The sequence below is a fragment of the Octopus sinensis genome, unplaced genomic scaffold (genome assembly GCF_006345805.1).
Source record: "Octopus sinensis unplaced genomic scaffold, ASM634580v1 Contig15942, whole genome shotgun sequence".
In the NCBI taxonomy this organism is placed as follows: domain Eukaryota; kingdom Metazoa; phylum Mollusca; class Cephalopoda; order Octopoda; family Octopodidae; genus Octopus; species Octopus sinensis.
Window position 1 is genome coordinate 1 of NW_021834014.1, and position 51,367 is coordinate 51,367.

The 51,367-nt window shown below is 39.8% G+C and overlaps 1 protein-coding gene across 1 annotated transcript; it reads right to left on the reverse strand.

The window, feature by feature from the left end:
• Window positions 1-22: 22 nt before the first annotated feature.
• Window positions 23-44,277, reverse strand: LOC115230619 (alpha-mannosidase 2x; the record flags this gene model as incomplete). Its single annotated transcript, XM_036499735.1, has 7 exons — window positions 23-91; window positions 148-266; window positions 740-854; window positions 14,004-14,186; window positions 18,953-19,155; window positions 33,286-33,463; window positions 44,066-44,277. Coding segments are annotated over 6 exons (963 nt in total), but the record flags the coding sequence as incomplete, so codon positions are not given.
• Window positions 44,278-51,367: the final 7,090 nt, after the last annotated feature.

Here is a 51,367-nt window from a genome sequence, read left to right on the forward strand (position 1 = left end):
TGTATGTATGTAGTGTGTGTGTGTGGATACACATACCTATAACAATACAGGTTTCCACAGAGACACACAAATTCTACTCACAAAAGCATTTCAGACAACCAGAAACTATAATAGGAGACACTTGTCCAAAGTGTACACAGTCCTTACAGAGTACCTGCAATTATAATTTATAGAGGTGTATTACCAATTGTTACTTACTGAGGAGTATCACTTATTTTCAAAACAGAACGTTCTGGTATAGAAAAATGCTTCTCCCTTTTTTCATCCTGTATTAAAAAAAAAAAAAGAAATAGATTGTAATTTACTCTCAGCATTTACATTTGTGAGAATAGCAACCAAATCTTCCTCAAATCACACTTTAAAATGCATGACACAGAAGTATTTAAAACAACAATTTTCCTAAAATGATGCATCGAAAATTTTACTGTGTCGCAAGGGACAAAAACAAATTTCAAGCAAAGTCTCTTTTTGATATCAACCAATTTGACACAGCTCCCACTTCTCCTGAGATACAAACTTCCTGTTTTAAAGTGATCTGACCAAACATTTATTGAAGAATATCCCCCAATGAATACTTATAAAGGAGTAGCCTCAATTATTATTTACTGCATCAGACTCTCTATTTCCCATTCAGTATCCTGAATCAACAATCTTTTGTAATTACTTTCATGCCAGATTTCTTTTCAGTCATGGAAGTGCTTAGGAAGGAAAGAAAATCAAAAGCAGTCATTCAACTCACAACATTAAACATAGGTTTTTCTTTGGAGTAGCTGTATTTGCTTTTCTCTTTCATCATTAAAAATGTGATGGATTCTGTTGTCAGTCTCTTCATCTCCATCATAGCAGTCAGCAACCTGAAAAATTAAAAAGACAGATTCTCTTATTCCTTTATCCTTGTAATGGATCCAGGCTTTGAATTACAGTTATGATGGAGCACTTCCTTCAGGTAGTGTGTGTGCACCTATGTATATGTGTACACACATATACACACAAAATCTTCCCAGTAGGGGAGACTATGTAGTCACCTCTTCAGCAAGACACCTGTCCTGTCTCTCATACTTTCATAGTAATATAACCCACAGAGTTGAGAGGCCTTGTCTTGCAAATACTTTCTAGCCTAACTAGTGCAGGTGACACAGAAAAAGCAGCCAGTATACTATGTGAAGTGTAACATGCAACTGTAGAAACCTTGCCAAAACAAACATTAGACTTCAGTGCAGCCTTTTGGATCATCAGTTCCAGTCAAACCCATGACAGCATGGAAAAAGATATGTGAAACAATAACAATGACAACTAGACTAGATATCTTTATATATAAAAGTCAAGTTGTGTGTCTGTCTCCTACGATTTAGTTTCCTAACTACTCCCACATTTTGCGGTGCAGTTTAACCAAAAGCGGGTATCTTATAGTCGTGATTCATATCGAGCCCTTCTGGGTATTAGTACGCGTCTACGATGAGTCTACGATTTAAAAAAAAATTTACCATAATTTTTCCGTATTTTTAATGCATTTTCGCTCAGTTTATATAAGGGAAGTAACTCTCTAAAAATGTATTATTAAATCTCAGAATGTAAAAAGCTACAGTAACACCCCCCCCCCCTTTGTGGTTAGCCATATTGTGATGGCTATTATACTTTACATTTATACTCTAAATATGCTCATATAGTTATTCCCCTTACAAACCCGAGCAACGCCAGGCGATACTGCTAGTTATATATTTATATAAATATATATATATATATATCATCATCATATATATATATATATATATTGTTGACGATATATATATATATATCTATATATATATATATATTCTAGCAAAAACTGTCTGATGAACGGCAACGAGAAACTCAGAGTAACAGATTTTGTTGAATTTTTTGCTGCTTAAAATAAAGTATATATATATATATATAATATATATATATATATCGATATATATATATATATATGTCGTTGATGAACGACAGAGACCTTCTCTTTGTGGCTGGTGATTTCAATGGACATGTTGGACAACGTGCAGGGGGCTTCCGCAATGAGGAGGGAACCGGACTGCTGGAGTTCTGCGATGCAAATGACCTTATGGTTTGCAATACCAACTTCAGGAACCTGCCTGTCACCTAGTCACCTATCGTTCTAGCAGACACACCAGCCAAATTGACTATATCCTTGCCAGAAAAAGGGAAAGAGGGCTGCTTATAAATGCCAAAACCTTCCCAGGCGAAGAATGTACCACTCAACATAGATTAGTAGTTAGTGACTTCAGGAACGGGGCTGAATGGATGCCCAGAAGAAGACCAGCCTGGAGGAGAAGGGTCTGGAGACTTAAAGATCCTGCAAATGAGCAGAGATTTAGAAACGTATTACTCGAAGCCCTCGATGAAATAGAAGGGGATATAGCATCACATAATGTGGAAGACAATTGGAGGTTTCTACGGGACAACCTGCTGAGAGCCACTGACCAGATCTGTGGCTGGTGCAAAGTCCCCTCTCGACCCAAGGTAACGTGGTGGTGGAACAATGTGGTTGACAGGGCTATTAGACAATAGAAACAGGCTTGGAAGGACTGGAAGAACGGAGGTAGCAGGGAATTGTATCAGACAGCCAAAAGGGAAGCTAGGAGACAGGTTTATTTAGCCAGATAAGGAAAAATTTGCCAATGTCCTGCACCGTGAGGATGAAAGACTTGAGGTATTTCGTGTTGCAAGACAGTGTGTGAGAGAGAATCGTGATGTGGTAGGAGAGAAATGTGTTCGCATGGATGATGGTTCACTTGCGCTAAATGAGGATGCAAAGAGAGAGGTTTGGAGACACCACAATGAAAGGTTGCTGAATAAAGAAAATGAATGGGATAAAGAGAGGGACCAGCTATCCAAGTTGACAGTTCCATAGTAGTTAAGGCAATTAGAAGCATGTAGACAAGGAAAGCCCCAGGCCCACCAGGAATTACTGCAGAGATGCTTAAAATATCTAGTAGTGTCGGCTATAGCCTAGTCACCAGTATAGTTAACCAGGTGATACACGAAGGAGTCAGACCCAATGACTGGTGTAGCAGCATAATAGTCAACTGCTACAAAGGTAAAGGTGACACTTTAGATACAAATAATTACAGAGGTATCAAGCTGTTGGATCAGGTAATGAAGGTTACGGAGAGGGTCATAGCCCAACTGATTAGAGAGAGAGTCAGTTTAGATGAGATGCAGTTTGGTTTCGTGCCAGGGAAAAGTACCACTGATGCTATATTCCTGGTAAGACAGCTGCAGGAGAAATACCTAACCAAAGATAAGCTCCTGTACCTGGCTTTCGTTGACATGGAGAAAGCCTTTGACAGAGTCCCCCAATCCCTTATCTGGTGGTCAATGAGGAAACTAGGGATAGATGAATGATTAGTGAGAGCTGTGAAAGCCATGTACAGGGATGTGGTTAGTAAGGTGAGGATTGGCAACGAGTATACTAAAGAATTCCGGGTAGAGGTAAGAGTCCACCAAGGTTCAATCCTCAGCCCCCTCCTATTTATCATAGTCCTCCAGGCAATAACAGAGGAATGCAAGACAGGATGCCCCTGGGAGCTCCTCTATGCTGACGACCTTGCTCTAATTGCTGAGTCGCTATCAGCACTGGAAGAGAAGTTTCAGGTGTGGAAGCAAGGATTAGAATCGAAGGGCCTTAGAGTCAACCTAGCTAAAACAAAAGTCCTAATAAGTAGGAAGGTAGACAAACCACAAACGCCTTCAGGTAGATGGCCCTGCTCGATCTGTAGAAAAGGCATAAGTAGAAACTCTATAAGATGCACCAAGTGTAAGCTATGGACACATAAGAGGTGCAGCAATGTCAAAGGAAGGCTAACTAGGAAGATAGTTTTTGTATGTGGCAGATGCTCAGGAACAATAAACACTGAAAATGCACAGAGACCAACTTCCGCCACATTCCAGGGAGAAAAACTATAAATTGTTGATAGCTTCCGTTACCTAGGTGACCAAGTCAGTAGCGGGGGCGGGTGTGTTAAAAGTGTAACTGCTAGAGTAAGAATAGCCCGGGCAAAGTTCAGAGAGCTCTTACCTCTGCTGGTGACAAAAGGCCTCTCGCTCAGAGTAAAAGATAGACTGTATGACGCATGTGTATGAACAGCCATGCTACATGGCAGTGAAACATGGGCCGTGACTGCTGAGGATATGCGTAAGCTCATGAGGAATGAAGCAAGTATGCTCCGATGGAGGTGTAATATCAGTGTTCATACTCGACAGAGTGTAAGTACCTTGAGAGAAAAGTTGGACCTAAGAAGCATCAGTTGTGGTGTGCAAGAGAGACGTTTGCGCTGGTATGGTCATGTGGCGAGAATGGATGAAGATAGGTGTGTGAGAAAGTGCCAATCCCTAGTAGTTGAGGGAACTTGTGGAAGAGGTAGACCCAGGAAAACCTGGGACGAGGTGGTGAAGCACGACCTTCAAACATTAGGCCTCAGTGAGGCAATGACTAGTGACCAAGACATTTGGAAATATGCTGTGCGTGAGAAGATCCAGCAGGACAAGTGAGTCCATCCTGTGTCCCTTGCCAGCTCATTTGTGCATGCCTTTCCTTCCTTGGACATGCGAAGACCTGTTGAGGCAAGTGAAGTCGAAATTGAATTCGAAATCGAACCTCATCCGACGACTGGCACCCATGCCAACCTCCCTTCATTGGACACTAAACTCTGCTTGTGAAGATCTGTTGGGGCAAGTGAAATCGGAATCGAAATCGAAATCGAAATTGAACCAATCCTATGATTGGTACCCAGCACTTGCCAGTACCGCTGGACTGACTCCTGTGCAGGTGGCAAGTAAAGAAACACCGTTTTGACCCTGTGCTTGAAGAGACCTATTGAGTCAAGTACACCAGCATCAAAAATCAATGGAAATTGTAGTTGTGATCCCTGTGCCGGTGGCACGTAAAAAGCACCATTCAAACGTGGCCGATGCCAGTGCCGCCTTGACTGGCTTTTGTGCCGGTGGCACATAAAAAGCACCAATCCGATTGTGGCCATTGCCAGCCTCGCCTGGCAGCTGTGCCGGTAGCACGTAAAAAGCACCCACTACACTCACGGAATGGTTGGTGTTAGGAAGGACATCCAGCTGCAGAAACACTGCCAGATCAGACTGGAACCTGGTGCAGCCTTCGGGCTTCCCAGATCCCGTTCAAACCGTCCAACCCATGCTAGCATGGAGAACGGACATTAAACGATGACGATGATGATATATATATATATATATAGAGAGAGAGAGAGAATAATAGAGTTATGGACACTCACATACAGAACATGAAGTTTCTGTGTCAACAATACAACAATCACTGCACTTCTTCAGCAGTCACAAGTCCAGTGTCCATAGCACCATCAATTATAAACATTCAGTTATCAATATATGTATATTTTTCCTGCCTTTAACCTCCCAATGCAGAGTGTAGGACGCTTAGAGTTGAATTCCATGTCACATAATTTTTCGCTTCTGTACTAATACTCTGCCATGAATTTCCCACTTTATATATATCATCATCATCATCATCGTTTAATGTCTGCTTTCCATGCTGTCATGGGTTGGACAGTTTGACTGGGAACTGGTGAGCCAGATGGCTGCTCCAGGCTCCAATCTGATCTGGCAGAGTTTCTACAGCTGGATGCCCTTCCTAAGGCCAACCACTCCGTGAGTGTAGTGGATGCTTTTACATGCCACCGGCACAAGGGCCAGTCAGGCGGTACTGGCAATGGCCATGTTCAAATCATGTTTTTTACGTGTCACCTGCGCAGGAGCCAGTCGAAAGGCACAGGCAACGTCCTCGCTCAAATGTTGTTTTCACGTACCACCAGCACAAATGCCAGTAAGGCAACGCTGGTAATGATCACACTTGGATGATGCTGTCATTGAATTTGATTTTGATTTCACTTGTCTCAACAGGTCTTCGCAAGCAGAGTTTAGTGTCCAATGAAAGAAAGGTACGCCTAAGTGGGCTGGTTACACTACTGGCATAGGCTACGGGTTATGGACTCACTTGTCCTGCCGGGTGTTCTCAAGCACAGCATATTTCCAAAGGCCTCGGTCACTAGTCATTGCCTCACTGAGGCCTAATGTTCGAAGGTCGTGCTTCAATACCTCATCCCAGGTTTTCCTGGGTCTACCTCTTCCACAGGTTCCCTCGTGACACTTTTTCACACAGCTGTCCTCATCCTTTCACACCACATGACCATACCAACATAGTCGTCTCTCTTGCACACTACATCTAATGCTTCTTAGGTTCAACTTTTCTCTCAAGGTACTTACACTCTGTCGAGTATGAACACTGACGTTACACATCCATCAGAGCATACTGGCTTCATTCCTTGCGAGCTTACGCATATCCTCAGCAGTCACAGCCATGTTTCACTGCCATGTATCATGGCTGTTTGTACACATGCGTCATACAGTCTATCTTTTACTCTGAGCAAGAGGCCTTTTGTCACCAGCAGAGGTAGGAGCTCTCTGAACTTAGCCCAGGTTATTCTTATTCTAACAGCTACTCCAGTTACTGACTTGGTCACCTAGGTAACGGAAGCTATCAACTACTTCTAGTTTTTCTCTCTGGAATCTGGCAGATGTTCCCTGCACATTTTCAGTGTTTATTGCTCCTGAGCATCTGCCATATACAAAATTATCTTCCTAGCTAGCCTTCCTTTGATATTGCTGCACCTCTTATGTATCCATAGCTTACACTGGGTACATCTTATAGAATTTCTACCTACACATTTCCTACAGATCGAGCAGGGCTATCTACCTGAAGGGATTTGTGGTTTGTCTGCCTTCCTACTTATTAGGACTTTTGTTTTAGCTAGGTTGACTCTAAGGCCCTTCGATCGCTAATCCTTGCTTCCACACCTGAAACTTCTCTAGTTCTGATAATGACACAGCAATTAGAGCAAGGTCGTCAGCATAGAGTAGCTCCCATGGGCAGCCTGTCTTGAATTCCTCTGTTATTGCCTGGAGGTCTATGATAAATAGGAGGGGGCTGAGTACTGAACCTTGGTGGACCCCTACCTCTACCTGGAATTCTTCACTGTATTCAATGCCAATCCTCACCTTACTGACAGCATCCCTATACATGGCTCGCATAGCTCTCACTAACGATTCATCTTATCCCTAGTTTCCTCATTGACCACCAGCTAAGGGATCGGGAGACCCTATCAAAGGTTTTCTCCATGTCAACGAAAGCCAGGTACAGGAGCTTATCTTTGGTTAGGTATTTCTCCAGCAGCTGTCTTACCAGGAATATAGCATCAGTGGTACTTTTCCCTGGCACGAAACCAAACTGCATCTCATCTATACTGACTCTCTTCCTAATTAGTTGGGCTATGACCCTCTCCGTAACTTTCATTACCTGATCTAACAACTTGATACCTCTGTAATTATTTGTATCTAAAGCGTCACCTTTTCCTTTGTAGCAGTTGACTATTATGCTGCTACACCAGTCATTGGGTCTGACGCCTTCGTGTATCACCTGGTTAACAATAGGGTGACCAGGCTATAGCCGACATGACCAGATATTTTGAGCATCTCTGCAGTGGTTCCTGATGGGCCTGGGGCTTTCGCTGTCTTCATACTCTTAATTGCTTTATCTACCAAATATATATATATATATATATATATAAAATATTATTTGAGACAAAACCACTATTTTGCAAAACAAACAAGGAAAGACTTAATCAATACATAAAATTTAATAAATAGTCAAAAAAACCGCCACTACAATCGTTTCTTGTCTTGATCGACAATCTTCAGGTGGACTTCCAATAATTCAGTTACAACTGAATTATTGGAAGTCCACCTGAAGATTGTCGATCAAGACAAGAACGATTGTAGTGGCGGTTTTTTTGACTATTTATTAATTTTATGTATTGATTAAGTCTTTCCTTGTTTGTTTTGCAAAATAGTGGTTTTGTCTCAAATAATATTTTATAATATTTTACTATAAAATTGGATTTAATCCTAAATCTGATTTTTTTTCCCTGTAAATTTGGATATATTCCCTAATATTATTATTATATATATATATATATATATATACACACACACACACAAACAAACATGGCTATATGTTTAAGAGGCTTGCTTCCAAACATGTGGTCTTGTCTAGTGTTCAGTCTCACTGAGTAGCACCTTGAGCAAGTGTCCCCTGCTATAGCCAAACCCTTGTGAGTGGATTTGCTGTATGGAAACTGATAGAAGCCTGCTGTATATATGTGTGATATTTTTCATGCCTGGCCATGAGTAAACATTATCCTGCTTGGAGTGGTTGGATGTTAGGAAGGGCATAGAAGCCAAGTCAAAACCAAACTGGAGCCTGGTACAGCTCTCCAGCTTACCAGTTCCAGTCAAACCATCCAACCCATGCCAGCATGGAAAGTGGACATTAAATGACAATGATATGATGATAATATATATATATATATATATATTTATCCCATCATTAGCATCTTCATTGTCATTTAATGTCCACTTTTCCATGCTTGCATTGGTTAGACAGAATTTGTTGGGGCAGATTTTCTATGGCTCGATACCTTTCCTGTTATCAACACTCACTTGTTTTCTAGCATGATGTTTACCCATGGCCAGGCATATGTTTTATAGACGTTGGTTCACAACCATCACATGATGTCACATACACAAATACATACATATATACAGCAGGCTACTTTCAGTTTCCATATATCAAATCCATTCACAAGGGTTTAGCTATAATAAGAGATACTTGCTCAAGGTGCTGCACAGTGGGACTGAACCCTAGATAAGACCACATGTTTAGGAAGCAAGATTCTTAACCATGTAGCCATGTTTGCGCACACGCGTGTGTGTGTGTGTGTGTATATATATATATCTGTAAAATAATATGTGACAATTATTCGGTAGCCAAGATAAAACTCTGAGTTTCGGATGCCGAGGTGGAAATCCACACCACCATCTCTTCGGTTATCTGGCCATCTCCAGATAACCGAAGAGATGGTGGTGTGGATTTCCACCTCTGCATCCGAAACTCAGAGTTTTATCTTGGCTATTGAATAATTGTCACATATTATTTTACAGATAAATTTCCTCTATTTACATAATATTGAGGTCTCTTTCTTTCTTTTGTTATCTTACCGTTTTTACCAATATATATATATATATACACACACATAAGCGGCACCCAGATATCCTCCATGGGGTGCATGAGGGACATGGAATTGGTTCCCAAAATGAGAAGTATATAAAGCTGCTGAAATTCTGTCACACAAATGACCTAATGATCTGCAACATCAGAAAGCCAGCAAGTCACTTGATAACCTATAAAGCCAGATTGACTACATTCTCACCAGAAAGCAGACAAATCACAAATCCCCTAAGGTAGATAGCCCTGCTCAATCTGTAGAAAAGGCATAGGTAGAAACTCAATAAGATGTACCCAGTGTGAGCTATAGATACATAAGAGGTGCAGCAATATCAGAGGAAGTTAACTTGGAAAATAGTTTTTGTGTGTGTAAGGTGTACGGGTACAATAAACACCACAAATGCACAGAAAATAGATGCCATCAAATGCCAGGCAGGTAAGTGGAGGTGGATGCTCCAAGAGAATAGCTATAAGAATAACAATAGGATGGGCAAAGTTCGGAGTGTTCCTATCTCTGTTGGTACCAAAGGGCCTCGCCCTCAGAGTGAAAGGCAGACTGTATGATGCCTGTGTTTGAACAGTTGTGCTACATGGCAGTAAAACACAGGCTATGACTACCAAGGACATGTGTAATCTTGAAAGAAATGAAGCAGGGTATGCTTTGCTGGATGTGCAAAGTCAGTGTGCATGTATGACAGAGTGTAAGCATCTTGAGAGAAAAGCTGGGCATAAGAGGCATCAGATGTGATGTGCAAGGGAGACAACTGCATTTATATAGTCATATGATGCATCTGGATGAGGACAACTGTGTAAAGAAGTGCCAATCTCTAACTGTGAAGGGAACCTGTGGAAGAGGTAGACCAGGAAGACATGGAATGAGGTGGTGAAGCATGGTCTTCAAATGTTGGGCTTCATGGAGATGATGACAAGTGACTGAGAGCTCTGGCAATATGCTGTGTGTAAGAGGACTCGTCAGGTCAAGTAAAATCATAGTTGTGGCTATGCTAGTGCCATGTAAATAACACCCAATGCATTGAGGTCATGGTCATTCATGGCATCTGTGTATCATAGTCATGGTCATTGATTAAGTCCTGAAAATTGGTATCCAGGAATCGTTCTCATTGGCAGTGCCATGTAAATGGCACCTGTGAGTTTTCGTTACTGGTGCCATGCAAACGGCACCCATGAATTGTAGTCATGGTTGCACGTAAAAGTATCCATTACACTCCTGGAGTGGCTCATGTTGGGAAGGGCATCCAACAGTAGAAACCAAGCCAAATCAGACTGGAACTTGGTGCAGCTCTCCAGCTCATCAGTTCCAGTCAAACGGTCTAAACGATGCCAGCATGGAGAGTGGATGTTGAATGATGATGATAATGAACATTTTTGACATATTTTGCTTTCTTATTATTTTGGTAAAGGCAAGAAAGTTGCTGAGGTTCACAAAGAGATATGTGAAGTTTATGGTGTTGATTGCTTAACAGAATGCAGATGTCAGAAATGGTTTTAAAAATTCCATTCTGGAGATTTTTCACTCAAAGGTAACCAATGTTTTGGTCAACCTACAGAAGTTGATGATGACCGTATCAAAGCTATAATTTAATTTAATTGCCATATAACTGTGTGAGAGATTGCAGAGAGGTTAAATGTATCATACATAACAATTGAAAATCATTTAAAATGTCTCGGACTTGTTAAGAAGCTTGACATTTGGGTTCCACAGAAATTGAATGAGATTCACTCAACACAATGAATCAACATTTGCGATATGTATTTAAAACACAATGAAATCGACCTGTTTTTGAAACAAATCATCACAGGTGATGAAAAATGGATTGTCTACAATAAGATCAATCGAAAACAATCATGGCAAGCTGTGATGGTGGCTTTGGAGGCTAAACATGGTGATTTAGAAATTTCTTGTTTTCTGAAAGTTGCAAGATCTTTTGTCTACAAGATTTGGTAGGAGTTAGAGGAAGCGTATTACCTGTATCAAAACATAAAAAAACATTCCACACATTCTGATTCTATCAGGACACCTGAATTTATTCAAGAAGTTAAGCAAAACATTGAAAACAATCCAGGAAAATCAATGAGGTCAATTGCAAAAAAAATTTTCTGTGTCAGAAAAATAATCAGAAATGTTGTGCGTGAAGGTATCTGATACAAATCTTACATGATGAGGAGAGGTCAATTAATGTCAGAAAAATCAAAAGAAAACTGCTTAATCAGAATCAAAAGATTTTTGAACAAGCTTAAATATCCATCAGAAGATGGTATGATTTGGTTTTTCTCAGATGAGAAAACTTTGACCAGGACCAGAAAACTAACAGATAACAGGTGGCTATGTACAGACACTTCTGAGGTTCCAAGAGTAATGCATACAAAACTTCCTGCAAGTGTCATGTTTTTGGATGCTGTTAACAATGAAGGACATGTGATGCCTCCTCACTTTTTTCTACAAGGCCTTAGGATGAATACTGCTGTATATATTGAGGTTCTGGATAAAGTTGTTAAGCTTTGGATCAACAGTGTTTACAATGGAAGGCCTTATATCTCTAAAGATCTCAATCCACTGGATTACTTTGTATGGAGCATTGTCGAGAAAAATGTCAATGAACACCCCCATAGCACTAAAGATTCTTTGAAAGCCACCATAGTTCGAGTCGTTCAATATGAACAAGGACAATTTAATCTGAGATTGTAAATGATTTCGACCCCATGTAGAGGCAGTTATTGATGCTTATGGTGGTTTTATTGAATGAAATTATTAAAATAATAATTTAGATTTATGTTTATGTTATTTTTCTAAAAATACAGTTTCTTTCTGTTATTATATAAGTGTTTTTTAAAAAGCATAAATCTGTCCTCAAATACCATCTGCACTGTGTGTGTGTGTGTGTAATGTGTATATATATATATATATATATATATATATATATATATATATATATATATGGATGCACAGGCATGGTTGCGTAAAAGAGGCTTACTTTCTGACCACTGGTTGCAGGTTCAGTCCTGCTATGTGACAGCCTTAGATTGATCAAAATCTTGTGAGGAGATTTGATGCACAGAAGCTGAAAGTAGCCCATCGTATGTGTACATATATGTGTGTATGTGTGTGTGCACACGTGCGTGGGTCTTTTGTTTTGTGTTGTGTGATAACTGTAAATGATTGTCACTATCACAGAAGCAGTGTCATTCATTTCCAATATTCTGCAAGAACATGATAAACAAGTTCTTGCAGAATATTGGTCTCAGTCTCTTGCCATCTGAAGATCCGTCACCACTTCACCCCACATCTTCCTGAGTCTGCCCCTTCCATATGTTCCTTCCACGATTAGAAATCATCACTTCTTTATGCAGCTATCCACCTCCATATGCATAACATGATCATATCAGTGCAGTCTTCCCTCTTTCACACTACAACTGATGCCCCTGAAACCTAGTTTTTCTCTTAAATCCTTTACTGACATTATCCATCCAGCAGAGCATGCTGGCTTCAATCCTTTCAACCCTTCTCATGTCCTCTGCAGTCACAGCCCATGTTTCACTGCCAGGTAACATAGCTGTATGTACACAGGCATAATACAATCTGCTTTTACATTCTTAGTATTTATTGTACCTGCACATTTGCCACACACAAAGACTACTTTCATTGTTAGCCTTCCTGTGACACCAATACAGCTCTTATGTGTCCAAAGCTTGCACTGAGTACAACATATGGAGTTTTTACCAACACCCTTCTTACATATCCAAGCAAAGCCATTTCTCTGAAGAGACTTGTGATTTGTCTAAGGCCTTTAGATTCCAGACTTTGCTTCCATACCTGAAATTTCCTCTCTAGTTTGGGTAGTAATTCAGTTATAAAAACAAGATCATCAGCATAGAGGAGCTCCCAAGGGATCTTAAATCCCTCTGTTATTGCTTGGTGGATTATGATAAACAAAAGGGGGATGAGAACTGATCCTTGGTGAACTCCTACTAAATTCATTGCTATACTCATTATCAACCTTCACCTTACTGACATCATTCTGTACATGTATTGTACACTCATCTATCCCTAGCTTTTGCATTGACCAGTAGATAAGGGAGCAGGGGACCCTGACAAAGGTTTTCTATATGTCAACAAAAGTCAAATACAGGTTTATTCTTGGCTACATGTTTCTCCTACCAGGAAGATAGCATGAGTAGTGCTTCTACCAGGTACAAAACCAAACTGCATCTCATCGAAGCTAACTCTCTTATTAGTTGAACCTAATTAGTTGAACTATGACCATCCCTGTAACTTTCATCATCTGGTCCACCAATTTGATACCTCTGTAATTGTTTCTATCTAAGGTGTCACCTTTACCATTGTAGCAGTTACTGCTACACCAGCCATTGGGTATGACTCCATTGTTGATAACCTGATTAACTCTACAGATAACTAGGCCATATCAGCAGTGATTTCTGAAGGGCTAGGGGCTTTCTTTGCTTTCATATCTTCAATTGCTTTATCAGTCAAGCTACTGTCTATTTGGATAGCTGGTTCCTCTGTTGGATCCACATTGGACAGACTCCTCTTCTCACATGTGTTCTCAACATTTAACAGCCTCACATAGTGGAATCTCCAAGTCTCTTTCTTTGCAGAATAACTAACTGCAAATGCACTCTTCTCTCCTACAGCATCGCAATTCTCTCTGATACACTGTCTTGCAATCCCAAACACCTCAAGTCCCTGGTCCTCATGCTGCAGAACACCAGCAGACTTCTTTCTTTCTACTTCTCCTGTGGCTAAATATACCTAGTATATATTACATATACAGACACATACATATATGCACAGAATAAACAAGCAGACAATGATACAAACCTGTCAATATAGTCGTCAACTACGACGTCCTTGGAAGTCCCCGTAATACCATCATGGTGCTGAAACAGTGCAATGTTCCGTCGAGCATTAACCAGACTCTGCATGAACTCTATGAGAGGGAATTTGATGCCATCATGTATCTTAAGATACCGACTGACCAGAAAGAAAAGGATCTCAGCGCTCCTGTATAACAGACACAATACAAGATATAAAGCACATGCCTGACACCTGACATTTCATAAAAATGCATCCCATGAATGTAAGCTAAATCAAGGCAACTAAAAAAGCAATGTCACAGCACACACCACCTACAAATGCTATAAAGACAGTGGTTCTCAACCAGGGTCCATATAAAACCAGAGGCCATGCAGCAAAATAGTAAATTAGGGATCTACAACAGTATTTTGAAGGCCCCTGAAAGAATTTTGCTTTAGATATATGTATTGGTAAGTATTGCAGAAACAGTTAGGTTTCTTTCTCTAACATTTTACGTAGTTCAACCGACACAAGTCAATGTGTGAAAAACAAAACTTTGAATGGCTATGGGGGTCCACCAGAATAAAATAGTAATCAAATGTGTCCACAGGTAAAAAATGGTTGAGAACTCTTACTCTACAGTCACTTGAACTGCTAGAAATAGCAGTCAAATCTTCCTCAAATCACACCCTTTGATCTTAAGTATGTATGTACGAGCTAACAGGGGAAACCTCTAAATGGTAGCTAAATATGCTAGAAATAGCAGCCAATCTCCCTGAAATTACAACCTACAGCCTGAATGAAATTCATGGAGTGTTTTTTTTATTTTTACTTTTTAGAATGTTGGTAATTTAGGAATAGAGAGTAAGAGAGAATGTTCTTAGTGTTTTCATACAGACAAAAAAAGCCATTTCCAGGGTAATTCTAGCTCATGAAAATGTTGAAGTTGCTAATAGTTTCAACATCATCTACAAATTATTTTTCAATATATCGTTAGAGGTAAAGATATATATACAGAGGGTTTGGGCTAACTTTCCTTATTTTTATGTCTCATTTTTTAAAGGAATATTATCATCATCATCATCCTTTCCATGCTGGCATGTGTTGGATGGTTTGAGAGAAACTGGCTGGACGGAAGACTGCACCAAGCTTCAGTCTCTGTTTTTGCATGGTTTATATGACTAGATGCCCTTCCTAACACCAATCATCCCAGAGAGTGGACTGAGAGCTTTCTACATGGCACCAGCATAGGCGAGGTCAGTTCTGGCATGATTTTTACAGCTGGATGCCCTTCCAAATGCCAACCACTTTACAATATATACTGGATGCTTTTTACATGGTATCAGCATTGGTATGGGCATCAAGTAACTTGCAAGACAAAGATCTTTTGAGAGGGGAGAGAGCATTGGAGGGGGGTGATCTTGTGCCAGATTATGAAAGGTTAGAGTGTGAAAGAGAGATAGAAAGAGGTGACTTGCTAAAGAGATACATGGTTACTTGGCCAGAGGTGGGAAGTGATCAAGAATGAGGACAGAAACAGGTGTGTGGCTGTAGAGGAGATACATGGTTAACCAGTGAGAGGGAGAGAGAAAGAGAGAGAGAGCAGAGGAGAGATGGTGGAGAAGTGCCAGGGCATACTGAGAAGGAAGTGGAATCAGAATATAGATGGGATGGTAGAAACAGAGCAAGAGAGAGATAGATGGTGGTGAAGTGCTATGGCATACCGTCAAGGTATGGGGTTCAGAATATAAATGGTAAGGTATTGCCAAAGGTGCATGAGTAGGAATGTAAGGAGTGTGGGGTGGGGAATGCAGTGACTGTTGAAAACTGGGTATATAGAGGGAGTGGGAGATGACAGGATTGGGGAGTGAGAGATAAGCATAACATAGGAAATGGGAGGAAGTGAAGAGATGTGGTTTGGTTTGCTGAGGTAAAGTGTGTGAAAAGTGGTTCTTTTTTTGTTAGCTTGATGTGTTGGTGGACAGTGTTGGTGAGCATAAAGATTAAAGAGGTGAGAAAAGTTAGTTGAGATGGAGGACTGATGATGATTGATGCTGGGTGTCAAAATGCCAACATCCTGACTCTGTCCAATGCTCTGTGAACACTTCATAGGCTATGAGATATGGCATGGACAGCTGCAGCAAAAGCTACAAAGTGAGCAGGAAGGACACAGTAGGCATTGTGACATGTCCGCATGTTGAATTTCATCCAGCAACTGGGGAACAGGGGATTAGGATTAATTTAGACAGCTATGTGAAGCTGCTGAGACTGTAGTCAAACTCTGGCTGTAGGGGACTGCTGCTGAAAGGCATGTGTGTGGCAGTAGGATTCAGCTCCTTGCCTTGACTCTGGAAAAAGTCAGAAGTGGCTGTTGGAGAATTTGTATGGCTTCACCGGCCCCACTTTTTGGCCTCTGAATTTCTCCAGTTGTAATCCTAAGGATTATTATGTATGAGGTGTCATTGAGAAAGGCATCTACCACTCTGTCTGCAACACCTGGCCCGAGCTTGGGCCAAGATCAAAGAGGTTTTCAAAGATCTTTCAAGGACACAATAAGGAATGCATGTGCGAGGTTCCAGAGTTATCTAGAGGCTGTGACAGAAGCTGCAGGTAGCTAATTTGGGTAAAATGTTACTTCCTAGCCATAATGTACTTTGATTTTCTTTAGAATATCTTTATCTTTGGATGGGGATATTGTTTTCTTTTCCTTATATGCAAACTGCCAAATTAGCCCAAACACCCTGTATATACATCATCATCATCATTTAACGTCTGTTGTCCATGCTGGCATGGTTGGATGGTTTGACTGGGCTGGCATACTGGAAGACTGTGCCAGGCTCCAGTCTGATTTGGTATGGTTTTCTATGGCTGGATGCCTTTCCTAACATCAACCACTCTGAGAGCATAATGGGTGCTTTCACCACTGGCATAGGTACCATTTGCATGACACCGGTATCTGCCACAACTGCGATTTTGCTCAGTTTGATGGATCTTCTTTTCAAGCACAACATAATGCCAAAGGTTTTGGTCAGTGCCTCCATGAGGCCCAACACTCAAAAGGAACTCAGCCACTTTGCCTGCATGTGGCCCAAAGCTTGAAAGGAACTCAGCCACTTTGCCTGCATGTGGCCCAAAGCTTGAAAGGAACTCAGCCACTTTGCCTGCATGTGGCCCAAAGCTTGAAAGGAACTCAGCCACTTTGCCTCCAAGAAGCCCAATACTCAAAAGGAACTCAGCCACTTTGCCTCCAAGAAGCCCAATACTCAAAAGGAACTCAGCCACTTTGCCTCTGTGAAGCCCAATGTTCAAAGGTTGAATTTTTTATGTGCCACCAGTACAGGTGCACTTGGCTTGATGAATCCTCTTAAGCAGAGCACATTGCCAAAGGTATCGATCAGAAGACAACAAATGCAGAGGCATATCAAGCATCTCAAGTCATATACATTATTTTATATTATTCTTGAATTAGTTGAGGTCTTACAGATGTTTCTGAGATGTCCCAAATGATAGGTGAGTATGCCTGAATATGGGGCATTCCATCATCAGAGACAAGTAAAGAACATATGAAAGATCTTTATTTCCTTACTCTCTATTTCTATTTCATTGCTTATTATCTGCAAATTTTCCATGTCTAGATTTTATCTGAATATTTCCGTGTCTAGATCTTTCCTATGTTCTCTACTTGTCTCTGATGACAGAGTACCCCACATTCAGCATCACTTGCCTACCACTTGGGATATCCAGAAACAGCTGTAACACCTCAACTAATTTCAGAATAATATAAAATAATGTATATGACTTGAGATGCTTGTTGTGCCTCAGCATTCGTTGTCTCTTTCACAAATATATATCTGCTAAATCAACAATGTAAAATGGTTACGTGCTTGGAACCCTGATAATCTATTACATCATTTACTCAGCATACCTATTTGTTTATTTGTTTAGATCACAAGTGAACCCCATATTCTATATATATATATATATATATACACATACACACACATACATATATATACATACATACACACATATATATTTACACACACACACACACACACAATTTTTGTATTTGTTTGCAAGATCCTTGATGTGCAATTGTATGTTGGAAGAAATGTTGAAATAATGTCCATATACATGTATGAAGTAGATCACTAAACAGTTGCTAAAACTGACACAATGTATGCCAAAAATCTCTCAAATCACACCCTTTTGTCTTATGTATACATATATGTACATTTAAACAACCCAGGGAGATAAAATGACTTGATAGAAAAGGTAGTCAAAGCTCCCTCAAATCAAACCTACTGTCTTATGCATGTCTACAATTGCCAAAAAAGGTAGTTGGAACTAATAGAAATAGCAGCCAAATCTCCTTTGACGCAAACACAACTTTCTTAAAAAAGTAAAAGGTATATCAAAATGATGAGAAAGTCATTTATAGAGTGCATTTGGTCAAAGGTCTGCTCAATAAAGACTGAACTGTGGCTAAACACCAACAGCTAGTTACAACTGGTCAGATGATGAGTCAATGAGAATCCTGTATATGGACTTTTGAAGGGCTAAAGCTAAATCTCCCTCAACTTACATTTTACAATCTTAAAAAAAGCAAGGACACAATAAATTACATAAATTCTGTATCTTGTTAACCCTTTAGTATTTGAGCCAATCATATCCAGTGCAAATATTTGTTTTACATTCTAATTGGTCAGATTTGGCTTCTCACACCAACCCTACAATGTCATTCTAAAAATGAATAACTGCATCATTGAACTCTCAAAGCTACATGATTAATTCAACTCAATGTAAATAAATAAGCATTACATTTGACAGAGCAATCTGAATGCTAAAGGGTTAAGGGATGAAATGGTCATAGCCATTAATGCCTTTGGTCCTAGGTTTGCTTGATTCATTTGACCTTGGACTAAACATCAACAACCAATTATAACCAGTTGGATGGCAAGTATTCGGCTTACCGCAGCTGGTGTTCCATCTCTCGGTCAAGAACCTTCTGGAAGGGGCGCGAGGTATAGTAGCCACTCCAGTAGTGGTCATCTCGATCAGCATAGGTGAAGAAATCGCCTGACAGTGAAGGTATGTTTGGGGGAGGATCCCCAGGTGCAATTTTATGCTTCTTGTAGATTGCATTGAAATAGTCAGACAAAGTTCCAAACTTAATCTGGAATAAAACAAAAAGCAAACATAAAAATATAGAAATAAATAATCAAAACTAAAAGTAAACAAAAACTCATCTAGACAAATAATATAAATATATTAAAAAACAAAAATACAATTACATAAACATAAACAAAAATTTATGTTTCATTGGTTTGATGAAGGATCCAGATTTTAACTGTTTTTCTTGAAGCTAATTAGAAGACAAAACAGCAGGTAATATGGGGGGGGGTGCATAATTATTGTAGCTTTTTTTCAACAAAGTTTATTCAACAAAAACAATAACAACATGTAACCAAAACATCTTGAATTGATTATTCCGGAGCATATTCACCATCTACTCCAATTACTGCTTCTCATGAGCTTGGCAGAAGTGTGTGTGTATGAGAGAGAGAGAGGGAGAGAGTGTGTGTGCTTGTGTGTGTATGTGAGAAAGAGATATTCAGTTCTAAGTCAGACTTGATCCAATATATACATACAGTTCAAAGTCACAATATTGTGTATACCATGTTTTTCTTTACCGACTTCAGATAGTAAGGTATTATTTGAGATAATAAGGTATTATTTGCAGCTATTTCTAAGTGGTCGAACTACAATCTAAAGGCATTCACTGTTGGATCTCTCTCACACACACACACTCTCACTCTCTCTCTCTCGATATTTGTATTTGACTTGCAAGATTCTTAAAATGTGGAATCATGTGTTGAAACAGATGCTGTATCTTTTTTTTTGGGGTGGATTTCTAATAAGAAACACACCCATTAATACTAGTTAATTTAATTGTTTATTCAACTACTTAATCAATTAACTGCTTGATCAATCAATTAATCGGCTAATTGTTTAGAATCTCTTTGTCATGCTCCCATTACTCCAGACCTGGCTCAGTCCTTCCTTTATATTCAGAAATCTATTACAGAAAATTAAACCTCCTTGTAATCTACTACTTTTTATTGTATTTTATCTTTTTTATTATTGTTCTGCTGTTGTCTTACTGTAGAAATATATATTTATATATATAGTTAATCCAAACAAGAAAACACAAAAAAACACAACAACGCGAGGATGTGGAACAAATATAGTATTATTGGACGCTCAGGAAAGAAGGGAAGAAGGAGGGTTTAACGTTTCGAGCGGAGCTCTTCGTCGGAAACATAGGAGAAGGAAAGATCCTGAGAAAGGAAGACAGAGGGAAAAAAATCGCCAACGGTACACACGAGGTCACACATATATATATATATACAGTAGTGAAGGCACATGGCTTAGTGGTTGGAGTAATTGGTTCACAATCATTAGATCGTGAGTTCAATTCCCTGCGGCACGTTATGTCCTTGAGCAAGACACTTCACTTCATGATGCTCCAGTCCACTCAGCTGGCAAAAATGAGTTGTATCTGTAATCCAAATGTCTGATCTTGTCACATTCTGTGTCAGACTGAATCTCCTTGAGAACTACATTAACCCTTTCGTTACCAAACCGCCCGAAAAAAATTTTGGTTAATGTGACCAAGCCGCCCAAAACCACCCGAATTTACCTATTCATATTTAAATGAGAATATCAGAGCAAATCTCTTTAGTACATTCGTGAAAACACGTATTATACTTCGTAAAGAGTTCAACTACAGTTTTGTACAAAAATCGAAGTGTAATTTTAATTCCGTGAATTTTGGGAGATTTTTTTCCAAAATTTGTTCCTATTGTGTTTTCAAAATTTGTAATTCTGACAAAAAATGGATACGAATTTCATTATATCAAGCAGCGAGTCAGAATTCGAAGCATTTTCTACTGAAGACCTTCATAAATCTAACTCTATGACTGAAAAAAAAAGCATGTGGTATTTGATAATGAATCTGATGTTTCATTTTCCGAAAGTGAAAACAGTGAATCCGAGAGTTCCGACAGCGATAAAGAAAATGAATTGGCACCTGAATGGAGTGAAAATTTAAAAACTGTTTCTTTCGGTGATTTTTCTGAAGAAACTGGACCAAGCCACAGACTTTCCCAGAAGAGTAAAGCCTTAGACTATTTCTTTTTACTTTTTCGAATGAGCCTATTTGAAATCATTACGGCGGAAACGAACTGTTACGCTAAATGTAAACAAAACGATAGTTAGTGGTTTCCCATAACCTTAAATGAAATTAAGACTATTTTGCCATAAATATTATTATGGGTATCAGAAAGTTACCCAGAATAACAAATTCTATCGTAAAATTTTGTATACCCAATTGAATATTTGCTAATAACCCATTTTCTATAGCGATGTTTGAACAAAATTTTAATAATTTTATATTTTGTTGAATTTACCTGTATCTACCTGCAATTAGAGTCACTTTGTGACAAAAATTATAGTATAGAATTGGTTGAGAACATTTCATTAAATTATCTTCCAAAAATCACATTAATATATTGATGAATAAAAAAGTTATAGTTGTTTAATGAAACCAGACTAAATTTATGATTACGTTAGAAATTAATTGAAACACATAAGGGGTGTATTATGGTCAGAAATATAGTAACGAAAGGGTTAAGGGTACATGTGTCTGTGGAGTGCTCAGCCACTTGCGTGTTAAATTCATGAGAACACTATTCTCCAGATGTTGAGTTTGACAGTGGAGATGACAAAGGATTGAGATGACTGGTGATTTGCTGTGCCCGAGAAGACCTCTCCATCTCAGCATAAATGAAAGCCCAAAATCAAATCCCTTATGCCTATAGCCTCAGCACCCAATCCGTCCTAAACCTGTCTCTTCCCTACAACACATCTAAATACCCACTCTAACATCACTCTTCTGACTAGAGCAAAACAGAACATATTTCATCCTCCACCATTTTGTGCTCCCACTCACCCTCCCCAACACCATTTACTCTGTTTCTTGCATCCTCAATATCATCTCTTACTTACCATTATATTTTCTGTTAAATGCCCCTTTCACTTCCAGTCTTCTCCTTCACACCCTCTCATTCCATCAATGGCAGCCCCCACTACTGATGTTCATCTCCCACTATTTCCACCCCTTTCTACCTCTCACCTTGTCTCTGGCACCTACCATCTCTCACCTACCACCCACACTCCACATCCATTTATGCTGCTACTTATCCCAATCCTATTTCCTCCATTTTTTCCCCTCCACCACTGACCACACCTCTGCTCCTCATTCACTGCATTTTCCACTGTCCCCATCTCCATTCATGCTCTTGCAAACCCAATCACCCTGTCTAATCCTCTGGACCACTTTCCTGTTCCCCATTCCTGTAACTTAAACATACACCTTGACACCTCTTCACAAACTTCTCTCCTTTACTAACAGCAAAACACTTATTTCTCTCTCTCTCTATCATACCTTAACTTCTTATTACGGGACAGAAATCCACCTCCCTCAATACTATACCCACCCACCCTCAGTTCAGAGGACTTGTCTTGAGAGTTATTTAGTGACGTCACTTGAACAGGGTCCATGTGAAAAGCAGCCAGTATGCATAAGGAAAGGCTTCCAGTCACAGAAACCATGCCACAAAGCAGACATCGGAACATAGCACAGTCCTTTGGCTCATCAACACCTATCAAACTGACCAACCAATGTTATATGATGTTGATGATGATACACACACAAATATATTTACATTTATGTATGTGTGTGTGTGTGTGCATGCGTGTGTGTGTGTGCATGTGTGTGTGTGTGTGTGTGTGTGTGTGTGTGTGTGCATGCGTGTGTGTGTGTGCATGTGTGTTTCTGTTTGCATTTGTCCCTCATCATCACTTGACAACCATTGTTAGTTTATTTAACTTAACAGTTTGGAAAAAAGAGACTGATAAAATGAGTACTACACTTAGAAAAAATAAGTACTGAGTTGATTTTCTTGACTAAATTATTCAAAGCAGTGCCCCAGCATGGTCACAATCCAAAAAAGATGATCTATATATATGAATAAATACATGGAGTTTAACGCAGGTGTAAATCAAATATTTTTACTTTCGACACGTTTCGAAAATTCCGCTGTTACTATTTAAAAGAATAAACGGTATAAACAATGCAATCTTCTCTTCAAGGTAAAAATACACTCATCTATTTTTATATATATATATATATACATATATCAATCATGTGTGTATAAATGTAAACAAACAAATATTTGTTTTTTTATTTGAAGCATTGAAATGTGTATTATATGATACAAATAAGATGATGATATTTTTTTGAACACAAGAGTTGCCATTACAACAGAAGAAATACTGGGTGAATTAAGCTTACAAGGTAGAAAAATTTGTCAACAACCACCCATGGGACCCAAACCCTTATCCCTCAAAGACTCCAGCTGAGTGCTTTATCATTAAGCTAAATTGCCCACTGACAAATTCATCTGATTAATTAGACACTAAATACTTTAGCTTTATAGAACAACCATGTGTATAAAAGTAAACAAATATTTCAATACTTCTAGGAAAAAAAAGTTTGTTTACATTTATTAATCAACAAGCAGTTTAGCTTAGTGGTAAAGCACTCAGTTGGAGTCTTTGAGGGATAAGGGCTCGAGTCCCATGGCTGGTTGTTGACAAATTTTTGTGCCTTGTAAGGGGAATTTACCCAGTATTTCTGCTGTTCTAACAGCAACTCTGCGTTAAAATAAAATAATTTTATTTGTACGTATATATATATATATATATATATATATATATACTCACACACATATCTGATATTTACAGAAAGCAAAAGATGAAGACAGGTGTAGGAACAATAAGCAGGTGTATTAGTTTAATGCTCAGGAAAAATGGGAAAGTCTTTTGTGTTTCAAGCATATGCTCTTCATCAGAAAGGATTAAGAGGGAAAAAATGGACAGAGAATGAAAGGGAAAAAAAGAGATAGAGGCAAGTATGCGGCTAAACAAATATATTAAATATAGTAAATAGATCAAATACAAAATGTCTACATGCAAAAATGAGAGAAAGCAAAAGGTGGAAGGTTTTAGATGATGAATTTCTATTCTTTTACTTGTTTCAGTCATTTGACTGTGGCCATGCTGGAGCACCACCTTTAGTAAAACAAATCAACCCCACGACTTATTCTACTAAATCCACTCACAAGGCTTTGGTCAGCCTGAGGCTATAGTAGAAGACATTTGCCCAAGGTACCACATGGAGGGACTGAACCTGGAACCATGTGGTTGGGAAGCAAGTTTCTTACCACACAACCACTCCTGTGCCTGTATAAATTTTATTCCATGTGTTTAATTTGCTTATCTGCATAATTGCCTCTATACCTGCTCAACTTGATCCCTCTGATAGTCTTTCTTTACCTTGTGGAATGATCCCCTGAAGTCTAAGTTTGAATCTTTTGAGCACTACAGAGAGTCTCTGGATCTCATCTGTGAACTATATATATACTAGCAGTATCGCCCGGCGTTGCTCGGGTTTGTAAGGGAAATAATTCTATAAGCATTTTTAGAGATGTAAAGTATAATAGCCATCTCAATATGGCTAACCACAAAGGGGGAGGGGTGTTACTGTAGGTTTTTACGTTCTGAGATTTAATAATAAATTTTAGAGAGTTACTTCCCTTATATATGTCAAAAATGGATTAAAAATGGGAAAAATTGATGGTAAATTTTTTTAAAATCGTAGACTCATCGTAGACGCACGCTAATAGCCAGACGGTCTCGATATGAATCACGACTGCACGACTGCACCGCAAAATGTGGGAGTAGTTAGGAATCTAAATCGTAGGAGACAGACACACAACCTCACTTTTACATATAAAGATTTCCTCTATTTACATAATATTGAGGTCTCTTTCTTTCTTTTGTTATCTTACTGTTTTTACCAATATACTCTTTACTCTTTTACTCTTTTACTTGTTTCAGTCATTTGACTGCGGCCATGCTGGAGCACCACCTTTTAGTACTTATTCTATCGGTCTCTTTTTGCCGAGCTGCTAAGTGACGGGGACCTAAACACACCAGCATCGGTTGTCAAGCAATGCTAGGGGGACAAACACAGACATATATATATATATAGTTACAGAGATGTACTTGCATAGCAAGTGACTTGATCTGAGATCGTGTGCTGGAACGAAAACAGTTGCAGCGTTGAAGGTGTTTATAAGCTATTTAAGAAACACACAAAAACCGTTAGATTCACTTCAACATTTAAATTTAATTTGTCAAAATATTTTCGTCGCTTTGAGACCGCGACCTGTTAGCACGATATTTTTGTCAGTGAACAGGTCGCGGTCTCAAAGCGACGAAAATATTTTGGCAAATTAAATTTAATGTTGAAGTGAATGTAACGGTTTTTGTGTGTTTCTTAAATGGCTTAGAAACACCTTCCACGCTGCAATATATATATACACACATATATATATATGTATGTATGTATGTATGTGTGTATATGTGTATGCATGTATGTGTGTGTGTGTGCGTGTCTGTGCTTGTGATTGTCCTCCACCACTGCTTGACAACGAATGTTGGTTTGTTTACATCCCTGTCACCTAGTGGTTTGACAAAGGAAACAGATAGAATAAGTACAATGCTTACAAAAATAAAACTGGAGTTGATTCATTAAACTACAATTCTTCAAGGCATTGCCCCAGCATGGCCACAGACCAATGGCTGGAAAAAGTAGAAGAATAAAAGAATACATTCTCTGCTTTGGTCTTATGTTCAAGGCATGAGAAAGCTTGAGTTTACATGAGAAGGCCTAACAGACCTGGTAGAAACAGCAGCCAAATCTCCCTCAAATCACACCTTACTGTCTTATGTATGTATATATAATGAGCCAATGAGGGGGACCTCTACATGGTAGCTAGACCTGGTAGAAATAGCAGCCAAATTTCCCCCAAATCACACCTTACTGTCTTATCTATGTATATATGTATGTATGAGCCTATGAGGGAGACCCCTACATGGCAGCTAGACATGGTAGAAATAGCAGCCAAATCTCCCTCAAATCACACCTTACTGTCTTATCTTTCTGCTACTTGGATATAGGTCTTATATTGGTCGTAAAAAACTTTCCTGTCACACACTCACGCACACGCACACACACACACACACGCACCCTCACACACACACACGCGCACACACACACACACACACACACACTCACACACACGCACATTAGCTTACAATTTTATTTATATATTTGTGTGTCTATGTGTGGAAAGAGGAAGTGGGAGGCAGAGTGAAAGAATCACTCACTACAGTAAGTGAATTACTTTCATTTTATTCGCTGCCCACTGTGTGTGTGCGTTTGCGTGTGGTGTAAACCAGACTAAGAAAAGCATTTGACACACACACCAGAATGTGAGTTTTCTGTAAATTTTGCTTAATTGGAGTTTAAATTTAAAAAACTGGACCTGGCATGACGCGATGCATTCTACTCTTAAAATTGCTAGGTAAATTGTAATTGAAGAAATCCTATATTGTAGATTTGTATAACTCCCAAAGGGAGGCAGATAAAATCTGCCTTTTATAATAAGAGATTAACTTGAAAATTTTGTGCATTGTAGAAGAATAACCATAATAACTCATAATTTATAAAAAAATTTTATATGGATCTCCAAGAGTCATGTGGACCCCAGTTGAGATCCACTGAATGAGGCTATCTGCCACACTTGCAAATACTTTGACCGCGCTTCGATGTCACTAACAACTTATAAACAAATGTTTTCAATAAAGTATTCTTATAAACACTATCCAATACATTAACACCTGAATCGATAGGAATTCAGAATATAGACTGTGTAACGTTAGTAAATAAACACTTTTTATAACAACACTAGCAGTATCGCCCGGCGTTGCTCGGGTTTGTAAGGGAAATAATTATATAAGCATTTTTAGAGATGTAAAGTATAATAGCCATCTCAATATGGCTAACCACAAAGGGGGAGGGGTGTTACTGTAGCTTTTTACGTTCTGAGATTTAATAATAAATTTTAGAGAGTTACTTCCCTTATATATGTCAAAAATGGATTAAAAATGGGAAAAATTGATGGTAAATTTTTTTTTAAATCGTAGACTCATCGTAGACGCACGCTAATAGCCAGACGGTCTCGATATGAATCACGACTATAAGATACCCGGTTTTGGTTAAACTGCACCGCAAAATGTGGGAGTAGTTAGGAATCTAAATCGTAGGAGACAGACACACAACCTCACTTTTATATATAAAGATTTCCTCTATTTACATAATATTGAGGTCTCTTTCTTTCTTTTGTTATCTTACTGTTTTTACCAATATACTCTTTACTCTTTTACTCTTTTACTTGTTTCAGTCATTTGACTGCGGCCATGCTGGAGCACCACCTTTTAGTACTTATTCTATCGGTCTCTTTTTGCCGAGCTGCTAAGTGACGGGGACCTAAACACACCAGCATCGGTTGTCAAGCAATGCTAGGGGGACAAACACAGACATATATATATATATAGTTACAGAGATGTACTTGCATAGCAAGTGACTTGATCTGAGATCGTGTGCTGGAACGAAAACAGTTGCAGCGTTGAAGGTGTTTATAAGCTATTAGAAACACACAAAAACCGTTAGATTCACTTCAACATTTAAATTTAATTGTCAAAATATTTTCGTCGCTTTGAGACCGCGACCTGTTAGCACGATATTTTTGTCAGTGAACAGGTCGCGGTCTCAAAGCGACGAAAATATTTTGGCAAATTAAATTTAAATGTTGAAGTGAATGTAACGGTTTTTTGTGTTTCTTAAATGGCTTAGAAACACCTTCCACGCTGCAATATATATATACACACATATATATATATGTATGTATGTATGTATGTATGTGTGTATATGTGTATGCATGTATGTGTGTGTGTGTGCGTGTCTGTGCTTGTGATTGTCCTCCACCACTGCTTGACAACGAATGTTGGTTTGTTTACATCCCTGTCACCTAGTGGTTTGACAAAGGAAACAGATAGAATAAGTACAATGCTTACAAAAATAAAACTGGAGTTGATTCATTAAACTACAATTCTTCAAGGCATTGCCCCAGCATGGCCACAGACCAATGGCTGGAAAAAGTAGAAGAATAAAAGAATACATTCTCTGCTTTGGTCTTATGTTCAAGGCATGAGAAAGCTTGAGTTTACATGAGAAGGCCTAACAGACCTGGTAAAACAGCAGCCAAATCTCCCTCAAATCACACTTACTGTCTTATGTATGTATATATATATGAGCCAATGAGGGGGACCTCTACATGGTAGCTAGACCTGGTAGAAATAGCAGCCAAATTTCCCCCAAATCACACCTTACTGTCTTATCTATGTATATATGTATGTATGAGCCTATGAGGGAGACCCCTACATGGCAGCTAGACATGGTAGAAATAGCAGCCAAATCTCCCTCAAATCACACCTAACTGTCTTATCTTTCTGCTACTTGGATATAGGTCTTATATTGGTCGTAAAAAACTTTCCTGTCACACACTCACGCACACGCATACACACACACACACACGCACCCTCACACACACACACGCGCGCGCACACACACACACACACACACACGCACGTTAGCTTACAATTTTATTTATATATTTGCGTGTCTATGTGTGGAAAGAGGAAGTGGGAGGCAGAGTGAAAGAATCACTCACTACAGTAAGTGAATTACTTTCATTTTATTCGTTGCCCACTGTGTGTATGCGTTTGCGTGTGGTGTAAACCAGACTAAGAAAAGCATTTGACACACACACCAGAATGTGAGTTTTCTGTAAATTTTGCTTAATTGGAGTTTAAATTTAAAAAACTGGACCTGGCATGACGCGATGCATTCTACTCTTAAAATTGCTAGGTAAATTGTAATTGAAGAAATCCTATATTGTAGATTTGTATAACTCCCAAAGGGAGGCAGATAAAATCTGCCTTTTATAATAAGAGATATATATATCATCTCTTATTATAAAAGGTAGATTTTATCTGCCTCCCTTTGTCTCTTATAGAAATCTACAATATAGGATTTCTTCAATTACAATTTACCTAGCATTTTTAAGAGTAGAATGCATCGGGTCTTGCCAGGTCCACTTTTTAAAATTTCAACCCCAATTAAGCAAAATTTAGAGAAAACTCACATTGTGGTGTATAAGTCAAATGCTTTTCTTAGTGTGGGCTACAGCACACGCACACACACAGAGTGCAACGAATAAAGTGAAAGTAATTCACTTTTTGTAGTGACTGACTCTTTCACTCTGCATTCCCACTTCCTCTTTACACACATAGACACGCAAATATATAAATAAAATTGTAAGCTAACGTGTGTGTGTGTGTGTGTGCGTGCGTGTGTGTGTGTGAGGGTGCGCGTGTGTGTGTGTGTGTGCGTGTGCGTGAGTGTGTGACAGGAAAGTGTTTTAGGACGAATATAACACCTAAAGTATATCCAAGTAGCAGAAAGATCGCCCGAAAGTGTATATAGATATTTAAATGTATTTATATATTCATCTATACACAGATGTATTGTATAATGTGGTGTATATATTCCATAGACGTAACCATTCACTCCGCACAAAGTTTTTAGGACGAAAATAAGATCTAAAGTTATCTCTAAGTAGCACAAAGATTGCCCAAAAGTGTATATAGATATATAAATGTATTTATATATTCATCTATGCACACATGTATGTATAACATGTGTGTATATATTTCCATAGAGGTAACCATTCACTCCATACAAAGTTTTTTAGGACGAAAATAAGATCTAAAGTTATCTCTAAGAAACAGAAAGATCGACCAAAAGTGTATATAGATATTTAAATGTATTTATATATTCATCTATACACACATGTATGTATAATGTGCATGTATATATTTCCATAGAGGTAACCATTCAATCCATACAAAGTTTTTTAGGACGAAAATATTCATATATAAAAGAAATGTTGTGTGTCTGTCTACTCCGATTTAGATTCCTAACTACTCCCACATTTTGCGATGCAGTTTAACCAAAACCGGGTATCTTATAGTCGTGATTCATATCGAGCCCTTCTGGGTATTAGCGCGCGTCTACGATGAGTCTATGATTTTACAAATAATTTACCATCATTTTTTTCCATTTTAATGCATATTTTTTAAATAAAGGGAAGTAACTCTCAAACTTCACACCAATATGCGTGCTCATATGCGACGTAATATCACATCAGCAGCATTTCCTCACACCCTCCTTGCACTTGGCGAAGGCAAAATACCAGGGATGAAAATGGTAATATTGCCATCGATTCCATTTGTACCATTGTTAAGACGCCTTCTGATCTCAGAGATGCAGTGTTCCCAGATCTACAAGCTAATTATCAGAATATGGATTGGATTGGCAAAAAGGCTATACTGGCCCCGAGGAATAAAACTGTTCACCATATTAATGATGAAATGCTAAAACTCATTCCTGGGGAAGTCTATGTATATCAGTCTATCGATACAACTCCTGACCTAGAGGACGTCATCAACTATCCAATAGAGGTACTCAATTCCTTTGAGCACCCCGGACTACCACCACACTTTCTCAAACTTAAAGTTGGTGCCCCTATAATGCTCATCAGAAATTTGGTTCCCCCAAAACAATGCAATGGCACACGTTTGATCGTTAAGTCCTTATCTCCCACCGTAAACTTATATCAATATTTGCCTGAATAATCATCATAATTCAGTGCAATCATTAACAGTACTTTCAAGCAATTCAGCCCCGAGCAACGCCGGGCAATTCTGCTAGTATACTATAAAAGTATAGAGGTAACCATTCTATGTTTGTTTTTAATACAATATAGAATTTCTTCAATTGGAATTTAGCTATGATTTTTCGAAGTAGATTCAATTGGGTCATGGCATATAAATATTTTTCAATTTGACCCCCAATTAAGCAAAAATTCGATAAAACTAAATATTTTACGATTTGCCTCTCTCATTTCAACTTTTACTCAAAATATTACCACACTTTCTGCTACTTTCTCTTTGCAAGTGTACACCACTATTATATCCTCTTTCTACCACTCTTATTCAACATCACACATTCTGCTACTTTCTCTTATTAATGCTTAAACCACTCCTCAAAAAAAAATATACAGAGAGGAAACAGAGAAAAAAATAAATACATAACGATTTACTCCTCACACACACACATAGACACGCAAACATATACATATATGACAGTGACAAACACAAATGTTTCAAACAACTACATACAAACACTCAAACACACACGTGTGTGTTTGTTATTAGTAAAAAAAGGCGCGAAACACAATTCACTTTCTCATTCGAACACATTTGCAAACACACACCAACAATTCACTGACATATGGTGAAAATTACCCATATTTACTTACCCATGCTTCATTCCCCGCTTGCCTACATAGGGCATCCATTCTCTTTTAACACAGCATGAAAGCTATTATGGCCAAGACCAAGCTAGAGCATACGTGTTCGTAAGACATATAGCCGCTCACATTATGAGTTACACTATTACACCAATTGTACTGGGACTGTTGTCTAGTTCCCGTTAGTTTTTAGTGTCGAGGAAACAAAAGTTTCTCGAGAATGAACAAAAAAAAAACACTCCTACATTTCACAAAGGTCTTTAAGAAACGATAGGAAGTAAGTTCAGTTGAAGAAAAGAGATGGGTTTAAGCAAATCAGACGGTCGAATTGCCATGATAACTCAACACAAAAGGTAAGTTGGTTTTTAATTTACTTTCTGTCGCTAAGTTTTGGTAGTATTAATTTGGGAGCGTACTTCAGTTGTCAATTGTTGAAAGAAAGAAATTGTAAGCTAAGAAGGTGTGTGTGTGTGTGTGTGTGTGTGTGTGTGTGTGTATGTGTGTGCGTGCATGTGTGTGTGTGGGTGTGTGTGTAGGAAGTGAAGGATAAAAATATGGCAAGAAGTGGACAGATGTACATATATACATACATACATCCATCCATACATACATACATACATGTGTGTGTGTGTATGTATGTATGTGTATTAATGTGTGTGTGTGTTATCTCTCTCTATATAAAGCTGAAGTTGTCTGTGTGCGGCAGGTTTAGTAGCCTTCAACTAACATTATCTCCTCCGAGACCCTGTGGCGCAAGTTGACCAAAATTGAGAGTATGATAGAAGAAGGGTTGCTCTTCCTTCTGTAGAAGATAAAATTCAAATCGGATCATGTTAACACCAAAAATTATTTACATCAAAAAGGTGCTTTTTTCTATGAAAATCCCTATTTTTTACGATTTTTTCACTGCTGTGTTGCCACTTTTCGGTGTATTTCAACCAGAAAAATGTTCACTTGAAGAGATTAACAAGCTACATAATGCAAAATTTTTACTTTTCAAAAATTCCAATTCCAAAGGGTCGAAACAAACCCGAGCAACACCGGGCGATACTGCTAGTTTATATATATACATATGCTTATATGAGTACAGGACGTCACTAATGGTGTAAATAACATGAAATACGTACACAAATGAGTTAAATAATTAAACAACGAGACAAAAATGGAAAACAGGACCAGTAAATACAGAGAAAGGGCCCTTCGTCAATTGTCGAGCATTCAATGACAATATGAATCTTTAAAGACAGTTGTTCCCATAATTTCTGAAATAAAATTTAGGATTTATGGAGGGTCAAATTTGGGAAGAAAAAACCCATGACAGTGGAGACATAGAAGGAAACCGAATGAAAGCAAACATGGAGGGTCATTAGAGCAGAATGAGAGGAAAATAGTGAATGCTGGGAGAAACATTTTCTTTTTAAATGAGAAAAGATAGAAGAGAGAGAGAAACACGTCTGCTCTTTTGAACGCCTGTAGAGGAAAAGAAAGATGGTCACGTGAGGAAAAGAAACACACACAAACAGATATACTTACATACATTATAATATTTTATTACAGCTGAGGAGATACACAACTGACACGAAGGCCTATCATGAAACTATCAGCCCTTGCATCATTGCTGTGGCTTCCTAGCTATAATAAAATATAAGCACATTAAGTATTGAGTTCTTTTTGTATAAATATTCTGTATGTGTGTACATGTTCATGCAAGTGAATCTATATGTTATTGCATGCATGTGTGTATATGTATGTAAATATATATAGATCTATAGTTCATCAGTAGAAATACAAGTGAAAACCCAATTTAAAAAAGAGTAAAAAAACAGTGGAGTCCTCACATCAACTTTCATTTTTGGATGGGAGTTCATGTAGTCAAACAGCTTCTTGTAGTTCTGATACTGCAGGTCCCATTCATTGGACTTGTCATACCGAAAGTCATCACCCAGAGGTATCAGTACAATGTTCTGTCGGTATAGCTGAGATTTCTTGCGGTACTGATCGAGTAACATTTCAGCCCTGGTAAAGACAGAGAGAGACAAGCAGACACTCAGACAAACTGACACAAGAAAAATGGCAACAGATTAATTAATCTTTTTTTTTATGTTCATATTTCCTTGCTAGTATGGCTTAGATGACTATATTACTGAGGCATTGTTTAAAATTAGACACCCTTCCTATTGCTGATAATTCTTAACTGTTTCTCAAGTAAAGGATTTTTTGCTTCACACATTTTGAAAGTACAGTCATCACTTGAAACTCAGAGATTTGTAGAGAAGACATTTGCCCACAGTGCCACGTAATAGAATTGAAATCAAAAGGCATGTAGTTATAAAATGAACTTCAAACCACATGGTTATGCTAGTTTTGGTTTAGGTGGCATGAATATTCTACAGGCAGAGAAATGGTGTGGATAAGGTGATTGAAGTAGTCAGGGTATGTGATAGAATTATTACGCTAAGAATAACCTTGTTCAATAACAATGAATCTCTTCCATGGACTGCCTCAACAACAAAAGATGACAAAGTTCTCATAGTGGCAGGGGACTTCAATGGTCATGTTGGAAGACACCCTGATGGATTCCAGGGTGTGCATGGGGCTTTGGCTCAAGAAATGAGGAGGGTGGGGACAAGGCTACTGGGATTCTGTGATGCTCATGGCTTACTGGTCTGCAACACCAACTTCAGGAAACTGGCCAATCTTCTGGTAGGCACACCAGCCAGATTGATTACATCTTCACCAGACACAATGACAGGTGTATTCTCATAAATGTAAAATCTTACCCAAGTGAAGAATGTACAACTCAACATAAGCTAGTGGTTAGTGATTTCAGACTTAGGGCCAGAAGGATCCAAAGACACAAGCTAATATGGAAAAGGAGGTTATGGAATGTCAAGTATCCTTCAAATGGGCAGGGATTTAGTGATGTTCTTAATGAGACCTTTGATGAGAAGGAAAGAGGAATAGAGACATATTCTTTCACTCATGAAAATTTATCACACGTTCACATAGTCTTTCGTCTCTAATTTCATCTCTAATCTTGTCTTTCTCCAAATCCAGGAACCATTCCGCTCGCGTGTTCTGACCCCCCACCCACTGGCTCATCTATTGGCCTTCATTCTGTCTAATTCCTACATTATATGCCGATAGATATCTATCGGCCTTTTTCTGTCTCTTAATTCCTAGCCCATGGTTGCCAGTTCGCGGCAGTACAAACGCCCCCACCCCCTCGACCTGTACTGAAAGTCCCTATCTCGTCTTCCTTTGCTTGTCTCCCATGAACACCTAAAGGCTTTACGCCAACCCCACCCCTACTATATAAGGTAGTGATCATACAGTGCAAAACATGATAGTTTAGTGTAAGCAGGTTGAACTTAAGATCATTGTTTGCTTATGAATTCTGCCAAATGCGAGTTTTCTTTTCAGCTTCATGAAGCTACTGTCACCTGTCCCAGGGTCTCTAGGGCCCATACCTCCTACACCCTCAGGGTTGGCACTCTCAACATCTACACACTGAAAGGTTGGTCTGGTAAGATTGTTGAAATGCTTAAACAGAGATGTGTTGATATGTGCTGCATCCAAGAAGTAAGGTGGAGAGGAGGTTCTGCTAGGTTCCTCACAGGCAAAGAACACAGGAACAAGATTTTCTGGGCAGGGAACACTTACGGGGTTGGGGGTGTGGGTATACTTTTTGCGGAGAAATGGGTAGATAAAGCAACTGAGATAGTCAGAGTATGCGACAGAATACTTAAGATAAGATTAGTGTTCCATTATGGGTTAGCAACCATTATCTCAGCCTATGCCCCTCAGGCAGGGCTACCCGATGGACAGAAAGGCCGATTCTATGACACCCTCTTGCAAACTACTGCGTTGACGAATGACAGGAACCTTCCTTTTGTGGGTGGCGACTTCAATGGACATGTTGGACAATATGTCAGGGGCTTCCATGGCATACATGGAGGTTACGGTTTTGGCACTGGCAATGAGGAGGGAACCAGGCTGCTGGAGTTCTGCGACACAAATGATCTTATGGTTTGCAATACTAACTTTAGAAAACCTGCCAGCCACCTAGTCACCTACCGCGCTGGCAGACACACTAGTCAGATCGACTACATCCTCACCAGAAAAAAGGAAAGATGGCTGCTTATAAATGCCAAAACCTTCCCAGGCGAAGAATGTACCGCACAGCATAGACTAATAGTTAGTGACTTCAGGATCAGGGCTAAATGGATGCCCAGAAGACGACCAGCAAAGAGAAGAAGGGTCTGGAGACTTAAAGATCCTGCAAATGGACAGAGATTTAGAGACATATTACTTGAAGCCTTTAATGAAATAGAAGAGGTATAGCTTCACATGGTATAGAAGACAACTGGAGGTTCCTACAGGACAACCTGCTAAGGGTCACCGACCAGATCTGTGGATGGTGCAAAGTCCCCTCCCGACCCAAAATAACGTCGTGGTGAAACGATGTTGTTGACAGGGCTATTAGAGAAAAGAGATAGGCTTGGAAGGACTGGAAGAACGGTGGTAGAAGGGAAGTGTATCAGACTGCCAGGAGGGAAGCTAGGAGGCAGGTTTATTTAGCCAGAGGGGAAGCAGATAAGAAAAAATTTGCCAATGTTCTGCGCCGTGAGGACCAAATCTTTAGGTATTTCATGTTGTAAGACAGTGTGTGAGAGAGAATCGTGATGTGGTAAGAGAGAAATGTGTTTGCATGGATGATGGTTCATTTGTGCTGAATGAGGATGCAAAGAGAGAGGTTTGGAGACACCATTATGAAATGTTGCTGAATAAGGAAAATGAATGGGATAAAAAGAGTCTGCCGAATATCGACCCAACAGAGGGACCAGTTCCTTAGTAGTTAAGGCAATTAGAATCATGAAGACAGGGAAAGCCCCAGGCCCATCAGGAATTACTGCAGAGATGCTTAAAATATCTGGCAGTGTCGGCTATAGCCTAGTCACCCATATAGTTAACCAGGTGATACACGAAGGAGTCAGACCCAATGACTGGTGTAGCAGCATACTAGTCAACTGCTACAAACGTAAAGGTGACGCTTTAGATACAAATAATTACAGAGGTATCAAGCTGTTGGATCAGGTAATGAAGGTTATGGAGAGGGTCATAGCCCAACTGATTAGGAAGAGAGTCAGCTTGGATGAGATGCAGTTTGGTTTCATGCCAGAGAAAAGCACCACTGATGCCATATTTCTGGTGAGACAGCTGCAGGAGAAATACCTAGCCAAAGATAAACCTCTGTACCTGGCTTTCGTTGACATGGAGAAAGCCTTTGACAGGGTCCCCTGATCCCTTGTCTGGTGGTCAATGAGGAAACTAGGGATAGATGAATGGTTAGTGAGAGCTGTGCAAGCCATGTACATGGATGCTGTAAGGTGAGGGTTGGCAATTCAGGGTAGCCATAGGGGTCCATCAGTGAGAGCTGCGCGAGCCATGTACAGGGACGCGGTTAGTAAGGTGAGGATTGGCATTGAGTACAGTGAAGAATTCCGAGTAGAGGTAGGAGTCCACCAAGGTTCAATCCTCAGCCGCCTCCTATTTATCATAGTCCTCCAGGCAATAAAGGAAGAATTCAAGACAGGATGCACCTGGGAGCTCCTATATGCTGATGACCTTGCTCTAATTGCTGAGTCACTATCAGAACTAGAGGCAAAGTTTCAAGTGTGGAGACAAGGATTAGGTGGATGGCCCTGTTCAATCTGTAGTAGAGGCATAGGTAGAAACTCTATAAGATGTACCTAGTGTAAGCTATGGACACATAAGAGGTGCAGTAATATCAAAGGAAGGCTAACTGGGAAGAAAGTTTTTGTATGTGACAGATGCTCAGGAGCAATAAACACTGAAAATGTGCAGAAACCGACTTCCGCCACATTCCAGGGAGGAAAACTAGAAATAGTTGATAGCTTCTGTTACCTAGGGGACCAAGTCAGTAGCGGAAGTGGATGTGCTGAAAGTGTAGCTCCTAGAATAAGAATAGCTTGGGCAAAGTTCAGAGAGCTCCTACCTCGGCTGGTGACAAAGGACCTCTCGCTCAGAGTAAAAGGTAGACTGTATGACGCATGTGTACGAACAGCCATGCTACATGGCAGTGAAACATGGGCTGTGACTACTGAGGATATGCGTAAGCTCGCAAGGAATGAAGCCAGTATGATCCGATGGATGCGTAATGTCAGTGTTCATACTCGACAGAGTGCAAGTACCTTGAGAGAAAAGTTGGACCTAAGAAGTATTAGATGTGGTGTGGAAGAGAGACGACTGTGCTGGTATGGTCATGTGGCGAGAATGGATGAGGACAGCTGTGTGAAAAAGAGCCACATCCTAGCGGTTGAGGGAACCTGTAGAAGAGGTATACCCATGAAGACCTGGGATGAAGTGGTGAAGCATGACCTTCGAACTTTAGGCCTCACCAAGGAAATGACTAGTGACCGAGACCTTTGGAAATATGCTGTGCGTGAGAAGACCCGGCAAGCCAAATGAAACCATAATCTCATGGCCTATGCCAGGGGTGTAACCAGCCCACTTGTACGTAACCTTTTCCTTCTTTGGTCACTAAAACTCTGCTTGCGAAGACCTGTTGAAGCAAGTGAAATCAAATCAATCAAAAGCAAAATCAAAATCAAGTTCGATGACTGGCGTCTGTGCTGGCAGGGTGCAAAGAGCACCATACGAGTGTGATCGTTGACAGAACAGCTAACCGGCTTCCGTGCCAGTGGCACTTAAAGGGCACCATTCGAGCGTGATCGTTACCAGTGTCACCTTACTGACACTTGTGCCCGTGCTTGTAGGGTGCAAAGAGCACCATCTGAGCGTGATCGTTGCCAGAGTAGCTAACTGGCTTCCATGCCAGTGGCACGTAAAAGGGCACCATTCGAGCGTAATCATTACCAAAGTCGTCTTACTGGCAACTGTGCTGGTGGCATGTGTAAAAGGATTTGATTGAGGTTGTTGCCAGTACCACCTGACTGGCCCTTGTGCCGGTGGCACATAAAAATCACCCACTACACTCTTAGAGTGGTTGGCGTTAGGAAGGGCATCCAGCTGTAGAAACTCTGCCAAATCAAGATTGGAGCCTGGTGCAACCATCCGGTTCACCAGCCCTCAGTCAAAATCATACAACCCATGCTAGCATGGAAAGCGGACATTAAACGATGATGATAATGATGATGATGATGAATGTAGAGGACAACTGGAAGTTTCCATGGGACAATCTACTGAGGGCAACAGACTAAACCTGTGGTTGGGTCAGAGCCTCTGCCAGACCAAGGGTGACATTGTGGTGGAACAGTGACATTGACAGGGCCATGAAAGATAAGAAACAAGTCTGGGAAGAATGGAAAGGAAGAGGTAGTAAAGAATCATATCACAAAGTTAAAAGGGAGGGTGGACACCAGGATTATCAAGCTAGGCCACAAGCAAAAGAGAGATTTGCCAATGTCCTACATTGTGAAGATCAGAGACTTGAGGTGTTCCTGATTGTGAGACAGTGTGTCAGAGAGAATCAAGATATTGTAGGAGAGAAGTGTGTACAATAGTTGATATGCTTGCACTTAGTGATGCGGACAAGAAAGAGGTATGGAAAAGTTACTCTGTAAGGCTATTGAATATGGAGAATGAATGGAATAAAGGAGTCTCCCTCATGTGAACCTAACAGAGGGACCAGTTATCCTGGTGAACAGCAGGGTAAGCCCCTGATCCATCTGGAATCACAGCGCAGATACTTGAAATATCTGGTAAGGTAGGATACAGGCTAGTCACCCACAAGTTATTCAGGAAGGTTTAACACCAGGTGAGTGGTGTTAGTTGCTACACAACTCACCGGAAGATGCCTTAAGTAGAAGCAATTATAGAGGCATCAAGCTCCTGGACCTGCTGATGAAAATTACAGACTTATAGCCCAATTAATTAGGGGTAGAGCTAGGCTAGATGAAATACAGCTTGACTTTGTCATAGGGAGAAGCACTACTAATGCTATTAGGCAGGTAACTGCAAAAGAAGTACTTAGCTAAGAATAAACCATTACACCTGGCATTCATTGATTTAGAGAAAGTCTTCAATAGAGTACCCAGTTGTGTGATATGGTGGGCTCCGGGGAGGCTAGAGGTAGCGACATGTGAAAGCTGTGCAGGCCATGTATGGAGCAAAGAATTTGGTGTGCAGGTAGGCATTCATCAAAGAATTCAAGACAGGCAGCCCCTGGGAACTACTATATGCTGATGATCATAGCAGATTATATAGAGATAGAAAAGAAATTCCAAGTGTGGAAGAAAAAACTAAAATCTAAAAAACTGAGGTCTTTGTAAGCAAGAAAACAGACAAGACCCTACCTGTTTGATTTGTAGGAAAGGTGTTGGCAAGAATTTCATATGGTGTACCTAGTATAAGCCACAGACATACAAGAAGTGCAGTGGAATAATATGAAGGTTATCAGAGAAAGTAGTGTTTGTGTAAGATGCAGAGGAGCCCATTAAAACTAGATACTAGGCAAATCGATTTTCTCAAATGTCCTGGAAGCTCATCAGAGGCAGTGAATAATTTCTGCTACCTAAGGGAACAAATTAGTAGTAGTGACACATGTATACGAACAGTAATTCTACATGGTGTTGAGACATGGGCATTGAATGCAGAAGACAAGTGAAGGCTAGAGAGGAATGAGGTTGGTATGCGCCACTGGATATGTAATGTAAGTGTACAGGTTTGACAGAGTGCTGGTGTATTGAAAGAGAAAACTGTGCTGGTATGGTCATGTGATGCAGATGGATGCCGACAGTTCCATAAAGAAGTGCCAATCTCTCAAAGTGGAAGGAACATGTCGAAGAGGGAAACCCAGGAAGACATGGTACGAAGACCTGAAGGACGACCTCAGGATGCTGAACCTTTCAACAAAGGGCCATGATACCTGGTGCCTTGCTGCACTCAAGAAATGTTAAGATGACCACTCCCCCTGGTGAAGGGGATTGACCTGCAAGAGTCCTGTACCAGTGTCACATAAAAGCGCTCGTGCAGTGCCATGTTAAAACCATCTGGCTTACATTGTAAAGTGGTTGGCATTAGGAAGGGCATCCAGCTGTAGAAACCAATCTAAATCAGACTTGAACCTAGTGAAGATCGCCACCTTGCCAACTCTGGTCAAACTGTCCAACCCATGCCAGCATGGAAGACAGACATTAAAGGATGATGATGATGATACACACACACACACATAAAATCATCATTGTTCAATGTTCATGTTCCATACTGGTATGTGTTGGACAGTTTGACAAGATCTGGTGGGTGCAAAGATTGCTTTGTGCTTCTCTGTTTGCTTGATATGGTTTTGAAAGAAGAAACAGTCCCACAAGGTCTGTTATTTGGACTGAATCTGAAGAGCCCATTGTTATATCAAAAAGGTAAGAGTTAGTATTTCAGGTCCAATTTTTATCATTATAGTTTATAAGGTTTTTTCTAGCAGCAAGGATTATATCTATATGAGATGCAGAAATGGTTGTATAGTTTTGAACAAATGATAATGCTTCACTCAGTAAATTTGGTGTTATTGAAGCGTAATAATCAAGATATCAATTTGAATGAAATTAATGTGATGTTTGTCCTTGAGGGAATGAAACCATGTAATTACATCACTGGCAGAGTTCCAAAGGGGGAGCTCTACATTTTCTTTAATTCGGGGTAATGCTCTATCTAAAATTGTTTTACTAATCTTGCCCAAGTCTGATTTTGTAGGACATATTAACTGAATGGATGGTTTACTTTGAAAGTTAGGTTTATGGTCCTTCATTGTAAAATGTGGTGTTTTCAGAGCATATGGTTCAGTTCTATTGAGCAAGTCCAAATCCTAACCCTAAACCTAATTTCATATAGTTTATATAGGAAGTACTATAGACTTTAAATGTCACTATAGGGCCCACTTGAATTCTTTTGCCAATGTAAAATATAAATTTTCTACAATGCTAGCTATGTATATACAAGAAGTTAAACCAAAAAATATGCAATACTCATTGTTTTGATCTGTAATAGCAGAAGTTCCTCCCTCCCACATACAATATAATTGTATATGTATGTAAATTGTATAATAGTCCACAAATATTCTTCGTTGATATGACCCTAGATCATTAAATAAGTTCTTGAATGTTCAACATTTAAATATTTTGATAAACCTCAATAGATTAACCATTAAAGTTTTAATTATCTATATTTCACTTAATCTCTATACTCCTGCCATACTGTGACTTCATCTTGATCAATTATTACCTGCTTAACATTTAAAACATTTTCTAAATTGTATTTCCTATAATTACTGCTATAACATTTCCTCTTCCAGTTAATAAGTGCATCTCCCTATATAAGTAAATCTCATCTACCAATTACAACATTGTACAAAATGAGAATCCTGAATAATATGCTCTCTCTGATGAAGGAGGCAGTATCCAATTTTTAGAGTGGAAATACCCTTAAAATCTATGAATTACTGTGCCCCTGAAATGGCCGTAAGAGGACTACCACCAACAGTTTATTTAAACAGAATTATCTATTTTCTTGGATTACTCACATATATTTTCTGAAACATCTAATCTCAACACTGTGATTTTTCTTTATTCGCTCTTTTCCTAAGACTTTATTTTATTCACCTTCTCGTAAGGGCATATTTATTTCTAAATATTTTTTATGACACTGTTCTACAGTGCCTTTTGATACGATTGTGATTCTAAATGTCTCTATATATATCTTTATACAGCTATAATTTTATACATCTACACTTTTATAAATTTATCTCATTCTATTTATATATGTATATTAAATTTTTATATAGTTGTGTTCTTTTATTCTTTTGTTTCTGTCATTTGACTGTGGCCATGCTGGAGCACCGCCTTTAGTCAAACAAATTAACCCAAGGACTTATTCTTTTGTAAGCCCAGTACTTAATCTTTCGTTCTTTCGTTGAACTGCTAAGTTACGGGGATGTAAACACACCAACATTGGTTGTCAAGAGATGGTCGGGGGTAAAAACGCAGACACACAAACATATATACATATGACAGGCTTCTTTCAGTTTCCGTCTACCAAACACACTCACAAGGCTTTGGTCAGCCCAAAGCTATAGTGAAAGACACTTGCCCAAGGTGCCATGCAGCGGGACTGAACCCCAAACCATGAGGTTGGTAAGCAAGCTACTTACCACATAGCCACTCCTCTGCCTACACAACCACATCTATACCTCACAGCTATTTCTGCATAGATTTTTGATATGCTTTAATAATTTAATGACTGATACATTTGTATATTTAAAAACTGATATACATCGATCCACCGCACAATATATGTTTATATAAATTGTTGAACCTATTTCAACTCTCCTTAATATTTCTTTATATCTTGCGTCTTGGGATTTTATCTGAACACTTCAAACTTCTGCCTATACAATACACAAAGAAATTTTACTATATATATATATATATATACGACAGGCTTCTTTTAGTTTCCATCTACCAAATCTACTCACAAGGCTTTGGTCAGCCCAAGGCTTTAGTAGAAGACACTTGCCCAAGGTGCCATGCAATGGAACTGAACCCAGAACCATGTGGTTGGGAAGCAAACTTCTTATCACACAGCCACACCTGACCTCTTGATAAATTGAAATAATCTTCACTTCAAGAAAAGTAAATAAATGGCTGGTGGCAATTATGACACACTAAATGGGAAGGGAAGATCATCCCCAGAATCAAGAATTCCTGAGAATTGGAAACAAAAGAACAGCTACATATTATTTTTAGTACTATCTTTGCAGTGTGTGTGTGTGAGTAGTCATTAGTGGATCAGGAGATAAGGGCTGATCCATGGCATACCAAGATTGTTGAAATCACTGACTTTTGTGTGTGTTAGTGTGTGGATATATTCCTAAATATGTATTAGCTGGGAAGAACAATAAAACAGGATAGTCAAGGCCAGAATATCCCTGATCACATGTATGCTCTGAGACAAAACAATAGCAAGAAGCTGATGATTAAACCCTCTGTGATTGTTTACTCCACTAGAAATGGCAGATAAATTTTCACCTTATCAGACTAGCACCAACTGGCACTCCTTCGGTTATAATGACAAGGGTTCCAGTTGATCCAATTGACAGAACAGCCTGCTTGTGATATTAACGTGCATGTGGTTGAGCACTCCACAGATACATGTAACCTTAATGTAGTTCTCGGGGGAGATTCAGCGTGACACAGAGTGTGACAGGGCTGGCCTTTTGAAATACAAGTACAACTCATTTCCGCGAGCTGAGTAGAGTGGAGTAACGTGAAGTAAAGCTCAAGGACAAAATGCATCGTTAGGAATTGAACTTATGATTGTGAGCTGAATACCCTAACCACTAAACCATGTGCCTTCACCGTATCACACACTAATCTCCTAAAAAGAGAAGGATGCACTGGATTATGTATGGTCCTTGATATACAAAATAACAGGGTGGTCATAGGTGGAAAGCCTTTCAGTCGAGAGCTGCTTAATCAATGATAGACCTGGGGTTAAACAACAACTGCAATAACAACAGAAACAAAAAATACAACAAAAAAGGATGCAAAAGAAACTAAAGATGGTTGTAATCTGATGAGTTACCTTGCTGCTACATTTTCATCATCAATAACAACGGGAGCAACCTTCCAGGGGCAGTTGTAGCGCATTCCTGGCAGGCGGTTGAAGTCAAACTGGCAGCAGATCTTGGGATCAGGCCCACAGCTGTGGGGGATGTCATAGGAGTAGAATGGCATCATGTGACAGAAGATGTCTGTACGACCAGAATCATCTGAAATAACAACAGCAAAAACATCCTGATCATGAGTGACTTTAAATGAGTGACTTTAAATGAGACAGCCTGAGCCAATGAGTTATTTTCTATGTAATTTCAGGACCAAATAGAAGGTAACAATTGCATCATGCCTCACAGAAAATCACACCCCACAGATAGATTACTACTTTACCAACTCCACACAATCTTACTTCAGAAAAAGTTCAAATGAAAAAATTTTGATTGAGGAGTGAATCAGAGAGGAATCTGAACTTGTTTAACAAGACATTTGGGCAGAGTTTTAGATCAAGACGTCCATGTAAGTTAGATTTTCTCCATTTTGATGAGGATTTTTCCAACTTTTTTTCCACCTCTGGCCTTCAAAATGATGGTGGGCATCTTTTTGTGGGAAAAATTTTTGGAAAATTTATGATTTTTTTCATCTCACCCCCACCCTACTTCAGACCAATATTAACCAAATATTTTGCACAATGCACTTAAAAACCATGGGAGAAGCCATTTTGGTACAAAAAAAAAGGAATGTATTTTCAGGTGAAAAGATGTGTGATTTAAGAGAGATTTGACTGATATTTCTAGTACATCCCACAATCACCTTTCTAGTTTCTTATTTCTTTATTGCCCACATGGGGCTAAACATAGAGGAGACAAACAAGGACAAAGGGATTAAGTTGATTACATCGACCCCAGTTCATAACTGGTACTTAATTTATCGACCCCGAAAGGATGAAAGGCAAAGTCGACCTCGGCGGAATTTGAACTCAGAACGTAAAGACACACGAAATACAGCTAAGTATTTCGCCCAGTGTGCTAATCTTTCAGCCAGCTCGCCACCTTCGACTTTCTTTCTAGCTCACCTTTCTAGTTTCTTTGTTACTCTCATAAGTATTGATGTTTTTCAATATTTCTCTCCCAATAAACATATATATGTTATGGCGAAAGTGTAGATAATTTCTGACCTCCCCTCACACACACACACACACACATATATATATATATTGGTAAAACGGTAAGATAACAAAAGAAAGAAAGAGACCTCAATATTATGTAAATAGAGGAAATTTATCTATACAATAATATGTTACATTACTCGATAGTCAAGATAAAACTCTGAGTTTCGGATGCCGAAGTGGGAATCCACGACATCTCTTCGGTTATCTGACTAGTTTTCAAATAGCCAGATAACCGAAGAGATGTCGTGGATTCCCACTTCGGCATCTGAAACTCAGAGTTTTATATATATATATATAAAAATGAAAATCGATGACTGGAATCCATGCTAGTGGAGCGCTAAGAGTACCATCCGAGAGTGATCGTTGCCAGAGCAACAAACTGGCTTCCATGCCGGTGGTGCGTAAAAAGCACCATTTGAGTGTGATCGCTGCCTCCGTTGCCTTACTGGCACCTGTGCTGGTGGCACGTGAAAAAACATTGTTGCCAGTGCATAAAAAGCACCATTTGAGCCTGACCGTTGCCAGTACCGCCTGACTGGCCCTCATGCCAGTGGCACATAAAAGCACCCACTACACTCTTGGAGTGGTTGGCGTTAGGAAGGGCATCCAGCTGTAGAAACTCTGGCAGACCAGATTGGAGCTTGGTGCAGCCATCTGGTTCACTAGACCTCAATCAAATCATCCAACCCATGCTAGCATGGAAAGCAGATGTTAAACGATGATGATGATGACATATATATATATATATATATATATATTTATATATATTTATATATACATACATACATCATCATCATCATCGTTTCATGTCCGTTTTCCATGCTAGCATGGGTTGGACGGTTCGACCGGGGTCTGGGAAGTCAGGAGGCTGCACCAGGCTCGTCTGATCTGGCAGTATTTCTACAGCTGGATGCCTTTCCTAACGCCAACCACTCCGTGAGTGTAGTGGGTGCTTCTTACGTGCCACCGGCTCAGGTATTACAACCACAATTTCCATTTGATTTTTACTTTTTTTTTATGTTCATGTACTTGACTCAATAAGTCTCCTCAAGCAGAGTAGGTCGCCCTATGATCCAAGTTAAGCACAGCTGGCTGTCCTACGATCCAAGGCACTTTGGATGGGCTGGTGCAGGAAACAGCCATGAACTCACGTTATTTGTCGGGTCTTTGCAGTCACAGCATATCTCCAGAGGTCTCGGTCTTTTGTCATTGCCTCTGTGAGGCCCAACGTTTGAAGGTCATGCTTGACCACCTCATCCCATGTCTTTCTGGGTCTACCTCTACCCCAGATTCCTTCAACTGTTTGGGAGTGGCACTTCTTCACACATCTCTCCTCAACCATCCATAGTACATGACCATACCAGCACAAAAACATCTCTCTTGCACACCACATCTGATGCTTTTTATGTCCATCATTTCTCTAAGGGTGCTTACACTCTATTGTGTGTGCACACTGATATTATGCATCCAGCAGATCATGCTAGCTTCATTTCTTTCAAGCCTACACATGTCCTCCGCAGTCACAGCCCATGTTTCACTGCTTGAAGCTTGGCAGTACACACACATGCGTTGTACAATCTACCTTTCACTCTGAGCGAGAGACCCTTTGCCACCAGTAGGGGTAGGAGCTTTCTAAACTTTGCCCAGGCTATTCTTATTCTAGTGGTAACACTCTCTGAGCATCCACCCCCACTACTAACTTGATCACTCAGGTAGTGAAAACTATCAACTACTAGTTTCTTCCCCAGGAGTGTAATGGAATCTGTTTTCTGAGAAGCAATGGTGTCTGTTGCACCTGTACATCTGCCGCACATGAAAGCTATCTTCTCGGTTAATTTTCGTTTGATGGTGCTGCACCTCTTATGTGTCCATAACTTACACTGGGTACATCTTATGGAGTTTCTACCTACACCTTTTCTACAAATTGAGCAGGGCCACCTGCCCGAAAGGGTGTGTGGTGTGTTTGCCTTTCTAGTTACTAGAACTTTGGTCTTTGCTACATTGACTCTAAGGCCATTTGATTCTAAATCTAGCTTTCACATCTGAAAATTCTTTTCTAGTTCCGGTTGTGATTCTGCTATGAGAGCCAAGTCATCAGCATAGAGGAGCTCCCAGGGACAACCCGTTTTGAATTCCTCTGTTATTGCCTGGAGGACTATGATGAATAAAAGGGGACTGAGGGCTGAACCTTGGTGGATCCCTACTTCTACCTGGAATTATTCACTATACTTATTGCCAATCCTAAACTCGCTGACGGCCTCTCTGTATAGGGCTTTTACAGCCCTTATTAACCATTCATCAATCTCCAGTTTCCACATCGCCCACCAGATAAGGGATCGGGAGACCCTGTCAAAGGCTTTCTCCAAGTCCACAAAAGCTATGTAGAGGAGTTTATCTTTAGCTAGGTATTTCTCCTGCAGTTGTCGAACCATGAATATGGTATCAGTGATGCTTCTACCTGGCACAAAACCGAACGCATCTCATCTAAGCAGACTCTCTCCCTAATGAGATTGGCTATGACCCTCTCTGGGTCCTTCATGCCTAAAAAATGATCACCACAACAACCCTCTTCTTTTCAGGCACTGAATTACATCCCTCCTCCCCAAACCTCACCCCACATTACCTTCCCAGTTTTCAAAGTTGGCACTATCAATGTTGGTACACTGAAAGGTAGGTCTAGTGAGATTGTAGAGATGGTTGAAAGGAGACGGGTTAATGTATGCTGCATACAAGAGGTAAGATGGAGAGGTGCTTCAGCTAGGGTCCTTACAGGCAAGGCACATAGGTATAAAGTCTTCTGGCACAGTAACATGGATGGTGTAGGGGATGTAGGCATTCTCCTTGCGGAGAAATAGGTGGATAATGTCATAGAGGTTGTCAGGGTATGCGATAGAGTGCTTAAGTTCAAGCTATTCCTACAGAATGGCACATCTACGATTATCTCCGCCTATGCCCCAGATGCGGGGCTGCCAAATGATCAGAAGGACCACTTTTATGATACCTTTCTACAGGCTACCTCAAAGACGAGTGGCAAGGACCTCATCTTTGTGGCTGGGGACTTTAATGGGCGTGTTGGGTGGCAATCCGGTATCTTCACTGGGGTACACAGGGGCCATAGTATTGGTTCCCAAAACGAGGCAGGAACTAGGCTACTGGAGTTCTGTGATGCATGTAACCTTTTAATCTGTAACACTAACTTCAGGAAGCCAGACTGTCACCTTATAACCTATCAGTCAGGGGACTCCGCTAGCCAAATAGACTTCATCCTCACCAGACAGCGGGATGCAGGGTTGCTCTTAAATACAAAGACCCTCCTGGGTGAAGGCTGTACCCTTCAGCATAGGCTAGTCATTAGTGACTTTAGGCTTGAGGCCAGAAGGATGCCAAGAAGCAGACCAATCCAGAAAAGAAGGATTTGGAAGCTAAAGAACCCATCACATGGTCAGAGATTTAGGGACATCCTCATGAAGAAATTTGATGAGAGGGAGGAGGAGCTACAGACGTTGGACATAGAAGGTAGCTGGAAATTCCTACGGGACAGCTTGCTGAGTGCCACAAACCAAGTCTCTGGATGGTGCAAAGTCCCTTCCAGACCTAGAGTTACGTGGTAGAGGAATAGTACAGTAGACAAAGCCATTAGAAACAGGCCTGGAAAGCCTGGAGAGATGGGGGTAGCAGGGAACTGTACCAGGTAGTCAGAAGGGAGGCTGGGCGGCAGGTATACATAGACAAGGGTGAAGCAGAAAAGAAGTTTGCCAATGTCCAGCGATGTGAGGACCAAAGAACTGAGGTATTTCGTATTGCTAGACAGTGTGTGAGAGAAAATTGTGATGTCAGAGGAGAGAAATGTGTCCGCATGGATGATGGTGCACTTGCTTTCAATGTTTCTGAAAAGAAAAAGGCTTGGAGAAGCTATTATGAAAGACTGCTGAATGTGGAGAATGAATGGGAGAAGGAGAGCCTGCCAAATGTTGACCCAGTAGAGGGACCAGCTATCCTAGTAGATAAAGCAATTAAGGGTATGAAGCCAGGAAAACCCCTGGCCTATCAGGAATCACTGCTGAGATGCTTAAGACATCTGGTGGTGTGGGCTACGGCCTAGTCACCCGCATTGTAAACCAGGTAGTTCATAATGGAGTCATACCCAATGACTGGCGTAGCAGCACTATAGTCAACTGCTACAAGGGTAAAGGTGATGCTCCAGATAGAAAAAAGAATATATATATATATATATATAAATAGATGAGTGTATTTTTACCTTGTTAACAATTAACACGGAAAAATAAATAAATAGTTACCAGGGCAGCAAAAATTTCACGAGTAAAGATGTTGTAACTCCTTGTTTATAAAGGTTGAAACTTCGTGTTTACGTTGAATATTTTGAATAATATGAATAAAAAATGGAGTTAACGCAGGTTTAAACAAGTATTTTTACTTTCAACACATGTTTCGAAAATTCCACTGATACTATTCACCCTCCTGGGTGAAGACTGTACCCTTCAGCATAGGCTAGTCATTAGTGACTTTAGGCTTGAGGCCAGAAGGATGCCAAGAAGCAGACCAATCCAGAAAAGAAGGAAAGTAAAAATACTTGTTTAAACCTGCGTTAACTCCATTTTTTTCATTATATATATATATATATATATATATATATATATATATATATATACACACACACACATATACATACATATATATATGTATGACTTTTTCGGAGCTGAGGAGGGAGGACACCCAAAGCCTGGCGAGATGGTGTGAGAGCGATTGCTGTAAGAGTGAGGTAGATCCAGCCATCCTCGTTAATGGGAACAAACCACGATTTAAAATACTGGAATTCATTGATATGTTCACAATTTGGTAGATAGAAACAAAGAAACCCTTACTATGTATGTATGTGGATAGGTAGGAATATACGTACATATATGTAAGTAGATACATATACATACAATACATGTGTGTGTGTATCATCATCATCATCATCATTTAACGTCCACTTTCCATACTGGCAAGAGTTTGACAATTTGACTGAAAACTGGGAAGCCGGGGAGTTGCACTAGGTTCCAATTTGTGTGTGTAACATTAGGTCTCACCGAGGAAATTACCAGAGACCGAGACCTTTGGAAGTATGCTGTGCATGGGAAGACCCGGCATGGCAAGTGAGACCATAACCCATGGCCTCTACCTGGGACATCGCCAGCCCACTCATGCATACCTTTCCTTCTAGGGACACAAAACTCTACTTGTGAAGACCTGTTGAGGCAAGTGAAAATGAAAAATCAAAATCAAAATCAAAATCGAAATCGATCAACATCAATGGATATTGTAGCTGTGATACCAGTGCCGATGGCACATAAGAGAACCATCCGAACGTGGCCGTTCCCAGCGCCGCCCCGACTGGCCTCCATGCCGGTGGCATGTAAAAAGCACCATCCGATTGTGGCCGTTGCCAGCCTCGTCTGGTCCCCGTGCCGGTGGCACGTAAAAAGCACCATCCAATCGTGGCAGTTTGCCAGCCTTGTCTGGCACCTGTGCAGGTGGCACGTAAAAGCACCCACTCCACTCACGGAGTGGTTGGTGTTAGGAAGGGCATGCAGCCATAGAAACATTGCCAGATCAGACTGGGCCTGGTGCAGCCTTCTGGCTTCCCAGACCCCAGTTGAACCGTCCAACCGATGCTAGCATGGAAAACTGACGTTAAACGATGATGATATTATATATATACATAAGTGTTTATCAATTTGTTTTGCAAGATTCCTGATGTGAAATCGTGTACGAAAGAGATATTGTTGTATTTTGGGATGGCCATTTTTTTTTTGTCAAATAAACACACACTCTCTCTATATTTTTTTTCACTCATTTATTACTGCTCTTATTTTATTATTTTAACACATGTCCATTGTCCAGAAATCTTTCATCACACATCAGTGACCTCTACAGCGAAATTTTTCGTTTTTGTGTGTGTTCTTACTCCACTTACTCCATTCTGTTCTTCTAAGATGTGTATCCTAATGTCACAAGGATACATACACACACATATATATATATATATATAACAAAGCATGTGCATAGATGTATTAATGTGTGTGAATGAACGTGTTATCCTTACTTCGAAAAAAATAAGGGTTAGTATCAGAAAAGGAAAGCTTGGAAAAACGAACTAAA